The following is a 72,089-nucleotide window of genomic DNA, read 5'->3' as shown; positions in this document are numbered from 1 at the left end:
TCGTCTGTCTACATATCGCTGTGGTGTCTCATTGGCCGACTCTCCTCTTGTCTTCACCTCCCACACATACAGTCCCTTCTCCATATTATTCCTGTGTGCCGGCCCTCCCTGTGCTGCCTCTGTCTGTAGGTAGGTAGGGCTATAAAAGGGAGCAGAGTAGGTGATGTACTCCACCCAAATCACTGTACTGACCTGAAAAATGTGACCTGAGAAATATTCTTCTTATCCCCCCCTGCCGCCGCCGCACACTCTTGTTCTTCTTGCATCCTCATTGCGGTGTCACTCCACCTTCCTTTTTTTTTTTGTTTTTGTTTTTTTGTTTTTAAAACCACCTCCTTCCTGACTCACATGGTTATGTCTGATTCATTCAGATGGAAGCTTGTTTCCACCACTGGGGAAAAATATCCCTGACACTAGCTCACTCAAAATCGTGTAGTGGACAGCATCAGTCAGCTTTCAGTGTATAGTAAACACGAACAAAGTACTATTCATGTTGGCGAGTAACGCAAGGATTTCATCATTTCTTAAACCACATTGAAAGTACTCAGCACTTTGCATATTCGTGCCTGCCAGCTGTAGCACTGGCAGCTGATGCCATCCACCTCCTGCTTCCGAGTAACAAAGCAATGACGTACCTTTAAAAAAGCTTCCTGATTTTTCTCTAAATTTTGACTTATGCTTCTCAAAATTTTGAGTTAATAACTCAAAGTTTAGGATTATGGATGCAATCATTTTTTTTCTTTTCCAGTTGCTTAAACTAGCTTCCCTGCATTCTCCTCTTCCTCAACACAAAATAGTTTTCCTACCCGTCACATTCGGCTGCCACCTCTCTCCTTTGCCTCACCGGCCATCTCATCCTTATCCACAAACCTGTTACCAAGGCAACTACACAGCACGATGGGAAACATCAGTGCCACACACCACATCAGAGTTCACTTTACTGTCTGGTTGTTATTTAATTAAAGTGACAGAAAATCTGCGTAGCTGACTCGTTGCAGTGATGACAGTGTTTTACACCACAGTGACAGAATACTGAAGAATACTCTTCCTGCACTGTAGGCTTTTTTTAAAGCATGGTAGAAACCATAAGATTTGGTTTTCACAGAGAGATGAATTTATTACCCCTTAAGAATCCATCCACTCTAAATATAATCCAAAAGCTTGCATTAGTCATATAAATGAGGAAGTGTGGTAGAATGACGAGTCTCCTGAGATTGCGCCAAGTGGGTTATCATGATTTCAGTGAGGAAATGAAGCTCTCTGGTATTGGCACGCTCTGTGTGCTACAGACTGTTTAACTATGAAGTGTTTGTAATTCTGGAGATTAAACATTAAGTGTATGGCGACTGTAATAAGCGCTGGACTGGGCCTAGCTGTGAGAGAAAGGATTAGCTCAGCATGTAGCCGCACATCATCATGCAAGCTGCAACGTGTGGCCAGTGAGCACAACGGGAGGAAAGAAGCTGAGTTTCCTCTTGATTTGTTGGGTTTTTTTTTTGTTTTTTGTTTTTTTGTTTTTTTTCGGTGTCGCTAACAGGACAAGACTTCCTGTTCTGTTCACAGATGTTTGTTTATGAACACGGATAAATAAAGTGGCCATATAAAACAACTACATCACCATCAGGCTATAGCCAGAGGTTTGCATTCCAGCATCCTTTTGATTTCCACACAGCTTGTTTACTTTTGTGCAACCAGACAGTACAAACATGATTCAGGTCAGTAGAACCGTCTAACGCTGGACTGGACACAAACGGGAATCAAACCATTGCCAAAAGATGATTGATATTCATACACGCTGTACATATAAATATTATTCATTTATTATATAAATTGCATAGTAATGCATTTCAATTCTCAAACTATACACATTAGATCAATCCTCTTATGAACATGCATATCATAAAGTATTGATTAACATTAAAGGTCTGCCTGGTGTAGAGGACTGAGTGATGGCTAGAAGGCGCCAGTAGGAGTAACACAGCATATTTAGTATGTTGTCTAAGACCCCACAGCTGCTGATACAGACCTGACGGAGACACTCGGTCTGAGCGATGACTTTACTTCTACATGCACTACATGAACTTTCAACGCATCATATATCTGTCATTCTGTTGTGTGACAACAGGAAATGAAATTGTATACATGAGAAAAGATTTGTGAATTTGGCTGTAGTTGTGAAGCAAATGGATATAAATTGCTAACAGAGACAGCTGAACTGCACTAAAGCACATGAAGCCAAATGAACATGGAGAAATCTGTGGCTGTCTGTTTGACGAAAATGCTTCTTAATGCCTGCGCAATTTGTGGTCTTGCTTCAGCATTTAATTTTTCCTTATAGCTCTGACCTGTGTATGAACAGTTGGAGCTAACACTTTAGCTGCATCAGTCCTGCTAGGACACAACAGCATGGGCATCATCAGCTGAAGTATTTAACAGGTCTTCTGTGACAATTAGACATCACACGACCCTTTTTTGATATTTTACCAGTCATTAGGTTTGTCATGAAGCCCACCACACACACAAAAAGAACTAGATGCCCTTCCTGATTTATGCCTCCCAGAGATTTGACTCCTCCCAGTGTTGAGTCTATGAATATTTCAGGTGATGGGTGAATGTGTAAACGCTACACTATGGCGCTAAAGCAAAACCAAAAACTACACCTTGAATAACAGGAAAGTAAACGTCTTAATTTGGGAACAACGTTAGCAACTTGGCTCAACAGTCAACATATGCTGTGGTGTATATAACAGTCATATAGCATGTTGATAACACTTTTTCTTTTACTGTAAAGTTAAAGGGGGAAAAATTGCTTTAATTTTGGTATATTTTCATTGACATGTTTTTTAACAAATTGCATGCTCTGCAACCAGCATCAACATCGTGATGTTTGTCCTTCATGTCCGTTGTCTTGTCTGTTTCTTCCACCTTCTCAGTGACCTGTTTTGACTCCGATGTAGAGTAAGAGCTGCCAACAAAGGGAGGGCTAGACAATTAGTCATATTTATCTTTTAACTAAGGCTTTGTGGTATGGTAAAATATGATCTGCTTATGGCTTTATCATAACCATCCTCCTCTCTTGTCAGAAATGAGTCGCCAGACTGCCACCGCGCTGCCCACAGGAACATCTAAGTGCCCTCCCTCTCAGCGTGTGCCCACCCTTTCAGGCACCACAGCCTCCAACAGTGACCTGGCGAGCCTGTTTGAGTGTCCTGTCTGCTTCGACTATGTCCTCCCCCCAATCCTCCAGTGCCAGTCCGGACACCTGGTGTGTACAGTCCAGCCTGTAGCTGAACCTGAACTGGTTGTTGTTGCTAGTAAAATTTCTTTTTTTTTTTTTTCTTTCTTTTTTTTTTTTGTCTTTTTGACAAAAAAAAAAAAAGCAGAACCATAATTGTGAAGATGAACATTTTAGTAAACTTGTCATGAACATTATTATTATTATTTTTTTTTCTTTTTCTTCTTCCCCAGGTGTGCTCCAACTGCCGGCCTAAGCTCACTTGTTGCCCCACCTGCCGAGGTCCCCTGGGTTCCATCAGGAACCTGGCCATGGAGAAGGTGGCCAACTCTGTCCTTTTCCCCTGCAAGTATGCCTCATCAGGCTGCGAAGTCACCTTGCCTCATACCGACAAGACCGAGCACGAAGAGCTTTGTGAGTTTCGGCCGTATTCCTGCCCCTGCCCCGGCGCCTCTTGCAAGTGGCAGGGATCATTGGATGCAGTCATGCCTCACCTGATGCACCAGCACAAGTCCATCACCACACTGCAGGTTAGAAGTTACTCAGCTCATCAGTTTCTTCCACAAAGCATGCTCCTAAAGGTGTGTGCCATTTTTACTAAGTGAGGATGAGACACTTTGAAGACTATCTGAATTGATGCTATTTAAACATGGATCGTGCAGGGTTTGCAATTAGGTTTGTGACTTAGAAATAAACTCATAGAAATAAACTCTTAGAAATAAACTAGAAATAAAAGTCTGAATAAACAGCGTAGAGTTTGTTCAAATGAAGTGGAAACATGGAAAACATTTCATACTCCATCCCACTAAGCTGATGGGGAATTTTGAGAGTGCCCTCTGCTGGACAACAAAGGAAACAACATACTGTGTAAATGTGTGTTAATTTACAAATGAGTTGTTATAGCCTGCAGAATATGTTCATTTTAATATCATGATTACTTTTAAATTGAAGGAACACTCCAATAATTTTTTACACCACCGCTAGGTGGGCGGAGCTTCTCTGGCAACAGGTGAGCTTTTGTGCTCACAGCTGAAGCGGTGTGCCTGAGATCACCACATAAGGAAATCTTCTATCACTGATGTCATGCAAAGCCTGAGCGGCTTGTACATATAGTTGTATGATGTGTTCTGAAACCATGGAGGATCTTTGTCCCTACAACGAGAACATCCATGATGGTGGTTATCTTATCTGGCAACACTGACGTATTAAAGTTGGCATGCTACTGGAGCCAGCAGTACTACAGTTCTGCTCTTTTTCGTTGAAAGTGGTTTAGCCTTTTAATTTGTGGGATGACTTTTAGGCGTGATTGTCTTAGAAATTTGTTTTTAAAGCCGTAAGGTTGGACTGCAAGACAACACTGATGACTACTCAGTGGCTCATATCTTACTTGGTCTTGAGAATTTAAGATGGTTTGATGTTATCAATGAGTCGACGTGTCCATGGTGTAGAGCTGGGCGATATAAGATTTTTTTCATATCACGATATGTTTTTTTTTTCATTTCAGGCGATAACGATATATATCACGATATAAGCCAAATAACTATATTTGTAAGATTTAAATGTGCCGTTGCTCACCAGTAAAATGTGAAATAATGAGCAGCTTGTCTTGATTTTAATATTTATTTCCCATAATAAGTTCAACAGGTTAGATGTACTTAAGGAACATGAGACTTTTTTCAGATAAATAAAGGCAAATATTGCAAACTACACAAAAGGCAGCCGCTAAAGCGTTTAAGTTTCAAAATAGAACAAACAAAACAGACTACTAAATTGTCAATTCCACTTAGAAACAAAATATTAATTCTAAAAATAAATCTTAGTTTGTTTTACAGAAGAACAGACAAAATTGACCAACTTTTGTCAATATCAAATAAACTGAGAACTAAAAGGAAATTTTCAATCTCTCCTTGTTGTATAGCTTTCTGAACTTTCTGAATCCTTTATCATCTGCAACTGAAAATAGTTGTGGATGATTACTATACCTTTCTAATGTGACGTTGTTGTCCCTGGCTCTCTTTCTCTCTCTCTCTCCCTCCCGCTCTGTTCCTGTGCCACTGCGAGTGTAACTACCGCCCCTCCCCCCTCTTCCCAGCGCAAAGCACAAGGCTCGCGTGCAGAGTGAAGCGGGAAAAAAAGTGCGAGAGAGAGGGTGAGAGAAGGAAAGAAAAAAACCCCACGGCTCGCGATAAGGAGCCGGCTCGCGTCGTTCACGTCAAAAGTCCGGCTCTAAGAGCCATTTCGTTCGCGACCGATACATCACTACGAAATACCTTCACACTACGGAACTTCTATGGCCCTTCCGTTCGACAATCTCTCCGGCATTGGAACCATCATCTCTTTTCTCTTCGGTAACCTGGTCACCCACGCTCTCGGTTGATTTTTCTCTAGTCGGCACACTCATTTTCTCCATTACCTGGGCAGCCCGGCTGGCTGCTTCCCAAACAACTACACATGTGCGGCTTGGCACTTGTGCTGTACGTAACAAGTCACGTGACGTGACGCTGCGGCTGTGATTGGTTCGGCTCTGCGCTACTTAATTTGGATTGGCTGTTCTTTTCTTTTCCTTTTTTTTTTTTTTAAGAGAGCAAGGTCTATCGCAATAATTTATTTTTTCTATCGAGAAAAAGTTATTTCTCAATACATATCGTTATCGTTCTATCGCCCAGCTCTACCATGGTGCAAAAGGTGGGGGTCGCACGTGCTCAAACAACTGATGGAGACTTGTCTCTGCTTGTTCTTTACTGTTATGCTAAAAGTCAGCCTGCAACAAGCCAGCCGGATGACAAGTGCAGTGCAAATCACAACCCCTTTCAAAAAGACAAGTGCATAAGTCATTATGCCAACTTTAATGTGTTTCTCAGTTTCCCGAGTCCGAAAATCGCCGTCTGGCAGACCTTTGAACTTTCCAGTGGTCGAGGTCTCATAACGGTGTGGTTGGTATCATGAGCATACTGCTTTGTCAAATAGTTGCCAGATTATTCCAGAAAATTGCGTTTAATATGAGAACAACAAACAGCTTGTTCCTTTTGCAGCGTGTTTTATAACATGTATTTATTTTGAGATCATGATGATGTAAAAAATCTTTATGTGAGCAGCGTCAGGTGTTAACTTCAGGCTGACGAGTAAAGATGATTAACCCTGTTTGTGTCTCCGTCCAGGGGGAGGACATCGTGTTCCTGGCCACAGATATCAACCTGCCTGGTGCGGTGGACTGGGTAATGATGCAGTCGTGCTTCGGCTTCCACTTCATGCTTGTGTTGGAGAAGCAGGAGAAGTACGACGGACACCAGCAGTTCTTTGCCATCGTGCAGCTCATTGGGACTCGCAAGCAGGCCGAGAACTTCGCCTACCGACTGGAGCTCAATGGGCACCGGCGTCGTCTGACCTGGGAGGCCACGCCACGCTCCATCCACGAGGGCATCGCCACAGCTATCATGAACAGCGACTGCCTGGTGTTCGACACATCCATCGCACAGCTGTTTGCTGAGAACGGCAACCTGGGAATCAACGTCACCATCTCCATGTGCTAAAAACTTTGAAGAGAAGAGGATTTAAAAAAACAAAACAAGTTACATATTGTCAGGGGGCATTTTTTTTTTTCTTTGTTTTCTTTTTTTATTAGAGGGGAGACCTCACAGTGCCCCACCCCTCTCTGCCTCACTCCTTCAGACATGGATTTGGACTGTCTCATTAGGCAGCCATGGAGGCCCGGGGGGGGGGAGTGAAATGGATGGCTGAATGTTTGGATGGATGAGGAAATGAAACAAAATAACATAACTGTGTAGTGACGGCTATAGACTTGTAAACACATTACGTGAGACCCGTGCGCCCACGCGGGGCCTCGCCCTCTGTTGGTCATAAACGCGGACACAAACTGTCAAACTCCTTTCCTGGCCACGTGTCCCCTGTCTTGGAGTGATTTCTCACCGCTCATTTTAGTGTCCCTGATTCTCACTCTCTCTCTCACACACACACACACACACACACACACACACACACACACACACACACACACACGTATGATCAATCAACACACACACATTTCAGACACTACGGCTCTTCGTGAGCGGAACGTGGAAGGGGCTCCGGTCCCTGACTTGAAGGATCAAGCTATAGTTCAAAACGGACTCCTGGTCAGTGCTGGAGGGCTTGCAAGACAGCTAGCACCTCCTGTTTGTAATCCACCTCAGTACCCCTCAAGTCCCCCCACACTTTCCCTCACTTGGAATGGAACGGTTCCCACGCTCCCCACCCTCGCAGGGCTATGGCTGTGGCTGCTATTGACTATTTCAAACTGGAACCCTGAGTCCCTAAAAATCTTTATCTAAAATGTGTATCTTCACCTGTGACTGGGGATCATCACTCACAGACATGGATCGCTGTAGCACCCCAATCCCCAAGTAACGTCCAGGAAAAGAAGCTTGGATCTGTCTAAAGGGTCCCGGGATTACTACAACTGCGCGAGCTCGTTTTGCTTCCTTCTGCTCCACACCGGTTCCTCCCCCCAAAGCTAAAGATTGCGCATCGGATGCTTGTTATTAAATTGTTGACTGTCATCATCAATTATTAAACTTTGCTGTCATACTGGTTGGATGTAAGAAGGCCCTCAGCTACGTCAGCCCTGGAGTTTTACTTTTTTTTTTTTTTTTCCCTTCTAATTTTGAAGTTTTATTTTCAAAGTGGACACATCAACGGCTTTCTGACATGCCAAACGCACATTGCTCTTTGCATTACAGGCTCTGTGTGCAGGTGTAATAAATTGACCTAGGAACAAAGGGGTCCTTTTTTGTTTTTTTGTTTGTTTCTTTTTAGAACAAGGAGGAAAAAACCTAAACACTGCATTTCAGATGGAAGAATTATTATTTCTCAAGTCTATTTCTTTGGAACTATTAGTGGGTGGTTTTTTTTTTTTTTTTTTTTTTGTGTGTGTGTGTGTGTGTGTGTGTGTGTGTGTGTGTGTGTGTGTATGCGCGCACTGTCTTTGCTGAAAACCTGCTCATTTTCTCGCGTCTCTTTCGTTTGTGCTCGGCCTCGTTTCTCTCTGTCTGCCAGTGTCGGCCTCACCGATTGACTGATCACCCAACAAGGAAAGAGGGACAGTTTCTACCGTTACAATGTTGCTATTGTTATTATTACATGGAGATTATGACAATTATCGGTTTTTGTATTGAATTTTAAAAACAAACATTAAAAGGCAATTGTAAAAGTTGTGGCTAAACTTCAGTGTTTGTAGTTTAAGAGGAAAAAAAACAAGTTGTCGTTCTTCTGAAGGTTTCTTTTCTTCCAGAGTTGGGTTGCTTTATTTTATTTCCTCTTCATTTATTTGTCCCGCTGTCCTCTCATTTGTGTGGTAAGTCTTCCCCCTCGAGCCCTTTTGTTTTTTGTTCAAGGATTGAGGGAGTTCAAGCCAATCATCTCTCCATTTCTCCTCATGTGGAGTCTCAGTAATGTTGCTGCTCTCCCTGAAGTCCTCCACTTCTTCTGTTTTAATTTGTCATTAAATAAATCTATCTTTTTCATACTCTGTGCTTTTTCTTCATTTTTTTTTTTTTTTCTCTCTGAGGCTTTTGGATTCAACACGATTATAGCTGTAAAACTGACAGTACCTCAGTTTTTGACAAGCAAAGAAATGAATGTAAGGAACTCTACATCTAACATATCCAGTTCAGTGGATGCTCCTCCTGTTTGTAACTTTTTTTTATTAGATTGGTCTTCCTGTTGTAAACCTTCATTTCAGCATTTTGGAAGCTTTTGTTTTCTTTCCCAGTTTTCCAGGTTGTTGTTGAGCTTAAGATTTGTGAAGGGTGTTCAGGTAAAAATATTTTAATATCAGCATGAAGCAATCAGCCAAGTTTAAAAGACAAAACATTTAAAACAAAATTGGAATTATGATTAGGAGAAGATCAAACGCTAAAACATGATGGGGCTAGGTGAAGTACAATTTTAAAAGATTGTGGCCATCGTGAAATGGAATAAAATTCATTGTAATAGTAAAAGCTGATCTTCCCGACAGTCGGTTTACTTAAAAACTTTTCAGATCTATAGGGAACAGTTTTACATGAACAACATAAAATACAATGTCTGTTTCAGGTCTATGTTGTCATTACAGGTGTCTCATAACTGTTAGGAGTGGTCATAGAGCAGGAAGAAATGCAGGTAAGAGCCTTGGCAGCACATTGTTTAGCTAGGTGACCCCCACGATGCTGAATCGTGAAACAAAAAGACCTACTGGAGGGAGAGACGGACAATCGGCGTGAAAGCCCTCCAAGCCACGTCTGCACCCCAGGCAGGCATCACTGTTCCCCTGGGAGTAAACCAGCTGTGACAGATGTTAGCCAGAAAAGTAGGGAAATGCAAAGCTTACAGCAAACACTATGAGACCTGCTGCCTGACACTGAAGCTTTGTGCCAGACAGTGGAGGCAATGGAAAATCATGACAGTGGGCTTAGGCTAACATGTTTAACATATATGCACTGATGTGATTTATAATTCAATGCAAGATCTTCAAACACAATGCCATTTATGGAGAAAAAAAATCTACTGTTGCCTTTAAAAAGTAGTGATGTGCATACAGGGAGCTTTTCATTGATTCAGTTCAGATATTTAAACATCTGAGTAGTGGAATTTAAAAAAACAAAACAAAAAAAAGTTCTAGTACATCCCTGTGATACTGCCCTTAATGCATCTGGTGGCCTCCTTAGTTTCTCATTGTTGAGTGGGTTTGTGGATGTAGGGCAGCCTTTGAGGTCAGACAGGTAGATCACGCAGGCAGTAAGAAACAGGAATAGTTCTGTGCAGCTGCAGGAGCACAAGCTGTTGGTGCAATGGATGCTGTCAAGTAGCGCAGAAGACTGTAGGAGTAGGATGGTCTGATGCAGGTCTGGGAGGGAACACCAGCCTGCATCTCATCAGGAGCATGCCCAGAAGCACACACTCACACTTAAGGCCAACTCAGTATCTTGACAGGCTGGGGAGCACATCACTGATTTTCCAATTGGCAGACGACCCACTACATCGCCTGAGCCAGAAAATGATACAAGGAATAGGGTTGAGACGTGACGACTCCTAAAGTGAGCAGCCAAAAGAAGAATAATTACACCACCAGCCTGAACCGCTGATACAAGTCAGAATTGGCCTGTGCTCTCATGTCGCAGCAGAAATGGAGTCTCATCAGTTTCCTGTTCTTAGCTGACAAGAGTGGCCCCCTGTGTGACGTTGTCCTGTTGACTGGATATTTTCTCTTCTTTCAGACGATACTCAGTGAGACAGGAAAAACATTAAGGTCAGGCGGTCTAGCACCAACAACCATGCCACAAAGCAGCTTAAAATCACAGTTCTTCCCCATTCTGATGCTGAGTTGGAACTTCAGCAGGCCACCCTGACTATACCTAAATGCACTGAATTGCTGCCATATGATTGGCTGAATAGATATGTAGCAAAAATATGGTATTTGTCCCAGTCTTAAAAGCAATAGAATCAGTGCCTCCTCAGGGTGGTTGCTATAGAAAAAAAATTTGTTTTTATTTTATCTTAGTTTGTACGTAAATATCATAATTAAAATACATTAAAAGCAACTGAAAAAATATTTTCAACTTGGGTTTAGGTTTCGCTCTGTTATCACCCCGAAAGAGATCTCTCAAAAACTTCTCACATTCTTAGCGTGTTTGAGGCGATGAGCCTTCTTGTACAATATTTAAGACATTTAACCCTTGTTGTCCTCGGGTCATTTTTGACCTGAAATGAAATCTTTCGCCATCAAAAATGTGTTTTTTATTCATCAAATGGTCTGAAAATAACAGGAGTTATTCAGTACTATGCTATGCATGATTGGAATAAGTTTTAAGTAATTTGATTTATTTATGGGGTTTTTATTGGATTTACTATAAAGTGTTGCAAAGGGCCACATTGTCACACCATACTGCTTTCAAATATCTTTGATCTTGGATCACTGATGTGTGGGGTCAAGCACTGGTCATAACCACCACAACAACAACAAAACAGGCAGCACAACGAGGAGGCAGGTGCTCTACATTCAGTTCAATTCAATTTTTTTTTATACAGCGCCAAATCACAACAACAGTCGCCTCAAGGTGCTTTATATTGTAAGGTAGACCCTACAATAATACATACACAGAAAGTATGAAAAAAGTAAATTTCTTTTTACCATGTTGTGGAAAGGAATGACCAGTAGAACAATGCACATATTGTCCTCTAATATAATGAGGAGGAAGAATCAACGATCCAGGAGGATCCAGGAGGATCCAGGATTAGAAGATATTGCCAATATTTAGACCACATGCTACCCTTTCTCTGAAGAAGCCCCCACATCACCCACCTGCAGAAGTGGAAGAAGGCTATGAAGTGAAGAAAAGTGATGAAGAATCTGAACTATGTTCAAGTAGGTTCTCAGGCATCCAGGACATGGTAGTCTAAGCAGCTTGGAAAGAAAGTGACTGGGCTTCTTGAAGTTTCTTGAATTTTCAGAATGTGAAACTGAAATAGAAGATGTGTCAGAGGACTACACATCATCCATTTCAATTATGATGAAGACAAAGAATCAAGCAGGAAAGAGGAGTCAGCTGAGACACAGAAATATTTGCAGTAATGTGAGGAAACATTGATCTGGTCTTTTATCCTCCCCAGTGACAGACGATGCATCACTCTCTCATGTGCCACAGAGAAAGACAGTCTACCACGGTCCAAGCACATATGCCAGGTCCCATATTCCTTCAGTTGCTTTTCTACTCGAGTACTGAAAGCATTATACACAGTGTATTCTGCTTGTATTCTGCTTTTTAACTTTCACATGCCAATGGATGCATCAGAGACCAAGTTGGGGTTCAGTAACTTGCCCAAGGACACCTTGGTAAGAACTCCAGACTAGAGCACACAGAGATTGAACCAACAACCATCCAATTAGCAGATGACCTGCTCTACAGCCAACTCAATGACGAACAAGGAGGGACAACAACAGATGAAGAATAATGGATCGAATGCAGCTGTAGGCACATGTGGGTATGTTGATTCTTACTGCCGTGAATCCAGTAAAATCGCTACGGCCAGTTTATGACATCCTGAGTCTGGTAGAGACGTTTTAAAGGTGACACAAGATTAATCATAGAAGCGCAAAAAGGATATAATTTCTTGATAAAGACACAATAGATGATCATCGTTCATGACAAACATGCTCCCATTAGGTGTTTGGAACAAGTGTGTGTTTTTCCTGCTGTTGATGTAAGATCCAGATACTGATGTGACTGTGTATGAGCGCCTAGTCCCCTTCAGAGGACTCTGTCTATTCCAACAGAACATCCCAAGTAAACCAGGGAACTATGAGATAAAAACATGGGCAGTATGTGATGCAGGTCCAGCTGTACATGGAACATGCTAGTGTACGATGGCAAACCGTCTGGCCTGCAGTCAGGACACGCGAGTTGTCCCTAACATTGCAGAAGGTTTCCAAAAGAAAACAATCACCTGTAACAACTTGTTTACTGTATATGACCCTTGACCTGCAACTGCAGAAAAGAAAGCTGTCCATGATGGGACCAGTACAGAGGAATAAACCTGAGATTCCTCCTGCACTTGTGTCAAATATGGACACACCTTTGTTCTCATGAAAATTTGCCTTCACTCAGACCCATGCCCTGGTGTTCCTACCATGCCAAAACATAGAAAAATGTCAGGTAATGAGTTGGAATAAAGATGAATAAAACCTTGAAACACAGAGATGGATGATATTTTATACTTATGGCTTTATAAACAGTCAAAGCAAACAGGGTCATTTTTGAGCCCAAAGGACAACAGATGTGATTATTTGCTGCCAGTAAAAAAAACTTGAAGTAGTTTAAAAACAGCTTTCTAAATTAGCTTTGACATAAACCCGTCTGTGATCATCTGTTAAAGCAACCGACTCTGGTTGTGAAACGATAATCACAATAACAGATCATTTAATTTATGTTTTACCCAAATAAAGAAATAGTGTCAAAATGTTTGAATTAAGTTTTAATTAAAAGTGGGTGAAAAATCCACTTCATATTAAGTATCAATCAAACCAGATGGGGTCATTTTTGACCCCTGAGGACAACAGGTGTGATTATGTGCTGCCATTTAAATTTTTTAAATGATTCAAAAAAAAAACCAAAACAAAACAAAAACAATTCTCACTAAAGTTCAACATACAGCACTCTGTGGTTAGTCAAATAGTCAAAATAATCTAAACATTTAAATATTTTATTGTCTCATTTTATTTTCGCTCAAAAACAGACGATACTTTATGTAAACAAGGTCTGGTGGCCCTAAATTGCAAAATGAAAGGTAAATTTGGTGTTAATGTGTTAATCTTAAGTAAAACTAAGGCGTAACACTGAATTGATTGACAATTTATACTTTGTACTTTAAAAAACACTCAAATGAAGTCGGGTCATTTTTGACCCCTGAGGACAACAGGTGTGTGGAAATCGGGAGGACATTATGAGGGTTAAAGTAAGCAGACATAAGAGTTCATCTTTAATTTAACCCATGATGAAAAACAAAGGGAGTTTGCCCATTTTTCTATGGAGAATGCTGCATTTTATTCTTCTTCCACATACATAGAACCATATGTGCACTGTAGCCAAAAATGTGCATATTTACAAAAATGAAATCAATATACACAAAAGAATTATAATACAAGAGAAAAGAAATCCTTCAGTAATCCTTACGATAATAACATAGCAAGTACAAACAAAAGTTATTTTTGACACCTTGTGAAGTTTTTGTGCAGAGATTCTTTTCTCACAAGATGAAGTGTTTGTATGTTACAAAATCAGATGCACATTAAATATGCAAGCTGCAGCTCCGGGTGTGTAAGGGTGAAACTTGTTTTACACCGCTGCAGCCTTCATTGCGGTACATCTGTAACTTAAACTTTGTCATCTTAGCACTAGGTTTTTTTTGTGAGCAAACTTATGATCCGTCATTTTAAATGCAAATTAATTTTCAAAGGGTAAGTCTAAACTGTTTTAGTGTTTGTTTCCATTCAAGGTCAGACAACTGACACGTGTCGGCTACAGACAGAAACTTTTAACCCAGAGCGGGTCACAGTTTGGGAAGAAACGTCACTTTAAAGAGATCATCAGAGCAGCAAATTCAGGTTTTCTTCAGAGATCATTTATAAAGTGCAGCTTTGAGAAAGAACACAGAACTATGAGAGAAGGGACTTTCTGCAAATATCATATGAAAAAGAAAAATCACCAATGAGATTACATAAAACAGTTTATAATGGTCTACCTTTGAAGGGGGGGAAGCATCTAAAACTGGGTTTGAGAAGGTAGAGTTGGGAGGGGCTGGTTAAATTAACTAGAAACGTTTTTTGGTAGTTGTTTAAATTCAGCTTGAATATGCACACGTATCGTAACTCGGAGAAACGGCTTGTGAACAACAGCCTCTAAATGTTGGCCACGAGCACGCCTAAGGGCGTTTCTTTGATGTGCTCAGCTGCCAAAATAGAAGCTTTGATGTAATTTCCTGCTTAACTTTTGACCAGCTACTGCTTTTGGGGATTTCTATTCACTGTTTATACTTTCATCCGACTGATCTCATCATGCTTCCTGAAATTCTGGCTGTCTCGATTAAAACGTAATTCCAACAGATGCACTGCAAACGAAATCAAAGTGTTCTTTTAAATTTCCCATGTTAATGTTGAACGACTCCGAACTGCACAAACCGATGTTAGATTTTGTAGCCTGGTACTGCTTGACAGTGGTAAAAAGAAAAAAAAATGCTTTGCTGAAAGTTTCAAAACATGCAAAAACCTGCCAGCGTCACACGTGTCTCAACATAAAGCTGGAGAACAAGCTGAGAGTCTGTATTAAGAAGTCAGCAAAGTTCAGGAGAGGAAACCGGTCGTGCGCTGAGCTGGTGCCACGGTCCAAAAAGAGCGCGCCCAGTGCTGGTCCCACATTCATGGAATCTCTGGACTGTTGTCGAGAAACAAAGAAATGATTACCTAGAGACTTTTCTTGTTTGACGAATGTGGTAACTTTTCATTTTGGCGACGCAGACACCGGCGCTGTCGACCTTAATCGACCTGAAAGTGAAGGAGGAAGGAGAGAGAAAGTAGTTCGTCCCAAACAATAGGTTTCAACAGTAGCAGCTAGTTTGACGATCAGTCTCGATGAAAAATAAAAATAATTAAAGAAAAAGTCCTCCAAGCTGGAAGAGACGGTAAAATAAATTATTTTTATATATATCCTTGCGTGTGTATGCACTGCGTGTATATCTGCTGATCGTCATAACTGAGATAGTTCTTTATCCGAGCAGCAACCCAGAAAGGGCGTTCAGGTCTCTCATGTACGGGTTGTCGCTGAGGATGCGGTCGATCCGCTGCTTCTGGTCGGGGAAGATGTCGTACAGTTTTCTCTTCAGCTCTGACGTCTCCCCCGGCGACCGCTGGGGCGGAGGTGAGGGAGAGGGCGAGGGAGAACGGCGAGGTGGGTGCCATTCTGGTGGCCCAGAGTGGGGCCAGTGCGCAGTGGTGTGGGCCGTCAGGGAGGTGGGGGTCCGCGGGGCAGAGTGAACAGCTTGCACGTAAACTGGCTGCTGCTGTGAGGGCGGCCGGAGGTCCGGGGGTCTGAGAGGCGGAGGTGTGCCCGGAGCTCTCCTGACAGGAAGGGAAAGAGAGAGTGTAAGAAGGAGCAGTGCACAGCACAGTAACCAACACTGACCCGACAAGGCCTCAGTATTTCATCACACACCAGCTGTCTTTACGGAGGAAGATGTCAAGGTGAGGTCCGTCCTTTCCCAGAGGGTCATCGGGGATCATGAAGTGGTCCTCCACAAAAGTAAACTGAAGCAATCTGCCGGTCAAAGTGGACAAATTCACAAAAACACAAACGTCCAAGTAACTGTTCTTAAACTCTAGTGGGCACTTTCTGAACCCACACTGTGTTGTTTTTCTGCAGCTTTTACATTCTTACTGTTGACATACTACATGTTCAATTGCTGATTTCGAATAACTACATTTTATTCTTGAAATTTTAACATCACTACAAAAGCTGGAAAGTACTCTGGAGTTAAGACATCAATGCACCAGGAGATCCAGGCGATGCAGAACAATACAAAGGAAGACACACTTTCAGTTTCTTTGCTCATACCTTCCTAGAAATGACTTAATATTGTTGCTGACAAATTAACAGCGTTTTCCATGAAAGTCTACTGATCTGGGTACAAATGTCTGTTTTTCCCCCAATAAAAAAAAAAAAAGTTTTAAAAAGAATTAGTCTGTGAAAATTATTAAAAAATGTTAAGAGCTTTGTTGTTTGTTGATGAAGAAATATGCCACACAGTCACAGTATGTTTACAGGTATGTGGAAATATGGTTAGAGTCAGTGATGAGTCTCTCCCTCCAGTAGCATGTTTATTAAACCAGTTTGAAATAAAAAATAAAAAACTTTACAGTATGTGAGATTGTTGTCATGGAATTATAAGCTAAGCTAATTTTACCCCTGGTGAAGGCTGAACTAGTCAGCCTGAACAAAACAGCCTTAAATAAACAGCGTTTGTGTACGGGGGAACGCCGCTCTCTGTGTAAAGCAGTCACAACCAGGAATTAACCCATGACAGCAGCGCCGGATGGCGTCAGACCAACTCGCACAGTGGTTTCCTGTGCAAAGGGGGTCTTTATCCGAGACACCGACCAACAGGGGGCGACACAATCCCACAGTCTCATACATTTAGCCCTTCATATGGGCTCTGGTGGAGCACCGTATGATAGAAGTCATGGAAAATGTTACATAGCTACTTTCAATACAAACACTCTTTGTCATCACTGATGTATATAAAGTTTCAATATATTTATTCAGTTTGCATTTATTTTATTGTAGCCTTAACTGTAAATGGGCAATATCGGCATACTATGTGCGCTGAGAGTAATTTCTGTATTTATCACCATATAAGTATGTCTGAGTGGTTTACAACACTCTCTGCAGATACAGCAGAGTATGAATGGTTGATATAAACGGATTTATTTTCCTCAATACTTTTTCAATGGTTCTCCTGCGTGTCAAAAAACGTGTGAAGGACACGATGTGGGTGTTCAAAAATCAATCATTTAAAGACATCTCTTAGCCAAATTAAATACGTTGCTTTAACTGATGTAGCAATATGAAATTCTCATTAAGGAGTAATAAAATGCATTATTCACTATTAGTCACCAAAACCGGATCTTTTGATTGGTGACACACTTAAAAATGCCGTACCCGTTTAGTTTCCTGCACACACATGAATTCTCAGCTTCCTTTTCCTATAAAGGACTCGCTGATTGATAGTAAATGTAAATAAAATGGTTTTAAATAGAACTTCAATCTTAACATTGCTCCTGTGTGGACTTTCCAGTGCCATGTTAGGTAATGCAACATGTAAGCGAATGACTCACTGAGCTGTATACACAACAATCACCTCTCTTGAATGATCCTACGCCAGGTGTCCGAGGTGTCGACAAAATCCCTCAGGTTGTCATTGGTTACAATGATCCCGTCTGTTTTTTCTGCTAGGTGGAGCATGAATCTGACGGGGAGAAAAAAAAAGGACACTCAGGATTTTCCTCGTGTTCAAAAATATTATGTGGAGAAGGTGCTGGTCAGTTTTATGATGAATGATCTGGGCTTTAAAACATCATCATATATCTGCATGTATCTTCTAGTCATCTATTAGAAAGATACAGTACAGATGAAGGTCAGCAGGGTGAGTTTGGGGGCGAACACACACAAGGGAACTTTCAACAACTGAGCGATTCAGTCATTCGGGCTTTGTCCATCAGTCTCTGTGCCCTTAGATATGAAGTGTTTTCAGGGTGTACCTGTCATCGTGTGAGGATATCCTCTGGCCACAGACTTCCCTGGAGGGGGTGAAAGAGAGCAGCCTCAGGTCTTCTAGCTGGTTTAGAAAATGTTGCTCTGTAAGAAAACACCACCGGCTGTGTCAGTAAAAACAATGACAGCAAAGTGAACACACACGTCTACTAAACAGGTTTGTTTGGTTCCCGTACACAACGACCCGCAAGACGAAAACCGAAACAGCTGCTCCAGAAGTACTGCTGCTGATATGACCATCAGCTGTGTTAAGTACAGAGTTTCAGCAGAAGAAAATGTTTGTGTTTCTACTAAAGCAACCCGTTTGAATATTTCTATTTGATTTATCACAAGTGAATGAACTGTAAATAAATCAAATACCCACGGGAACAATCAAAAGCCTGCTGATGCTTTTTTGTGGCTGTGTCTCCAAGACAACAAAGGACCAAAGGAAAGACAAACAGATACTCTGTTAAAATATTTTAATACACATGTGAAGACTGGCCTGTATAGACCTGTCGTACCTGTTGTTAGTCGATCCCTCTTTTGACGCCACTGGGGGACAAAGACTGTGATTTCCCTGTGTCCTCTCTTCCAAAATGTCTCCACTGCTAGTGCTATACCACGACAGGAGAAGAACCGATGAAGGCCATGACTGCATAAGTGAGGACGAGAAGAAGGAGGACACAGTTAACTGGAGAAGACAACTCCTAAAAACCCATAAACACAGAAGTAATGCACAGTAATAAGGCTCCGGGATAAGGGTGTCCACTTGTGAGGAAGTGCCACATATTAAACTACAGATGCTCCTTGTTCTCTCCACAAGCATTCAAAAAATGGACTGAAAGCACAGAGAGAAATAAGAGAGTGAACATGTACACAGGACTAGGATCTCCGAGTCAACTCACGGAATGGAAACCTTGGAAACACTTCAGAAGCCCCCCCCCCCAAAAAAAATAAGGCAATAAGCACAAACGCTGAACACACGTAAACACATTTCAGGTGATGTGTGGGCAAAAGAAGTCATCACAAACCCGGGAATTCATTAATAAACAAACAAATACATGACACAGGGCGCAACGTCAGCTGACCCAGATTGTTGTCGATGACGTGCACGACCTCCACATGCGCACGTCAGATAGCTGTAATACAACATCGGTCGCTAGGACACAGAAAACCACAGCACAACAAAAGCAGCACACGGCAGCAGACATGAGAAACTCCCTGACAGCAGCAGGAAGTTGGCCTCTCGCTGAAATCTACAGACCCAAAAATCTTATCAGCCACGGAGGTATTTTTAAATATTTGGCCTTATTGGCACTTTGTTCAGTGGTCTCAGGTTTCTGAGTGAAATCTAATCCTGCGTCATTCGTACACCTCAACAATCACCACCTCAGGAGAAACGGCACACACGTGAACGCTGGCAGCCCTTCAGTGGATTTTTATGTTTGGGGGAAATCTTGTGCACATGGTTATTTTCAGAGGAAATGTTAAAATCTTACAGTAGTAGTGTATAAGGCTTCTGTGACCCCTGTTAGATATACAAAAACAGACCGGCACATGTTCCCCTTTTCTTCACTAAGAACTGAATGTACAACTAAAACGGCGGCTAATAAACTATGAAACAGGAACTGCAGATTTCTGTTTTGGAAAGCTGATGTTCTTGAGGAAATAATTAAATGCTGCTTTATGAATGAAGCTTCTGTTCATTCTTTTTTTTTCCCCATCATGTGAATTCCGGTTTTGTCTGCCCTGCCTACTTCCCTGTATACGGAGTTACTATGGTGTTCAGAAATCTAGTCTTACATGTGCTGCAGTTAAAGCAGAGATGACCAGCTCACATCAGCTGCTCCACACTCTTCATACAGCGTTTAAAACCTTAGCAGTTCTGTAAAGTGCTTCACACATGGAAAAGTGGCACAAGTCTGACCAAAAATAAATAAACAGATAAAATAATGATGCAACAAGCTAAAGGTAGAAAGTGGAAACGACATCCGTCTGTATGCACTCTGCCAAAAACCAAGCAGAACTGTTTTTAACATCGACATGATAATTCATCTTTGATTGTAGAGACTTCACAGAGCGAGTTCCTTAAAACACGAGAACTGTGAAATGGAAACTTTTCACTATGAAATTTGATGTCTATCTGAATTCTTCATGTAATGGTGCCATTATAATATTCTTATTAATATCTCAGTAATATCATTCTTGTAAAAATTGCCAAATTGTAAAAAACGCTGTGAGAAAGTGCCCCGTATTTCACAACATGGCTCTTCATACTCGGGCGGACGCTCAAAGCTGATAAACCCATCGTCTCCGACGTCTTGCAGATGCACAGAGTCGAGCGCACATGGACGCTGCACAACAAGATAAACTTCAGCTTGTGGTCAGAGCCTAAAGTGCAAAGTCAGGGGGAGTTCCACTCGCCGCTGATAGAGAAAGTGATGAATGAGAACACAGCAGGAAGAGCTTATGCAATCTAAAAATCACCAAGCAAACCGGACAAGGGAACACATTTCAAAACTTTACATAACCCAATAACCTCCTTCAGGATCATTGCCTTCATCCCCGAAACTCAAATTACTGCAGTCATTTAAGGCAGGTGTTATTATTTCAATAAATATACAAGAAAATCTCTTCCTGTGTCTGTACAGGAAAGCGACTGCATTGATTTTGGCTCACTTTGCGTTGTGTATTAAATACAATAATGATCAAAACTGAGTCACAGTGCTGACTTGTGTGTTTCCTTTAGACATACTTCTGGTAAGGAGGGACGATGAAGTAAGAACTTGAAAGGAAGTAGCTGCAAAAATAAGAGGGCAGGAGAGGGTCATCCAGGTGGAAGAGTGCGAGCACAGAGGAAAGACAATAATTTGTGTTACACACATAAAGAATGTCTTATCCAATAATCAGAAAGAAACAGATTTTTTACTAGAAAGGGCCTTTCTTCTCAAAAACACCCCCACGGTTTCACCCCCACACATCAATATTGTGCCGTTACACGTGCTTTCGCTCCGTCAATCACACACACACACACACACGTGAAATCACTCGCAAATATGATGACTAATAACAGTACGTAACTGCGTGGGCAAGGTTTTGGTGCACCTACACAACAGTTGTAGCTGCGACCTACACAACAGTTGTAGCTGCGACCTACGCGCTCCAACAGATGGTATTGTGTGAGAGAGATGGTGTGACCTTAACTGATGATGATGATGATGGGAAGGTGGATAGCTTCGTTAGTAAAAAGGAAAAACGCGGTACGAGTAAAACAGGCGCGGGAAGTGACACCAATCAAAACACATATTATATTTGTCATCAAGCGACTTACAACATCCTGTCCTTACAGCCATGATTAAGAAATGCTCGCTCTGAAAGAAATGACTGACACTCTGCTCTCATCTCTTATTTATAATGGTCAGAGGAGCAGATGGGGATTCAGATAGACAGCCCTGAAAATGCTGCAGCTACAACAAGAAGCATCTGGTAAATCTTCTGATTCCCCGAGTCATGCACAGCTTTGTACTTGATGGTACCTTGTGGATAATCCTGGCATACATATATATGTATATTTGTCTTTTTTTTTCATATTCAAGCTCATATTCTGCATCATCTAAGCTGAACCAACATGATTACCAAGATGTCAGGAACAAAGTCCATTAGACACGAGACTAAAGTGGAGATGATGCACAGCACCACGTTTGGAGAAAACCAAAAGCTGCAAATTAGCACAAACACCTCACAGCAACAGCTAAGAAAAGCGGTGAAGGGCTGATAATCAGGTTTGCTTTGCTGCCACAGCACCTGGAAACCTTATTGCACTGACCATGAACTCCTCTATATACCAAAGTATATAGAATGAAGCCATCTGTGCAACAGCCAAAGCTTTGCTGAAATGTCACGCAACAGGACACTGATCTCAAGCACAGCAGCAAAGCCGAACCAGAAAAGAATCACGATGGTGCAACGGCTGTTTGTGGGACCTTAAGGGAGCGGTGCATGAAAAAAATGAGCACAAACCTGACTGAGCTGAACTGCTGTTACTGCTGCTAAAGACAACAAGCTACAAACTGCTGAAGCGTGTTTTTCACAGGATGGTGAGGCGTCCTGTGAAAAACGGACACGGTGGGTTTTTTAAATAACCCGCTTGGAGCTCAGGTGTACGCATCAACACATAAAAACATTTGTTAACTAACCTTGGAAAAAAAAAAAGACATTTTTTACGACCTATATTTAAACAATGATGTTAGCTGAAGAGCTTGTGCCTTTTATAATATTTTTCTGACAGATGAGAGGGATCTGAAACTATAACAAACAGTAGTTTTCTTATATAAAGTTTTTACTGAATGTGAATATCTTACTTGGTATGAAAAAGCCAGACTTTTCAGTATAAATGTCTTTTTACACTCACGCCATAGCCACGTTGCTGCCGTCTATGATGATGTGTCTGAGGTCTGGGCGTCCCGGCTCGTTTGGCAGGTTCAGTTTGTAGGGAGTCCTCAGCGACTGATGGAAACGAGCCAAGCCCGTCACCGGTGGGGCCGGTGGGTCATTTGTGGGAGGCGTCCGTGCTGCTGCCCCGTGGAACCCCGTGTGGCCGATTGTCTGATAGGAAGAGGCTGAGGGTCGGGCGATGGGCTGAGCTGACTGACGAGGACGAGACAAAGAGACCGTGATGTCACTGATGTTATAAATCCACCAGACGCAGCTGTCCGGGCGCGTGCTGCGTTTAAAATAACTGCTCATTCCCAGCTTTGTCGTGTGTGTGTGTGTGTGAAAAGTCAACAGACACTGCACAAAATGCTACCTCAAAGTGCCACCTGTTAAACAGAAAACTTCACACACACTATTTTTGACTGAACACTGGGGTAATACCTACACTGGTGGTTGAAGCCAGGGATGCAGTGGTGGCGGTCAGCCACTGAGGCGTGCTGCGCAGTGCCGTTACGGTCTCAACCTTCACCGATCCCCCCAAAGTCTGAGTCCCACCTCGGGACAAGTAGTCCCTCTGCGGGATGCCTCCGCCTCCTCGTGCCAAATAGTCGGTTCTGGAACCCGACTGTGCGTTGAGGCGCGCCACCGTGATCATCCGAGACATTCTGTCTGCCGTTTTGGTATCAGTGGGGATGATGTCTTCATCGTCATCAATGGTGATAACCTCATAGTTTCCTGCTCCTCCTTGAGCGCTCGAGCTCCTCTTAATAGTGATCGCCTGAAATGAGGTTTGAATCAAAGTTTAGCACGTGTTACTATACAACGCCTCGCCACGGGTTAAAAAAGGCATCATATCTGATAAGATATCAGAGGTTATCTCAGGTGAAGGTATCAGAGAACAAGATGAAAGATAATAAGAAGCAGAGAGAATAATATAGAAGATGTACATGTGAAGACAGGATCGCACGCTACAGCTAGACCTTTGGCTCTACGTCTGTCTCTGTGAGACAAAGAAGTAAAGCTGAAGTGAGTTATTGTAAGTTGTCAAGTACCTGCTGAGTGCTTGTTTCGCTGCCGCTGCACTGCCTCCTGTGCCCAAGCCCATTACTGCTGCTTCCATACTGGTTGGGCTTGATGTTCTCTTTAGATCTCCCCGGGTCCGCCGACAGCCTGCTCAGCTCGAGCTCCTCTCTGAAGCAGGAGGCTGTAGAGACGGATGACGATGAAGAGCGAGCGTCTGAGGTACGCACAGAGTTCAGTCTTCTTTCTCTTTCCCCTCCTTTCGAGCTCTCTTCACAACGCTTAGTTTCCTCCACAATTTTCTCAAGGACGAGGAAGGTATCTTCCGTCTGTCCTGTTGCCTTGACAACACGTTCCACCACTTCCTGCTGGTAACCCATGGTTCTGGGGAAAATGTGATTTTGTAGCATGTTACATTACTGGTGGCTATAATGCATCCGCTTGCCTTTAATGGCTGTAAAGAGAGCCATTCAATTCCAGTTCAAGAGAAACTCAAACAAATCAAGTAAGATTACTGGGTTCATAGTGTCGTTCAGACACGGCTCACCTTTCTGTCGATGCTTGTCACAGCTCATACTGACGAACCGCTCAGGAGTAGTTTTTTTTGTTTTGTATACTTTATTAATCTCCTGTACGCAAATTACTCCCTGTATTTAACCCATTCACTCAGTGAAGCAGTGGGCAGCCAATCCAGCGCCGAGGGAACAGTGTGTAGGGATGGTACCTTGCTCAGGGGTACCTCAGGGTAGCCGTTTGGTGTATTTGAACCCCCGACCTTCCGATCATGGGGCGAACGCTCTACCCTACCCTACTGAGTCTACTGAGCTAAGATGACTTACCCACCTGAATATAATCCAGTGCCATGTAATATATCTTGATGCATGCTCAATCATCCAGGATGAGCTTTGATCAGTGGTTGTTGATCAATGGTCATGAGAATTTGCATATTAATGATCAAGGAACTGACCTCCCAGCCCATTGTTCCTTCAGTGGTGCTGGTTTCAGCCATTGCGCAAATGTACTGTTTATAAGATTGGAAACCTGCAGTCAGCTGAGACTGAAGACGTCACCTGATGATGACAAAACGTTTCTCCCACTGAAAACGTCCAGATGAACAGAATCAACTTTTCAGCGACAATTTTGGAAACTTTCCAAATTGGTTCATTAAACGTGACCTCACTCGTCCCTGCCCTTACATGCTGTCTGCCTCTCTTCATTCAAACATTATGAGTTGAAGGTAACGTATAAATGTTATGTGATGTCCCACCTGTCATCACGGCTTTAAGGGAAAGCTGACTGGATTGCACATTCAGACAGGAGTCATTAAGAGATCAATGAAAAGGGGGGCATGTCTGAAAAGGGTACGTGAGGTTGACTCGTCCTGTTATGATCTCACCACAAATGACTAAGGAACACTGCACAGTGAGACTCAACAGTTAGCCACTCGATTTGATTCAACTGGATCACTGAACCTTACTTTAATTTGAACATCCAAATGTATTTTTGTACTGTATGCATACGGTCGTGACCTAATGTTTCATCAACCAGGACAACAGCCAGCAGGTCTCTTATATGTACATAAGCAAATGTGAGCTCTGTTCAAATACAAAATCTATTCTTCATTAAGATTTCAACTAATTATTATATTCATAAGCAATAATTCTTCCAACGAGTGTGTTAATTTAGTCAATAAAACAAAACCATCACAATATCCTTCATTCCAGGTAATATTCGACTTACTGTAATGTAAAACAAAGAAAAACTGACCACGTTTCAAATTATGGTGGTCGTCTTTAGACCCCAAAGACGACCTCCAAACGGTTCTAATATAAATCCGAGGAATTCATTTGGAAACATTTGACTAGTGTGAACTTTACCTGAAAAAATTGACCAAGCAGCGGAGGTTGGTTTCTGGGCTGACTGCCTCTCCCTCATCCGAGACACCCTCAGCAGAGTCCAGCATGTTGGGCCCGGATACGGTATTTGCCTTCGCTGAGGAGGAGAGGGACGACGAAGCAGAGGGGGTTTTGGATCTACAGCTGCTGCTGCCCCCCCGGCCCTCTCTGTCCCTCTGTCGCTCCCTTTCTCTTGCTCTCTCCGGCGACTCTTCCCTCCGCTCCAGAGAGTACTGTCTCTTTGTATCCCGCGTCTCGCTGCCTGATGAGCGCCGCTTGTGCGTGGGCCGATTGCTGTTATGCAGGACTGCCTCGGGACCTAAACCGATTCCACCTCCTGGTTTACTGCCTCCGCCAAGAGATGATGGCGTGGTCCCTCGCTCTTCAAAACTAGTGTCCAGGATGCGGTTGGAGAGCTCCGTCACAGGGGTGCTGCTCTGTGAGCGGTCCTGGTCAACCTCCGACATGCTTGGATGGAGCATCTGGTTTAGCTGAGTCTGGGGAAGGAAACACAGTGGTTGATGCCTCAGTTAGGAAACTACAATAAAAGTTCCTCTCAAACTGGAATGCTTGCCATAGCCATCGTTCCTATCGTACTTTCCAGTGTGCCCTGCGTGGTTCTTCTTCCCGATGCCAGAAATGACGTCTTCATCGTCTACTTAGTGTGTGACTTTCAAAAACATTCAACTTGTTCTTCAACTTCTCTCTTACTTCATATGTTGGTAAAACATGATTTCTAAATACCTAAAAGTACAATGAAGCTTTTAACTTGTTGATAAATAAATAATTCACACTGAATTCATATTTTTTAAAACTAAAACAAGCTTCATATTAAATAATAACTAGTCCAACGTTTTGGTGACAGATCCAAATTTGTAATTCTGCAGCATCATAACAAAAGTTTAAGAGCAGCAGTTATGCTCTCTAAACTAATCAAAGAGATTGTGGTTAATGGGGGACTACTATGCATGATTCACAACGATCCTTATTTACAGCACACTCCGATCCCTCAAAAACACTTTGAATATAACCCACCCACCCAAAGCCAGGGCTGGCAGTATGTTTAGCATCTGTGTTAGTAAACCTCCCCTTCACACTCACAATGGAAGTGAGCAGTGAGGGGGTGAGACTGGTTTTAGCCCAATGCCTATAGCTTACCAGTTTTCTAAGTAAAAACGGGGGGAAATTCTTACTGACTTGCAAAGCTGGGAAGCATCTTGTTGCCGGGACGTAGAAGAATGTCAGCAGATATTAACAGCTAATTCTACACAGTTTATAAAAATATAATAACACTATAAAAACGCCTTTTATTACACATGACCTTAAAGTTAACTTTCTTCTTAATGACCATACCTTCCAACCTCGACTTTCAGATCAGTTTGTATCAATGAACACAGAGGTATATTTTTGGGTCGAGGTGTGGTTAAACACAAAATAATACCAGTCATGCATCAGAAAAACTTTTTAAAATCTTAGTATTAAATCTTATAGCACAAGGCTACAATCTCAACTACCCACAGCAGTTCCAGCTTATTCTCTTTGAAATTTGCAGTTGTCATCAAAAACTCTTTGGTCACAGTGGTCATGCTCTACGTGCTGCCAGAAAATGTTCACACTAACCAGAGAAGAGGTGTTTGTGTTCGTAGGGGTGTGAACAAGTCCCAGCAACTCCTCCTTCAGCGCACTGGGAAGCAGCAAGAGCTCCATAGTGTACTTGTCATCCCTTTCCTCCACGAAGGACTTGAATGCTCGTTTTACTGTTGGTTCTGTGTCACATGGTAGACTTCGCTTCTCCTGGACAAAACACAAAAACACTTGAGTGTGTGGTATGACATGCTGTAGACTACTCCTTCTTAAATAATTTCAAATGACTGTTAAGTCGTTTTCTTTCACGGCATTCCTTCGTACGTTTCATTTTGTCCCATCAACAGTTCAAAACAAAAAGGATTTGCAGAAAATCTTCACATTTTATTTACAACTATTCATCAGCTTTCCACAATACAAATGACCCCCCTGGAGTCACGTAACTACTACAGAATCAGAATGAAACTACGTCTGATAACAAGACTCGTACTTGGAACAGTGCTACAAACTGCTGAACTCGGCTTTGAGCCATCACCACGGGCTCAGCCCGACCCAACAGCCGCAGGCAGCCCGGCTCTTGCACCAGAACTTCGGCGCTCGTGTCCCGTATGAGCCTGTCCAAAAAAAGGCCCCTGGCGCCAGCAAAGATACAGTGCATATCCACCGGGTACCGCTCTTCTTTCTGCAGTTCTGGGTCGCACAGTCCTCGAACATATTCCTGCACAACAAGGAGAACACAAAATGTAACAGAGAACCACAGCTGTGAGTACTGCATTATGACTGCAGTGTTGTTTATCATCCATCTAGGAAAGAAAGAAAAAAAAGGAACCAATCAGAATGACCTAATTTAACATATTTAGCAAAAAATTAAAAAAAGAATATAAATATTTCACACAGTAAGTGTTGTCTCGTGCTTGACGTGCCCACACACCTGTAAGGTATTTAAGGTGACACGTGATGAAACCAAACTCTACTCACTGTTTTAGGGAATCTCCTGGCTGTGGCAACTGTTTGGATGAATCAGCGCAGGTGGGTACGGTAACTTTCTTACAGATAGTGTTTCGCATTTTTTTAGTGTTTCTCTGCCGATAAGAAGTGACTCAGCACGAGCAATGTATGATGACTCAGTGATGCGGTGGGAGAGACAGAAAGGGTGTGAGATTTGAAAGTGAGCACGCCTATAAATATGTAGGTGTGGCTTCTTAAAAAAAAAAACCAATAAAATGAGTTTACTTTGGCCCTGTGTACAAACTATACAGGCTGAGAGATCACTGCTGCTTATACTTTAGATTTTTAACAAGTAGGAATAATGATTGTATTTATAAAGGAGACTGTCAGGGTACAAGTGTTTGCCTGTGCTGCGTAAGGAAGTGCACGTTTTCTCAAATGAAGAAATAAATGTTTCTGCAAAGATTTGAGCATTTTTTTTTAAATTTATTTAATGTATTTTTGTTTACACATAACGAAGAAATACAAGCCCCATCTCCAGGAAGCTTGGACTGCAGCTCCTTGTTCTGCAGTCTCAGAGAGCTTTAGCACTTTTCTATCTGCTCTAAGTCCTGGTTGGAGTAGCACTCCAACTGTGAGTAAATCTCGAAATCAGTCAACAGCAATCCAGGACAAGGGTCAAGGACAATAACAACCTGACCAGCAGGCCAGCTGGTAGTTAAAACACATGAAGGTAGGGCCAAAGCAAAAGAATAGCAAAATAAGCAAAATTGGCCAAAGCAAAATAAGTAAGGCTGTCCACTGGTAACCCAGTCACGGAATCTAAACATGAGTGACCAACCCAAACAAACCTTTTAAAATATGAAGTATTATTGCATATGCTATAGTTCCTGATGTTAAAACTTATCACTAAGACTCTGTTTCCACACTCAATACATATTAATGAGTACCACTGAAAACTAAAAGCAAACTTATAACAACATAAAGTCTAATGCCTCTCCAATGGATATTTACCAAATGTAAATCTAAGCCTAATCCATCTCTTCCTACCAGTTACCACAGTACTGGTGGTACTGGAGGATACTTTTTACTAGGGAAAGAGTCCAAACAAACAGTGGAATAAACATTCCCATCTGCTCATTGCAAAGATAAAGAGCAAATGTGGCATCTGTACAAAAAAAAAAAAATGTTACGTCAATCATACAAGACGTCTAAGACTCTAGTACGCCTGGTCAGAATCACATGTTTGGACTATGGAAAGGAAGAAAAGAAACGCAGTCATGGGAAAAACAGTAGTGATTTCCCAAACTGGAGGAAATGCCAGCATCAACCTAATATAGTTAAGCGGGACGCCACTGACGACTTGCATGTCATTCTCATCATGAGTTCAACAGGCTGACAGTGAAATTACCATTTCCACATTCATTTCTCGGTTGACTGGCAGAGCTCGGAGCAGCTGGTTACAGTGTGCCAAAAAGAAAGAGATGCACGACACAAGATGCAGAAGTGTGAGCGATGCTCCGGGAAATCACACAAAAGTGATCTGATTGAGATCAAGATTCAGATGTTTACAGATACCTTGCATGACTAATTATACCGTAAAACCTCTAGAAACAGATCACATGACTTTTAAATTGATGGCTGTGTAACAAGCTGACTTTGGTTTCAGGTGAGGTAAATCAGTCACAATGAGTAATCTCTCTCCAGCAGTGGTGCTAAAGAGCGCTGCTCTTTCAATTATTATTATTATTATTATTATTATTGTTGTTGATTTTTTATAATAACTTTTAACAAACTCTAAATTTTCATCCAAAAAAAGCTGACACTTAATGAGACGGTCATTTAAAAAGCAGATCATTACATACGTATTACAATTTTACAATCACAATGGCCCCACAAACACACAAAAACTTCACATGTACAATGTTTAGAAACCTAAAAACTGCTATTTTACTCTGTTATTATCCATGATTTTAACCAGTTTTTGCAAGTTATTTCTTGTTTTGTTTTGCTAATTTAGCCATCGGCCTCATTAAAATTATATCTACAAATAACATACTTGCAAATGCAGAATAAAGGCGTCTCCTCTCTTTTCGTTAAGGAAAGGATTATACTGGCACTTAGTTTATTAGGTGCTAATTTCAAACTTTGCAAACTGTTTAGGGAGCTGAATTTAAAAAAAAACAAACTGTAATAACATAACTTCCTTTATGGAGATTCCCAGGCATGCCAATGCCTAGCCAAAAACTGGAGTATTTGGAAGTAGGAGAATCACAATAAAGATAAATATATATAATATATATATGTATATATATAACTAACTAACTAACTAACTAACTAAATAAGGCAATCAGAAACTGAGCAATTTGAAAATAAATATTTAAAGTTCTGAAGCTAGACGTACAGCTACAGGAATAAATAATAATAATAATAGTAATGGAGAAAAAAAACCTATTATGTATGTTTACTCAGCCCCAGGCGTTAAACAACTAAATGCTAAACTAATGATATTCTGCTGCAGTTGTGCCTGTTCATGTTTGACTTGTAAATAAAACACCTTACACCTTTGAGCTCTCAGCAGCAGCCCATTAACATCTAACATATTTTTCCTGTTGTCCTTCAGGTTGTGTAGTAAGGTAGACGCCCACACACTTGCCTGTACAGTAACTCTATTGTGATTGTACTGTATTTTTATATAACCTTCAGACTCCACCCTTAATAACATGTTTGGTAATAGCTTTTTTTCTCATGGCTGTACAGACACATGAAAGGGAGTCTTCAGCCTTTGTTTTGGTTAAAACAAATAGCAACTAGTTAACAACCACTGTATCCAACCCCACCTAAAAATCATTGTGAAACCGAGATGGCCTGTTTAACATATCTGACAGACAGTGTGGCCAACTGCTTGTGGCTGTCTACTCCACAGTCCAACAAAAAACTAATGAAAGCAAATGTCATGACATTTGACAAGATACCACTGCGTAAATATTGCGATATCATCTTATGAGCGTTATGAGTAGTGTTACTTTCATTAGCTATCTGGGCAAAATGAATAGGTCATATTTCATCATTCATATTTTCTGTGATGGGAAGCATGAGATGCCATAAATGTTGTCTTTTACATCGCTCACTATTACGACTTTAAACAAGCTATCCATCTGCACACCTGAAGAATATATTTAAACCCTAATACGTGATCTGCCAAATATAAGATTGTACAAATCAGACGTGTTTCTGAGCTGCACCAACACTGAGGGGCACAGTCAGCACTGTGTTTGATTTAAAAATAATAATGACAGCAGCGGACCGCTCTTAAAATAATAATGACAGCCTTGTTCTCAGACTGGTCTGCTGGCTTCGCCACAGAAATGCAAGCGAAAGCGTTTTTAAGATCCTACCTTTGCCTTCGACACGTCTTCTCTGTTGCCTCTGAGCTGCAGCCATATCTGCCGTAATGTTTTGTTGCCGTGCGACTGTCCTGTGTGGTCCAGCAAGCCGATAATGGTGAACGCTACTTTAAAAACCTGCTCCACTCTCGGTTTGGCGCATTTAAGCTCATCTTCTTTATCCTCCAGCACCGTAAACTCGTCCACTGTGGGGCTCTCTTGCTGCTGCCTGCCGGCGGACGCAGGCAGCCTGCTGCCTGGCTGCTCCGGGCACGTTAGCTCGGTGACTCGTCTCATTCCGAGGAGGGGCCGCGTTGTTGACATTCTGCCTCTCTCACACCGTCGTTCCTGGCGACGAAGTCTCAACAGTCACACTCTTTGTGGCTCTTAGGAGCCTTCGGGGTGTTCATGTTCTTCTTGCTGTGTACTCCAGACCGACGCAGCGACGTTTACACGGCTAAACGACATGAACACAGCGGCAGAGCTAGCTAAATAACTCGGAAGCCCCTAGTGACGTATCCGGAAAGTCCCAGTGATGGCGTCATCAAAACACGACAGTCAAGTTTGCTTGATAGTGCGAGCTCAAAGATGGTTATCGCTTGAAACGAGATATCAAAACAAGACGCAGAGTGACCTACATCCTTACGACTTTCACACCGTAGATGGAGATCCTGTGAGATGAGACTGTCACCACCCGTCAGTGCTTTGGTGGCGTTTGTGTGTGAGCGCCTGAGTTTTGCATTGTTGGGTTAGGGTTAGGGTGCAGCAGCACACCTGCGGGTCTACACAGGCCAACGAGCAAAAACGCCACAGCAGAACAAACGTCCAACGTTGCCCTCTTGTGGCCGTGAGACGTAATTGCTCGGCCTATAGGGAGGCCATGTAAACATAAAATAAAATAATGAATCCATGTAATAATAATAAAAATAATAAATAATTTTTCACTTACCACCTTCTGGGGTCCTCTGTCACACCAACCTTCTGCATGTCTTCCTTGACCACATTTATGAAGCTCTGGTGTCTTCCTCTTTTCCTGTTGTAGGCAGATTTATGTTCAACATCCTTTGCCTAATATATACACTATAGCACCTCTGGACATGTTCAGACTATTTTTTGTCTTGTCTTCTACCTTTGAGTCCAAACAACTCCGCCTGAGCTGCCCCTTTCATGTACTTTTCATTGCAACGAAAATCTTAACATCTTCAAATCTGCCACGTCCAGCTTTGCCACCATGTCCAAAGCATACATCACAACAGGTTTAACCACTACATTTTCTAGACCTTCCCTTCCTTTTCACTGTGTCAAATCCCCCTGACACTCATCTCCACTCCCTCCACCTTGCCTACACTCTCTTGTTTGCAGCTCCCTTCCTTGCAACCTGTAGTCAAATGTCAGCTTTTTGCAAGCTGCCACATAGGTACAGACCAGTAATTTGTTTATTCTGTTCAGTATCCTCTTACACTTTATTTCTCTTGATATAAAACTTGAATAAGATAAGGTGTTAATATAAGATTTTGTTCAGTGTGATGCAAACTCATATGGAGTTAGCCTTCTAATGAACTCTCAATTATGCATAGAAAATATATACTAAAATAACTGTTAGTAATAAATGCCATCCGATATAAATTTGTGTAAGTTTTTCTATACTTGAAATTACTTAATGCAATTAATAATAACAATGCGTATGTGTTAGTCCCTGTAGGGAAATTACTCCTCTGCATTTAACCCATTCACCCAGTGAAGCAGTGGGCAGCCACCAGTGCAGGGCCCAGGGAGCAGTGTGTAGGGACGGTACCTTGCTCAAGGGTATCTCAGGGTAGCCGTTCAGTGGAATCGAACCCCCGACCTTCCGATCATGAGGCAACCATTCTACCTACTGAGCTATCCCTGCCCTTTGTGGTTCAAAATAGGAACAAACATAAAAGTGTGCTTTCAAATATCTACAAAACAGTGCAAAAGTTGTTAAAAATCAAAAATAGTTGAAAATTACACATTTTTTTGTCCCGTGTTCAGCGTCATTACCAGTGTTGGGTGTAATGCGTTACTAAGTAACGCGTTACAGTAATTAAATTACTTTTCCGCTGAAAAAGTAGAGTAACTAATTACTGTTCATTTTTAGGTATTTTAATTACAGTTACTTACAATGTACTTGCGTTACATTGTAAAATAATTCAACTCACTGAATATCATTATTTAATTTCAATAATTTATCTTCTAAACGTAGAAGTAAACTCTGCCGCTTTAACATCGCTGTAGTGCAGGTGCACGTCATTTCGCGCCAGTTTGCTGCATAGTCGTATTCTAAAGCGGAAGCTGTCGGACTCGGCTGAAGCGTGTGGCTGTTTTATGAAATGGACATATTCCCGTCTCTTCACTTTTCTGAAACAAGCAGACAAGAATATTACAGTAATATGTAAGCTATGTCCTGGGGAGAAAAAACTATCGGCCGCTGTTAATAGCAAGAGCACAAGAGCATAGACGAACACTTCTGAGTGATCCTTGTTCATCATCCATGGATAACACCGCGGCAACTCCTGCTAAGCAGCAAAACGTGATTTTACTTCAGCAGCACAGAAAGCGTCTGAAGGTGAGCTTAAAAAATGACTGCAGCCTACATTGTGGAAGACATGCTACCGCTGCGTACTGTAGAGTCTCCGTCTTTAAAAACAATTATTTATTATTTATAGAGTTTAATTTCTATTGTTTGTCCACTCAAGGTTTATAGGGATTTTAAGAAGTATTTAGTTAAATTACTTATTTAGTAATTAAGTTACTTTTCTGACACAGTAATAATAGATAAGTATTTTAAATACAATATTGACTAAGTAATTAGTAATTAGTAATTAATTACTTTTTTAAAGTAACTTACCCAACAGTGGTCATTACAATTTTAAAAATAGTATATTAGAAAAACTTTTACATTTAAAAAAGAATAAAGTACCTTTCAGACTCAAAAATGTCTTTGGTATTATTTTTTCAAAAAATGTACCATTAAAATGTTTTTTTAATGTATTGTAACTGTTACACGAAAAAAAGGCCCTGTGGAAAAAATTGAAACACTTTGGGTGTGTGAGGTGTGATTACACAGCTTTATAGCTAATTCTCGGATAGGGACTAGTCTGGACATGTGATGTGTGTTGATGACGATTATCAAGACAGACTTGCTATTCTTTGAACCCATTGTGTGGTAAGTAATTAATACGTCACTCTCAAGGAAACAACATCTAAGCATAATACCTAACTGTTTACATGTCAGCGTATTAATCAGATGTCATCTGGAGAGTTTCCTGTTTTTGTCACCTCAGTGTTGTCTACCACACCCTTGACCTTTTTCCTTTTGTCATTCTTTAGCATCTACACGTAAATCACCCTCCACCTACTGGTCACTTCCTGCTCCCTTCCTTTTTTGCATCTAGATAAGTGACATGCTTTTCCAGGTGTTATGGGTTACTTTACCTTCCAAAACACACTCTCTGAGAAAGAAAGTAGAGACAAATAGCCAAAGAGCCACTTTATGGAGTTAAGTTCTATTTATCTGACCACAGTTAAGAAGAACTTAACAAACTACAGGTACTGTAGTTCTCCTCTGACCCTCAGATTGTGCAACAATGTGCCACTTTTGCATTACAATCCAGATTCAAAATACAAATTTGAAGAGAAACAATGTGAAAAGGAGACATAAATCTGATAAGGAACAAATGCATTAGAAAAGCTCCTCACTATTCACAAGGGAAATTACTGACAGGGGAAGTATACACTGAAAACAAGAACACAAGGAGACGGCTGTTGTTACTGTGTGTGACTCTGAGCTGGTTGAGAAGACAAAGGACTTACAGCTTTACAGTCACTTCAGCATACACTTGGATTGTGTAAGTCAAATGTGCTGACTTATTTATTTCCAGATCAACAACAGTTGATCAGTGAAGTTTACTCTATACTGCAAACCAGAGGCAGAGCCAGACATTTTATACCACCCGGGGCTTAGCCCTAAAGGGTAGTATGCATGTGAGGAGGTGGGGGGTTACAAATGACTGAAAGATTTATTAGGCTGTGTTTTGAGTTCTGTTCAAAAAAGATTAACTTCATGTTGGAAAAAAAAATATATGCAGGACACCTTAAACTAGTTTTTTAATTAAGCAGCAAGGCAAAACAAAATCAGGGCTGTATCAAGACACGGGGACTAAACCCCAATTCAACCAGACCCAGAACTGATCAGGAATTAAAACAGAACTGTTCAAAATCAAGACTACTTTAGGACTTAACCAAGATAGAACCAGACCTGCACTACACTTATGTTTTAATTCTACCAAAGTACGCTATTTAGATTCAGAAAAGTTTAGATAACTATTTAGCCTTGTTGTGCAAACAAGCCTGCATAACTTAATAAATATAGAATTTGAAAAATAGCAAACCTAAAAAGATATACTAGGTACTAGATACATGTTATTAATGAGTTTTGGCAAACAACTATTTGACTAACACGTCTGTCTCACCTGGCTCTTGTTCCATCTCCCTCTCTCTCCCTCTCTCTCCCTCTCTGTTCCTCTCTCTCCCTCTCTCTCCCTCTCTGCTCCTCTCTCTCCCTCTCTCTCCCTCTCTGCTCCTCCCTCTCTGTTCCTCTCTCTCCCTCTCTCTCCCTCTCTGCTCCTCTCTCTCCCTCTCTGCTCCTCTCTCTCCCTCTCTCTCCCTCTCTGCTCCTCCCTCTCTGTTCCTCTCTCTCTGTTCCTCTCTCTCCCTCTCTCTCTGTTCCTCTCTCTCCCCCCCTCTCTCTCTCCCCCCCTCTCTCTCTCCCTCTCTGCTCCTCTCTCTCCCTCTCTGTTCCTCACTCTCCCTCTCTCTCTCTCTCTCTGCTCCTCTCTCTCCCTCCCTCTCTCCCCCCCTCGGCTCCTCTCTCTCCCTCTCTGTTCCTCTCTCTCCCTCTCTGTTCCTCTCTCTCCCCCTCTCTCTCTCTCTCTGTTCCTCTCTCTCCCTCTCTGTTCCTCTCTCTCCCTCTCTCTCTCTCTCTGTTCCTCTCTCTCCCTCTCTGTTCCTCTCTCTCTGCTCCTCTCTCTCTGTTCCTCTCTCTCCCTCTCTGTTCCTCTCTCTCCATCTCTGTTCCTCTCTCTCCCTCTCTGTTCCTCTCTCTCTGCTCCTCTCTCTCTGTTCCTCTCTCTCCCTCTCTGTTCCTCTCTCTCCCTCTCTGTTCCTCTCTCTCTCTCTGTCCCTCTCTCTCTCTCTCTGTCCCTCTCTCTCCCTCTCTGTTCCTCTCTCTCCCTCTCTGTTCCTCTCTCTCTGCTCCTCTCTCTCTGCTCCTCTCTCTCCCTCTCTCTCCCTCTCTGTTCCTCTCTCTCTCTCTGTCCCTCTCTCTCCCTCTCTGTTCCTCTCTCTCTCTCTGTCCCTCTCTCTCCCTCTCTGTTCCTCTCTCTCCCTCTCTGTTCCCCTCTCTCTCTCTGTCCCTCTCTCTCTCTCTCTGTCCCTCTCTGTCCCTCTCTCTCTCTCTCTGCTCCTCTCTCTCTGTCCCTCTCTCTCCCTCTCTGTCCCTCTCTGTCCCTCTCTCTCTCTCTCTGCTCCTCTCTCTCTGTTCCTCTCTCCCTCTCTGCTCCTCTCTCTCCCTCTCTGTTCCTCTCTCTCTCTCTGTTCCTCTCTCTCCCTCTTTGTGCTGACAATCAAGCCAAACACCAACATCATCAAATATACAGTTGAAACCAGATATTTACACACTCTTCAGATAAAAACACGTTTTTAATTGTAAAACATCAAATCAGACTAAATGTTTATTTTTTTAGTTTGATAAATATAAAAACATATTTGTTAACTTTAAGAGTAAAGAGAGAAACTATCTGTATTTCTTAATTGCAAATGGCACCAAATTGTATTCAAAATTGAGCCACACTTATGGAGCTCCACAATTCTTTTCCTGGTGTCTTGGTTGACATCTCTTGATGTTCCCATGTCACAGAAACAGGCTCTGTGTTTTGCCTTATATGCATCCACAGGTGTGCCACCAATTTACTCACATGGACTCTACTAACCTATCAGAAGCTTCTTAAGCTCAGAATGGAATCATCTGGAGTTTTCTTATTAAAAAATAGACAGCTTTCTCTCTCTCTTTATTCTGACATTTAACTCATTCAAAAGATATTTGAATATTTATTTATGTAAAACAAAAAAGTTTACTGTAAATTGATGTTTAACAGTAAAAAAAAAGTTCTTGTTTTTCCCCCTAAAGTGTATGTAAATATCTGGTTTCAACTGTGAATATACTGCTGTGTATTGAAATTCCTCTTGTTTTGCATAGAAATATACTGAACAACATACAAAGCATAATATATAAAATAACATCTACCTGAGTTTTTTCTTTGAAGGAAGCCCCTTATGTCCATTGTTGTGTTCATCAGTACACAATTGAAACCGATTTAGAGAGTTTGTTTAGCTGTGGAGGGAAACAACTGAAAATACAAAATAAACACATGTAAGCTAAGACTCTCTAAAAAAAACAGCAAGAGCAAGTATCGTAATATGGATTAAGTGATCAGTTTGATATCAATCTTTTGTGATACACCGTCATATTTACATTATTTGTACAGTACGAATGATTTGCTTTGGTACCTGGTCAAACTTAAGCTCTCCTCTGTCTGCAGCAAACTCGCAGGCAGCAGCTTCTCCCCCCTCGCTCACATGCGTGCTGTGCTCAGTCGCCTAGTGCCTGAGCTTGGATCATACCAAAATTAGGGGGAATTTACGACTGTGCGCTATGTGCTTCGACTATTGTGTGTCATTTTTGTTTTATACAGTTGTCAGTCAGGCATCTAACTATGAAACTCCAAAAGACCCTGGGCTTCTGAAAAAAATGACCCGGGCTTAAGGGTCATTTTGAGCCCCCCCCCACTCCGCCTATGCTGTAAACCATAAAAACCATGCCTAATACACGCACAGTCATCCAGATAAAAAAATCCCAGGACATTGATGCTGTTCATGTGGACGTAGTGTTTTCAGTGGGAGAAACGTTTCGTCACTCATCCAGGTGTCTTCTTCAGTCTCAGCTGACTGCAGGTTTCCCCAACCTTATAACTGACTAACACTGGGCTGTGAGGTCAAGTTCAAGATCATTAACATTCAAATTGTCATGAATTTTGATCAGTACCCTTCAGTGTTAAAATATAAAATACAAAAAGTCATTATTTCGGCATTAAATGTAACGTGATAAATCTTCTACAAAGAAACAATGTGATTTTAGTTTCTTGCATTAGTGCTGCAGGGTCAATGCAAGCTTCACTAAAGAGAAGTTACTATGCCTATAGTTGGTCAATGGTGAACTGTGACGGTAAAAGAGAAAATGAAGTCACGAAACTCAGTAGACCCACAGTTTCGGTTACAGGAGTATTTACCAAACATTTCCTAACATTGTGAAACATCATAGGGATCTAATATATATCTTTTCCACTAAATGTGCAGAATTGAGGAAGTGTGTCTTCTTTCTCATAACTTCTCATTTCTAAAAGAAATCTTGTGTAATTTCTTCATGTAAGTTGTAGTGTAACTTGACGGAGGGAGTGAAACCATCACGTTAGTGAGCTGAATAAATAATTAACTTTTGTAAAACCAACCAACCCCCCCCCCCCCCCCCCGCCCCCCAAACATATTAAAAATGTCTTCTCATTTTCGCATTATTTTCATAATATTTGACCAGCAGTGCATCTCACTTCCAAGTGTGACTGTCCTTTTGGTAATGAAACGATAGTAGTAGTATTTTATACGTAGGTTTTTCATGTTTATCATGTAAGAACAAATTTTGTTAACCAGCTGAGCTTTTCTAGTCCATTTTCAGGATTCTGTAGTATTAGCAAAGCGGACCCATGTCAGCAGTTCGTGCCACCACAGTATCCAGTGTCTAGTTTAAGAGCAGTGGGATTTTCTGACACTGCAGTTCTCTCTCATAGGTCCTTTTGAATTCTCCCTCACATTTTTTCTCATGACAATTTCCATCAACATCAAGTCAAAATACATGCTGTTGTGTCATACACATACTTGTTACTGTGTGCTAAGATTTTTAGGTAAAAGGATTAAACACAAATTAAAGGGGTATGGATTGGGGTCAGAAATCTTTTACTAGTTAATAGCAGGTCACTATCTCTAGGTAGAAATTGTAGTTCATTGTTCATTTCCTTTGTATATGGAAACCTTTGTAAAATGAGTTTTTCATTCATTTTATTTTTATGGATTACCTCTGATAGTGAAATAACCTTTTATACCACTATACTGTTTACTGCGATCTTATTATTGATTTATTTTATTATTTATTGGGTGTGCCCAAAGGAAAAACAGTAAAACAATCTAATATAAAGACATTCTAGAATTTTCCCATAGTCCTTGGACATTTGCTTATCTTAATGTGTGAATAATAGTTCTAACTTTAAATTTTATTAATTGTTGCCCGTGTTTCCTGTGATCTGATGACAGCTTAAGGACTGCGGTCGCAAGATTGTCTCTGTGACCTCGAGTTTTACAAGAAGGTTTAACACAGAGTGGCCAGTATTTCTGTAATTTTAAAAATAATTGTTGATAAGTATAGTAATAAAATTAGGGGTTTTGTGCTGTGACCAGTTAATAAACCTACAAAGCTAAAAGAGCTGAACTGGATGGGTTCCCTTTCTTAAAAATCCCTGCAAGGCCTAATGTGGCACTTAAGCCCTAAAGGATCTTTGCCTGATGGGAAATTAAGGTTTGAGACATTTTCAGCTCTTTATCTAAATTAGGAATAATCAATAATGAATTTCTACAAAGTCGAGAACACAAGCAAAAGAGGTTTATTTTTCCACAAACTCATCTTGTTTAGAGCTTGCTTCACTAACAGCCACTAGATGGTGATGTAAGCTTCATGATGCAGCTCTACACTAAGCTTTCGTCTGCCTGTGCTCCCTGGTGACAGAGAATAATATCGACTTAAGGATGTTCCAAATCAATATTTTTCATTATTTGAGGTCCACACGCACACAACAAAAGAATATTGTCTTTATTAAAGTTCATTGTGTTGTGTTATGTAGGGAGATGTGGAGAATGAGACCGAGGTGCCAGTAATAGTGGCAGTGTTGTGGGAAGTCTGTGAAAGGGTTGTTACACAGTACATTACACTCTAATCAGCCACTTTGCAGATGTAGACACAAAAAATGACCAAAAAAAATGTAATGATTCATCATACATCAGGAAATGGGCATAAAGAAAATTTCACATCCTCAAAATCTATTAAGTTTCAATGATAAAAACAGTGCAAATAATAAAAACTCACAATATAAAAATTGTATTGCCATCGAAACCTTGCGACACGCATCGGTGCTTCACCAGGGGGCTCCATACTCCAGTTATAGACTTGCGGGTGTGTGTAAATGTGTGTGTGAACAGCTGCGCCTGCCACCTGTGAGGTGAAAGGGAGTCTGACCTGCGACACATGCTCCTCTTTAGTTCTGCCTGACTTTATGTGTGTGCGATAAAGATGGAGAGGAACAGAGACAGACCACAGTGTTATGGGGAACCTTTATTTAATATGGCCTCCCCACGTGCAGTGTAACACCCAGCAAAACCCATACGAGCTGAATTTTGCAGTGATGCTCTGAGTATCCAAAGGAAGATGCAAGCAAACGGCTATGAGGCAGAATTAGGTCTTAGATCTTTATTAATAATTACTTGGATTCTGGTTGCACTTGAAAATGAATCAAAAAGCAAGAAATAACCCAAGAGAGGAGCATTAATGAGTGCCCAGAGGCTTGTGTATGAAGCTAGTTATGAGAAAAACGCTCAGCACTCATGTCCACTAGGTGTGGCTGTGAAGCGGTCAAGTTCAACATCCCCATCGTGTCTCTCTTTTCCAGTATTCTTAGCAAACGCATTTGTAGTTCATTAATGATCAGTGTGGTCATGAAGGTCTTCTGGATGCACTTACTTTAATTACAGTATACAGCATGCTGTCCTGTCCTTATTGTGTGCACAGTATGTCAGCTGGGGGGAAATTTTAGCATGCAAATGTCCCTTTCACACTGACATTTGTGAAAAAAGGGCCCAACAGGAACTAAAGCACAGCGTTATTTCAGGAAGAGTAACGGGCACTTGGTAATTTTTATGTTTTCGTTCATGATTTGCAAATTTGATCGCTTTTTTAAAAAACAGTAACAGTACCCATCAAACTGAAAGTTTGGGGGCATTTTTTCATAGTCCTGGCAATTTATGAAAAAACCTTTTTTGTGCAGAGTGGTGTGTGTGCACGGTGACTGAGCTAAATCTAAGTATGCATTGTTGCAGCGCTGTCAACAGACAAAAAACAACTGAGACGAGAGGGCTACAAAACTGATAAAAATACAGAGAAATAGATTCTTTATTAAACAAACCTGACCAAGGCAGAACGACGTAACGTTGGCATCTCAAAGCAAAATGTAAATGTGTTTTGTAGCATTTCCTCTCAAGCTTCTTCCTCAGGCATCTGTATGCAGTGAATCAGCACACAGAGAAAGTGATGAAGCTGAAATAGGTCTATCAGGTAAGTAAAGCAGATGTGAATTGGTATGGTTTACTGGATACTACACTTGGCCTAAGACCAGGACATCATCAGCTAAAACAGGAGCTGCAATCTGCTGGAGGAAGCCTCTTTTGAAAGTGAGATGCATCTCGTGCTTGGCTGTGCTTTCTACTAGCTGGCTCATACATCATGTTAGTTTTGGTTTCGGTTGTTGAGGTTTTCTGTGTTTTATTGTAGGGTTGTAACTTTACAGTACACTGTCACGTGCCTGGAGGCAACTGTTGTTGTGATTTGGCACTATACAAATAAAACCGAGGTGAACTGAATGGGAAATGCAAACAGAGAAAGAATGTATGCAGGTCTTGCGGGAGCATTTTAGTGGGCAGTTACTCATTGGTTACTCAGGAACTGTTTAGCCTGAAAACATGTAACTTTAGGATTTTTTGTGTTTGTCTAAAGTTTTTCAGCAGTCAGAAAGTCTAAACGTTTCTGGGTGTGGTCCACTGCACCTATAGCGACAGAGGATTCACAGAATACAATTTTCCATCATTGCACCAAGGTCAGAAGTTAATGAGATTTTCATGAGGTATTAGGTTGCTCTTTGTGGGAGGATTAGTTCCCCTTCCCTGTGCTCAGTCTTTTTTAAGAGCTTCCTCAAAGACTTAGTTATTTGAGCATCTCTGACTGGAAGAGTTTAGACAAAAACTGGCAAGAACTCCAGCCATTAGCAAACATTCACAAGTGATATGCATGCTTCAGAGATGCAAGCTGCTCTGACAGAAATAGAAATAGTGAGTAAAGATGGGAGAACAGAGGAAAGAGCGATGAGTGAAAAAACCTGGCTCGCACATCCACTGGACATTGGCACACTGGCCAGAAAGGCAGTGGATTAGCTTCCCCAGAAGATGAATATGGCTGAGCCCAGGCCAGAATCCTCAGAAATTCAGTCCATATTGGAAACTTGTCCTTACCAATATTATTCCCTATATTTAGGGGGAGGCAGTGTGTGGAATGAGGATGGGAGATGGGCATGTATGCAAGCTACTCTATAATGCAGTTTTTGCAATTACCATCTACAGAATTAGACTAAAACTTTTACCAGAAGATGGCGGTATTTTACCCATGGGTGCATTGTGACGTTCTCCTGAGGCGTGCCGCATTTGACTTGGTATTCCTTTGCAGCTTCTCTCATTTTGTTCTGAGCTTTGCCTTTTGCCAACCCATCATTGTAAATTGTTCTTAATGACTCACCTGGTTACAGTGATTACAGATTACAGGGACATCTACCTGCACTACGCTGCGGTAATAATGTGAAATGCACGAAAATACAACCATAAATACATAACTTAGAACAAAAAAGGTATGCGATATCCCTTCAGGACAACACGTCATACTGAACATTTACGATAAGTACTTTTCACCCAAACTGTCAAAAATAAAACTTTGACATCAGATGAAAAACTAAAACAGACATTTTTTCTGGCCTAGGCTATGCGGTCACTGAAAATCTAGATGTTATGTCATTATGCAAATAAGAAAGTCATAAAGTGGTGATCTTTTGCTTCATTAACATGACTTTAGAAAACATACTATTACAATAATAAAAAGAGTGATAACAAGGACTGAGAAAAGGGAACGAGAGGAAAACGTGCTATGTAGGACTGTGGTGTGAGGTTTCTGGTCCTCATGGTGGGAGAATCGAAGGTAACACTCGCAAAACACACATGCACGCACAAATACTCAACCACACCCGCCCACCTAACAAATGTATTTATGTACAGCTTCGCTAAGGCCTCCCACCCCCTCCAAACACACAGAGTTTTTCCCTCCCTCTTTCCTTCTGTTCCTCTTTTCCTCCCCCCTTCTCTTGCAGGTCATGGGAGATAGCAAAGAGATAAATATCGCTGGCAATAAAAGGCCTGCATCATGAATAATAAAACAGCCGTAATCTCGACCAATGATTTATACATCTACAGGCTCTGATGGCCACACACACACACACACACACACACACACACACACACACACACACACACACACACACACACACACAGGCAGGGAGTCACACATTGAACACTGTTAAATTGAGATGAATGATGATGCAGAATGTGGGACTGGCATTGGACACACACCCAAACACACACAGACAGAGACACCCACCCACACGTGCTAAAGAAGAACACGACAGATCCTCGCTGAAAATATGGAGATGTGGAAAAACACGCTCACGCTCCTTCGGTTGTGGGTAAGAAGACAGAGGAAAGAAAAAGAGGACATTTTTCTTTTAAGAGTCAGAAGAAGTATAGTTGATGGAGACCACAAAAAGGCATAAATAACACGCTTCTCTTGTTGATCTGTGTACCACAGAGGGTGAGAGGTTTACCTAAATACACTGGTGAATGAGTAAACCAGGGAATCTGACCTGTGAACTGATCTCAAATCTAAAAAATGTCTGACTGAGACATTTCCTTTGACATTAAAAGTAAATCCAGGTAAAAGTCACTGATGGGCTGTGAAGACCCAGCGACTGATACTGGGACTTTGTAGCCATTAGTCCAACTGAAATGTTCTGCACTCACTGACTTTATTTCAGTTTAAAGAAGCTGTAAACATAATGGTGGAATTTGATGTCACTACCAAGACAAAGAGGGAGACCACACAGCTTTTAAACTAATTGAAACAAACTTATCTATAAACAGCTTTACCTGCAGAAGTCTGCTGCTACTGGAAAAACAGCAGGTGGAGCTTTAAAGCTGACATGGACTAGGCTTATTTTGGCTAACTAGCTACTAAATGCTTTGTTAAAAGTGTGCAGTGTTTGGTGACGGGCAGGAAGAAGCATAGAGTTTATTTTCTCTTTACTTATTTATTTGTTGGGGGACATAGCCAATAGTCCCTTGAGCAAACTGTCCAAGACATTATAGTTGGAGCTCTAAACAGAGCTGTAAGACACCTTTTATCTATTAACATGTTATATTTAAATCTATTAATATGTTTTGACTGTTTTATGTTATTCTGTTAAATTTACTTCTATATTTCTTGTAGATTTTTTTCCCCAGTGTGGTGCTGTAAGTGCTATATGTATAAGAAAAAGGTAGAGAAATAATTTATTTAATCATCTACTTATTTGCCCATATCTTATTTAAAATTTCAAAATTATTCAGAGTGCCAGAACTAATGGATTAAACCTTTTAAAATGCATCTGTGCACAACAAACCTAAAATTAAAAGGACATTTATCAAGAACAAAAGCTCAATGCCCAGATTTACCTTTTCTTCAGACGAGCTCAAACTTGACTAGTTATTATTATTATTTTTCATTAGTTTCATTCAATAACCTCGTTGTTTTCTGTGCCAGCTCATGATGATATTTAATCTTGGCTTTATTAATAATATTTAGAGTATTCATGCTGCACTCAGCAGGTAGAGTACAAACAGTGCTGTATAAATATGTATATCTCAGTCAAATTAAGTAATAATGCAAGCACTCTAAAAAAGCACATTATTAACAGGTTAAAGAAAAATTACTGAAAAAAGAAATATAGATTTATTTTAGCCAAGTTGAGCCAAGCAGACTGTGTTCTGGCTATGTATAAAAATGAATGATGAATATTCACTTTAATGCGTGTTTACGTTGTGTGCTAGGGCGTTTTTATCTTTTCGTGTTGCACCTACTACTAAAGATAGAATAAAAATATTAAATATGGCTCAGACACATTAAAACTGGCCTAATTTGACTTACAGCAAGATTCAAATTCTGCAAATATGTTAATGCATCAACACTGGCAGTCTCAACAAACAGCCCAAACACCGTTTAGTATAGTAATATTTTTAAAACTTACTTATTAAATTAATCTATTTTTAACTATAAGTGGAAGAAAAAAAAGAGCTTATTTACTTTGTTAAATGCAGTACTATTACTTTAATGGAGTGATAGTATAACTTTTACTCTGTTGTAAGAGTTCCAGGAATTCATATACATCTAATCTCATTTGAACAGCTTTGGGTAAACACTTGGATAACATGAATGACATTTAATTAGGGTTTATATTAGAAATTGTAAACTCTAGTTGTTTATCTAATGTTTATTATTAAACACTTAATGTTGAATTCAAAATTATTGCTTGCATAGTCAAACCTGAATGCTGCTGCAGTCATGCAAAAAAAGAAAGTTTTCACATGACTCTGTGCAGACCCATGAATAACACCTTTTATTTTTTTTAACACTTTCACTTTTTTTAATTTTATTTTTGATCTGTTTATCTTTTAGTTGTTCATTGTACACTGAGGGCTGTGGTAGCATTGCAATTTCAAATTCCTGTGTATGATCTGTACATGTGGTTTTTGACTTGAATAACATCTTTTTTGCAAATGTACTTATTGATCATCAGACCATGTGACCACCTCTATAAAAGCAGAACTTCTGGCAGTTTGCTGGTCTGGGTCTATCAAATGTGTTATAATGCCCCACCCCGTACTCTGAGCCACACACCTCAGTAAGCATGTCTAATGAGATAAAGTTCAACTAGAAATTACACATGAACAAGTATGGCTTGTTTTTAAGTATTTCCAGGCATTCCAGGATTTCCGTTCTCTATAAAAAGAACATGGCAGCACAGCTTTGGTTTGCAAAGCCACGTTTGGTGAAAACCAAACACAGCCAATCAGCATAAACACTGAATGCCAGTTGTTAAGCATGGTGGTGGAGGGGTGATGATTTGGGCTTGCAGCCACAGGACCTGAGCACCTTGCAGTCACTGAGTCAACCTTAAACTCTTCTGTAAACTAGAAGAGTTCATCTGAGGTCACCTGTCCAACAGCTAAAGCTTGGATGACACTGGGGCACACAATGTGACAATGATCCCAAGCACACCAGCAAGTCTATAACAGATTGACTGAAAGAGAAAATAATCGAAGTGTTGCAATGTCCGAGTCCAGACTTCAACCTTACTGAAATAGACTCACGAGCCCAAACGAGAGCTGTTTATGAATGAATGTCCGCAAACCTCCAAGAACTTAAAGCAATATTGTAAAGAAGAGTGGACTATAATGTTTCCACAATGACATTAGAGACTGATAAAAAATCTCACAGAAGTCATTGCTTCTAAAAGAGGATCTACATGCTATTTTTATACAAGATGGCAGAGAGTCAAGTGAAAACTCACAACTGTATTAACTTCATCTGCTGTGTTGTGTATGATTTTGTGCATCTTGCTGGTAATCTATTTAAGCAATAGTTCAGCAGAGAGCTGTTTGTCTTCCACAAAGGTGTTCCTGACTCTTTTCCACTACTAAGCCTGCTCATCTACAAAATGTGCTGAATGGTGTAATTATTATGACTCATAGTGTTGAACAGTGTAATTATTGTGAATCATAGTATCCTCTTTTATATAATCTATTCAACATTACACTGCCTTATGTGTTTACTTGTTCAAGGGGGAAAAAACACATCAGTGGGAGTATAAACAGAAATTACTTCTTTCACACCCTGATGCTAAACAAGTCCAGCACCAGGTCTTAAATGTCATTATAGGACTAATATTACTCTTTCTATTGTAGTGACGTAAAAAACATGTAGACACAAATCAATATTTTCTAAGACCGAATCCGTCAAAACAACATCGATTCTATAACAGAAACATCTGACAGCAATATGGCTCTAGTTTCTGCTGAGGACACCAGTAAATAGTACTTTATTATTCATTCAAATTCTTTTCAGGGTGGAGACAGGAGATACAATAAAGTTCATAAGAATATGTTATATAAATAAATGTAGAAATACAATATATGTATGACATGACAAACCACCACAAAGATGAACAACTATCTCTTTGTGAGACCTGACAGGGAATAAATGTTGACTGTTAAACACAAAGTGAAGGAGCTGCGTCACTTCATGAGTAACGACACAGTAAAGTATGAGAAAAAAAAATCTGAGTTAGAAATGGTTATTCATGCTTTTATTTCATCTCGCTTAGATTATTGTAACAGTCGTCATCTTTGTTTGAGCAAGAGGAATCTTGAGCGTCTCCAGTTAGTCCAGAATGCTGCTGCAAGGCTTTTAACTAAGACACGATAAAGAGAGCACGTTACACCAGTGTTACGTTCATTACACTGGCTTCCAGTACATTTTAGAAATAATTTTAAAATCTTGGTAGCGACTTTTAAAGCTTTGAATCATGACGCTCCTGCCTACATTTCTGATCTTTTAGAACCCCACGCTCCCTCTCGCAGCCTGAGATCATCTAATCAAAGGCTGTTGGTAGTCCCACGAACTCGTTTTAAGACCAGAGGTGATAGATCTTTTAGAGCGGTGGCCCCCAGGTTGTAGATGGCTCTCCCTCCATCATTATGTTGCCTTGATTGTATTTATTCTTTTAAAAAGCAGCTTAAGACTCATTTATTTAACTTTTAATTAGATTTGTGCTCAGTGTTGGGAAGGTTACTTTTAAAATGTATTCCACTACAGAATACTGAATACATGCCCCAAAATGTATTCTGTAACGTATTCCGTTACGTTACTCAATGACAGTAACGTATTCTGAATACTTTGGAATACTTAATATATTATCATGATGTTTACAACTATGTGAATGTACTATTGCTGTGATTTGTTACTGTTACTGAAGGTCCGAACCGTAGTAAAGGGACCTCTGGCTAATACGTCGGGTTCGTGTCGGGCTGGTAGCCGAAAACTGGCTTTACTTTGTTGTCTGGGTCAACTTTGCTTGCGGGAGACAGAGAGAGGCGTTGAAAGGCTGCTCCAACGGAACTTATTTTTTCCGGAGGAAAACACGAACACAGTGTACAGTTGAGTCTTAATAGCTTACTTACAAATGGGCTCCTCAGGCACTCTTCTTGGCTGCAGTGGTTATTATTATATTTACATGCTTCCAGCTCCCGTTTTTGCTCCGTGACAGCTCGGACTTTTCCTTTCTCTCCCTCCCTCGCTCACAGACACATAACGTGTATGGTAGTCCATTCTCGCTGCAGCACGGACTACACTGCCCATGAGGCTACATGCTTTAGAGCTATGCCTGTAGCATTCTGCCTTTTAGCTTAGCACAACAACAAAAAAGCGCTCTCTCACCCAGGAAACACGCAGAGAGAGAGAGCGCGTCACCCTGTAACCATGGCAACCGTAACGCTGCCGCCTGGAACAACAGAACATAGCTGTCAAACAAACCCAAACAGTCCTGACCCGCGACAATATGAAACAGGAAAGTACCGCCGTGTAATCCATTTATTTCAACAAAGTAACTGTATTCTAAATACCACCTTTTTAAACGGTAACTGTAACGGAATACAGTTACTCATATTTTGTATTCTGAATACGTAACGGCGGTACATGTATTCCGTTACTTCCCAACACTGTTTGTGCTGAATGCTTGATTGTGCTGGTTTTTTTTTTGGTATATCTGCTTTTATATTGCTGTGAAGCACTTTGTGGTTTTTATCCTGTGAAGAGTGCTATATAAATAATTTGAATTGAATCGAATTGAATCTTTGAATCTTTGAATGAGTTCAGTGTGTTTTGGTTGTCACAGCTAAATTTTAACTGACCATGGGAGCTACGGGAACAGACCTTTAACTGAAGAGCATGCTTGTTACAGGAGGAGTTTCAACACCGTCAGGATGCTTCAGACATGTGTGAGCATTACATAATATGGCTATCAATAAAGGTATCAGAGCACACAGATATTCTAATGTATGTCTAATGTATTTATACAACAGATAATACATGACTAACACGATAACAGCACCCACCTCAGCCACCGTGGGAAGGTCTATGCCAGGATATTGAAGATGACAGTCTGCCTGTTAGGCTAACCTCAAATTCGGGAATAATATTATGGTTTTCGTCCTGGTCCTAAAACACTTGATCTTTATCCTCTGGAGGATACAGGAGGGTTCATGGGACAAAAACCATTCTTTGTGTGTTTTTGGACTAGAAGAAGTCATTCAGCTGTATATTTTGGGCTGTTGGAGGTGCTTGGGGAGTATGGGATATCGAGATATAGGTTGCCCTTTATCACAAGCTCTCTTCATAACTGTTACGGTCAGAATTTCTAGGCACAGCCAAGAGGCAGAGGGTGCTCCTAACATCAAGTCTCTGATTTTTCTGGCTGATTTGAAGCTACAACGTGAGCTTCAGTGAACAATGATGTGGGGCAGTCTGCAGCTAAATGTGTAGTGGCAGGAGAACCACGAGGACATGGACACGGTTTTCAGAAAAAAGTGGAAAATGAAAATACTTCAGTTTTTCAAGTATCTTGGGTTCTCATTCACTAGTGGGGTTAATATTGGAACGAGAAACTGACAGATGGGCTGGCATGGCCTCCGCAGTCTGTTGTGGTAAGAAAAAGGTGAGTGTCAAAGCTGCTGAATTTACTGCTTCATCAACATTCTTGCCCTCATTCTCAGATTGTGACTAAAATAATAAAACTGCGAATGGAATTTGAGGAAATCAGCTTCCTAATTAAGTCTCAATTATATGTTTTGTGAGTCCACTAGGGTCTATTTTTTGAGTGACATCAATTATGTCATCAGACGGGGAAGGTCAGTGTGCCTGCCTGCTTTCTTGGAACCTCGCAGACTCGTCTTCGGAGAAACAGTGTACCGACTATACACAATGGCCTCTGGCAGTGGGCTTCAAAGAAGAATGACTGCTCAGCCGTCAGGTCTCCAGCTGTTTGTGTCCATCAGAATATAATCAAGGCATTAGGTATCTGGGCTCACCATCAGAGACAGGGAGAGGAGCTCCGTCATTCAAGAGGAGATCAGAGTAGAGCAGATGCTCCTATACATCTAAAATAGCCAACTAAGTTAAATTAGGCATTTGACTAGGATTCCTCCTGGTTGCCTCTTAGGTGAGGTGTTTCACCTAGGAGGCATGCTCAATAAAGACATTATTACTATTGGCTAGCTAAGGAAATCCTTGGTATCCCCCAGAACAGCTAGAGGAGGTGGCTCGTGGGAGGATGCCAGTCTATTTCTTTGTAGACTGCTACTCCCCCGAGTGCTAGAAAATGGATGGAGTTGACATTAATGTGGCATTTCATATATTCATAATGTTTATGTATTATTACATTATATCTAATGATGTATTGATGTAAATATATTTAAAGATATAATGGTTGGTGGTTTAAACTCGGGCTCTTCCAGTCCCCACGTTGAGGTGACCGTGGGTAAGATACTGAACCCCAAACTGCCCTGATGCGTCCGTTAGAGTGCGAGCGTGTGTGACAGAAAGCACACAAATGGGCGAATGTGGCTTGTAGTCAAAAACACAATGTAATAACAATACAAAGTGTGTGGCTATTGACACACTACACTGATATATATATGTATATATATATATATATATATATATGTATGTATATATATATATATATATATATATATATATATATATATATATATATATATATATATATATATATATATATATATATATATATGTGTGTATATATATATGTATATATATATATATATATATATATATATATATATATATATATATATATATATATATATATATCACTACGTGTATTAATATACAATTATCAATGTGATTGTGTGATGTTAAAGATTCAAAGTAAAGTGTTCCTGCATTTGTGTAATAAATGCAAGGCTGATTTTGCTTAAAAGGACAGTATTGCTGTTCAAATAATGTTGTGTCAATAACGAATAATTTTCTATTTTTATGTGATTTCGAGCCAACATAAAGAGACAGAACAGCTACTCTCCTTCTGATTGTAGTAACATTGGCCATTAATTTTTGAAACACATTACTAAAGATAGAGATTTAATTAAAAATAAAAAGCTTTCGCTGCAGTTTTATTAAGACTGTTGAATGTATCCAGCAGGTTTTCATGATGTTTTTTGCTTTAATGTGGCAGTTTTGTTTTTGGATACAAAAATAGATCAATAATGCAAATTTGCTTTTATTTCTATTTAGTATAAATCACACAAATTGTATCGTGCATTAGGCTCAGTAAGATCATTTCTTAAGCTCTGTAGGAAATGACAGCTTCCTTTCATTCTCACCCACTCGTGGCCCTTATTCTGCTAGCTTTCCTTTTCCTCTGTCTCCTCCTCCTCCTCATTCTCTCCTCTTATCCTTCACGAGCTGAAACGAGACGGGAGGGATGAGAGGAGAAAAGGGGTATTACGGTAAAAGACGGGAGAGCAAAATACAGAGTGGGAATGATGACGATGACAGAAAATACAGAGAGATTAATCATGCTATTGGACACCTGAGAGAAACGGATTCACAAATCAACTATGTAACATGTACCTGCAAGTTATGGCTTTAAATTTGTATGACATGTCAAGTGGATTTAGCAAAGTGGAGATAAATGTGCCTTCTTTTCTTGATCTTTACTTTGTGCAATGAGGGACATTTCCTCCCTGTTCAGTCCAAATGCTTAGACAACCTCTTTTTCTTCTCTCTCTCGCCTCGTTTGTAGCCCAACTTTCTTGCTTACTCTCCCCTTGCTTTTTCGTCCTCCGGCTTCTTTCTAGCCCAGCAACCCCTCTTCCTCCTCTCCCTCGCTCTGCTCCTCCTCCCCCACCACTTCCTGCTCGTGTCCCACTGAGCGATCCTTTGCAGACATGCCTGTTTGGTGCTACAATCTATTTAGGGGCCTACTGCTGCAGCCACCAGGTAATTGGAGCTGTAGCCAGGACCAGCACATGGGACATGGGGGGTCGTAAGTGTGTCTGTGTGTGTTTGTCTGTTGGTGCATGCAGAGCCAAAGGAAGACAGAGAAAACAGAGGGCAGTTGCAAAAACAACAAAAAAAAAGAAAAAAAGAAAGAGAGAAAGAAGGAGAGGGACAGAGGTAATGACACACACTGGCAACATGAACATTTACGCATGTCAAGACTGCCACGGGTGTGCCAACGTGCTTTTCACACAAAATGCAGCATTGAGGAGAGGGATGTTAAGTGGAAAGAGGCTGGGTGTGCTACACAATAGTCCGTTGCTAGAGATGTTTCTGGAAGAGCAAAATCACAGCAGCAAGAAAACAAACAAACACATCTTCAATAACCATCACTGAGCACCTCTGACTAAGTGTTAGTAGGGGTAATATATAAGCTGTGTTCACATCACAATAAATAGTCATAATGCAAAATATGGGACAGAAGCACTAGGTCACCTACACATTACACTTACAAACTTCAGGTGTAGCGTTTCTGTGCTGATGTTAGTGGTAGAGGTTTGCTTCTCTGCAGTTATCGAGTCAGGAGAGCATTGAAGGCTTTTATGCTCCATGTGCTCAGCAGCTCGGGTGAATGCTTTGTTTTCTTTTCTACATCTAACCATCAAAAAAGCTGTTGTGATTTATCTTAGTTAACAAAAAATGCTTAATAAAAAATACATGTTTATGATACTAAAGTGTGTTTCAAAATATTTATTTATTTTACTGATTTATTTTTAACTGATCACTTGATACATACAAGACTTATTTATTCTTTATTTCATCTCCATAATGACTTGAAATGTCATTATAATGTGAAATAGGGTGGCTGTAGCTCAGGAGGTAGAACAGGTCATCTACTGATTGAAACTGGCTCCCCTAGTCTGCATGCCAAGTACCCCTGGGCAGGATACTAACCCCATGGTGCTCTCTGGAGCATCCATTAGAGTGCAGATGTGGGTGAATGCTAGCTAGGAAGCACTGAAAAGCGCAGAAGAAAGCGCTTGTGAATGTGGCATATTGTATAAGTAGAAGTGAGTAGAAAAGCGTTACATAAGAATCAGTCTATTCACCAAATGTGAAAAATTACATTGCTTATAAATAGGGGAAATATAAATCCATGTGAGTTTAATGATTTTATAACCTCCCCAACTTTGAGTAATTGACATCTACTGTAACAGCATACACTCGTCATTAGTTGTTACAAAAGTTAACTTTCTCGTGTTAATGTTAACGTACATGTTAAAGCCACATAAAGAAACATTTGGATCATTTTTAGTGCCATGGAAGGTATTTTTTGTTCATTATCCTAACTTATATAAGTCTTTATGCTTCAGCAAGTCTGACTCCGTGCTATGAACCTCAAAGTTACTTTTAATGGTCAGATGTTGCATGGTAGCTTGATGTGCTAATTAGCAATGGGGTGGTAATCTCAGAGCACTTAAAGTGCCTGAAATGTGTCTCCCATTGATCAGACACTGATCTTTATATTTATATGTGAGTTCCAGCAGGTTTGTGCCTGAGGAGTTATTATGTTTCCCAATATATGTTTAATCTATGTTCTGTTAAAAATATTGTCAGGCTCCAGTGACACGGTGACAGTGTTTAACAAATTAGAAGTGAACTGGGATTTCCAGTTAGCTTTGGCTCACTTATACCTGGCTTTTACCTGTGAAGGGTTCTTTCTGAGTTAACTTCAATAATTACTTCCTCCAAACCATCAACGTGTCTTTTAGACCCCATTCCTACAAAACTGCTCAAAGAAGTCCTGCCATTAATTAATGCTTCAATCTTAAATATGATCAACCTATCTCTAATAATCGGCTATGTACCACAGGCCTTCAAGCTGGCTGTAGTTAAACCTTTACTTAAAAAGCATCTCTAGACCCAGCAGTCTTAGCTAATTATAGGCCAATCTCCAACCTTCCTTTCATATCAAACATCCTTGAAAGAGTAGTTGTCAAACAGCTAACAGATCATCTGCAGAGGAATGGCTTATTTGAAGAGTTTCAGTCAGGTTTCAGAGCTCATCACAGCACAGAAACAGCTTTAGTGAAGGTTACAAATGATCTTCTTATGGCCTCTGACAGTGGACTCATCTCTGTGCTTGTCCTGCTAGACCTCAGTGCAGCGTTCGATACTGTCGACCATAATATCCTATTAGAGCGATTAGAGCACGCTGTAGGTATTACAGGTACTGCGCTGCAGTGGTTTGTATCATATCTATCTAATAGACTCCAGTTTGTGCATGTAAATGGAAAGTCCTCTTCAATTATGGAGTTCCACAGGGTTCAGTGCTAGGACCAATTCTGTTTACATTATACATGCTTCCCTTAGGCCAGGGGTCGGCAACCTGCGGCTCCGGAGCCGCATGTGGCTCTTTAGTTCTTATAGTGCGGCTCTGCGTGGTTTGGGAAAATAAATTAGAAGTATTTAGCTGAAGTGTATTTTATTTATGTTAGTTCTTTCTTAACTTGTAGTTCTAAATTGGAAGATTATTGTGATATTGAAATATAAAAATAAAATTATATTCTATATATTATTTTTTCATCGCTCCAAATAAGCGTCACACTCGCGGAAGCCGGTGTACCCGCTGAAACGCCGTGCAATTTATCTAGACTTTCAACCCCAGGTAGGCCAATTAATACTTCGGATCCACATTATATCAGCAGCTATTCTCCACCGTGAACTATGTTAAAAACAAACACGCTCACGCCTCACAGACGACAGCTTACAGTCCTGCGTAAAGATGAAAGTGACTTCGTACAGCCAAGATTGCAGAGGTTCAGGAGCAGAAGTCCCATTGTAAACATATCATGGCAGACCCGACGATGTTTCCATGAACATGCTTTTCAGCATCTCTTTATTGACCACTTTTCACACACGGTTGCTGTACGCATACAGCCGGCTGTAGCTTTTCAGCTCACAGCCCGACACACACCAACACAACAGCATAGATAGCACAGACTTAAAGGCGGCGAGGCGTGACTGCGGGTGCTGCTCAAGTGCGTCCGCTTCCCCTGCAGCGGCGCTGCAGACCACGCCCCGCCACACACATTAACCAGGTAAAATACATATTTAGGCAGAATTTTGCAATTATCTATTTTTCTGTTTTTAGCAGCATAGTGCTTTTTTCCAATTATTTTTTAAAAGTCAGGTCAAGGCTCCAAAAGCCCAAAGGCGATATAAGGGTGGCGGCTCACAACATTTTTGTTTGCTACATGGATCATTTTAGTTCAGCTGGGTGTCTTTCCTTTTGTTATATTTCTTTAAGAGTTCAAAATGTGTTAATTACATAAATAAAATGTAATTTTCTCTGTAGCACTTCATGGATTTCATAAGCAACACACCTTAGTTGTTCACACAAAGCATGAAAGTAAAAAACAATATATACAGTGTTATCTTCATTTTAGATGTCAAAAAGTATTTGCGGCTCGCAGTGTTTTCTTTTGCATGGAAACCGGGTCCAAATGGCTCTTTGGGTGTTAAAGGTTGCTGACCCCTGCCTTAGGGAGTATCATTAGAAGACATAGCATACATGTTCACTGCTATGCAGATGACACCCAGCTCTATCTATCCATGAAGCCAGATAACACACACCAATTAGTTAAACTGCAGGAATGTCTTAAAGACATAAAGACCTGGATGGCCGCTAACTTTCTGCTTCTTAATTCAGATCAAACTGAGGTTATTGTACTCGGCCCTGAAAATCTTAGAAATATGGTATCTAACCAGATTCTTACTCTGGATGGCATTACCTTGGCCTCCAGTAACACTGTGAGGAACCTTGAGGATATGTCCTTCAATGCACATATTAAACAAATATGTAAGACTGCTTTCTTCTGGTTGCACAACATCTCTAAAGTTAGAAATATCCTGTCTCAGAGTGATGCTGAAAAACTAGTTCATGCATTTATTACTTCCAGGCTGGACTACTGTAATTCTTTATTATCAGGAAGTCCTAAAAACTCCCTGAAAAGCCTTCAGTTAATCCAAAATGCTGCAGCAAGAGTCCTGACAGGGACTAGAAAGAGAGAGCAGATTTCTCCTGTATTGGCTTCCCTTCATTGGCTCCCTGTTAAATCCAGAATTCAAAATCCTGCTCCTCACATACAAGGTCTTAAATAATCAGGCCCCATCTTATCTTAATGACCTTGTAGTACCATATCACCCTATTAGAGCACTTCGCTCTCACACTGCAGGCTTACTTGTTGTTCCTAGAGTATTTAAAAGTAGAATGGGAGGCAGAGCCTTCAGTTTTCAGGCCCCTCTTCTGTGGAACCAGCTTCCAGTTTGGATTCAGGAGACAGACACTATCTCTACTTTTAAGATTAGGCTTCAAACTTTCCTTTTTGCTAAAGCATATAGTTAGGGCTGGACCAGGTGACCCTGAATCCTCCCTTATCAGAATCAGAAAGACTTTATTTATCCCCAAGGGGCAATTAACATACAACAGAGCAGCATGACTTTGAAGATAAGGACAGGGCATAAACAGGCAGTAAGAGTGAGATAATAAATACACAGAATATACATTATATACACAGTTTTAAAATTAAAGTGACTGAAAGGTGAATAAATAACTGCAAGTGAGTAAAAGTGAGTAAAGTGTCAGCAGTATAACAAGAGTGTAGAGTAGTTTATGTTTCTGGTGTGGGAAATGTTCTTATCGGCTGGAGTTAAAAAGCAGAGTGGCTTTGGGGACAAAGGTGGCTCTCCTCCTCTCAGTTCTGCAGGAAATGCAGAGGAGGAGAGCCCAGAGGGGAGCCATTGAAATGCGGGGTGAAGAATGTGAGAGGGGTCGTTGATGATTTTGGCTGCCTGTCTAAGGGCCTGTTGGCTGAAAACCTGTGCCAGAGTTCTGACAGGCAGGCCAATGATTTTAGAGCACACTGATGCAGTGTGCAGCAGTATGTTCTTGTTCTGAAGGCTGAGGGAGTGGAACCAGCAGGTAATAGAGAAGGTCACGATGCTTTCAGGACGGCATAGTAAAAAGTCATCAGGATGGGTGTGCTGACTCCAAAGGAGTTGAGTTTCCTAAGGAGGTATAGCCGTTGGTGGCACCTCCTGAGAATCTCCTCTGTGTTGGCAGAGAATTTCAGGAGGTTGTCATAGATGGTTCCCAGGTATTTGTACTCCTCAACTACCTCCACTGGTTTCCCATGGATGGTGGTGGTGACTGAAGCAGCCAGATCCCTCTGCCTACTGGAGAAGGTCACCACCATCTCTTTGGTTTTGCTCACGTTCAGTTCAAGTCTGGAGCTGTCACACCACTCTACAAACTCCTGCAGAGCGGGCCTGTGGTGTTGTGAGGGGCCTGACAGCAGTGACAGGAGAACTGTGTGTAGCACTTACGTGGAGTCATATACAGTACCAATGGATAATTACCAAGGTAATGAGTAATTTGGGCTAGTATCAGAAGATTAAGAACGACTCTTAGAGCTCTGGTATATGAATGACACAGAAACCAGACAAAACACAGTTGTGTGGCTTAAAAGTACTTTAGTGATGTTAAGCCTTTTAAAAGAATTTTGTAACCAACACTGAATTACAACAGGTTTTAACAGAATTTCAAGTATAAAAATTCCCCCCAAAGTAGCAAAAAAATAGCATAAAATAAAATTGTGCACAAATAAAAGAATTAGTCTTTTTTAAGTACAAATGGTACCGGTGGGGCCCATGACAAACGGGTGTATTGCATTAGAGTTCGTCCAATGGGGAGTGTGTGTGTGATTGTCTGTCCTACCACACTACTTGTACAGTAGAGGATTGTAGTCCATCAATGTGCAGTTGAGTGTGTGTGTGTATGTATATCGTCTCCTAGGATCTTGGGTTGACTCGCCATCCAGTGAACACTGGAACACTCTGGGTTCTGAAATCACTGACCTGGTCTTTGGATTCGTCCCATATAAAAAACCTGACCTATAAACAATGGTCAAATATATGTCACAAACAATTTAGGAATAACTCTCACAAATTAAACTAAAGTAGTGTCACAGTGCAGTAACTACTATTCAGATCAGCTATCATCAATTCAATTATCATCAGTTCAGTCATGTTGTACAACATTAAAATATCAAGTTTCAAAGTTCAAAGTATCAATATCCAAAATTTCACAGTATCAATGTTCAATACTTGTTTGTAACCTGCAGTAACATTAAAGATTATCTACAAGGTTCCAAACATTCAGGAATTATAGCCACCATATATTACACTTTCATGGTAAACATTAATTACATCCATCAAAATAAACTCACTGTACATATATATCTAATCACAAATAAATAAGCATATTACCCCTTTTTAAGAAATGGAATAATATGCAAATGCTTATCAGAAATTGAACAAAGTGCAAACAATCAGGTTCGATAACACGTAAACACAAGGACTCAGGCTACGAATAGGGGTATTAAAATAGACGTGCTTAATCCCGCTTGTACCATAGGCCTACTAGCACAAGTGGAAATACACTAAAAATTACCTCCAAGTATTCAATACTGAGTATTGTAAAACAACTGATTGACATCAAAAAATTAAACAGGAAGCAGGATAAAGTCTGCTTACAATTATCTCTCATAAACTTATTTTCAGCTGCTTTAACCATTTACAGCTTTTCACATGTTAATGACTTAGTTAATGATCTAACTAGCATAACAACAGTGCATTTCAGAGATACCCAACAACTGTACCCACACTCCGCACATCACGTGTCTGAGTAGCCACATTTAGCTTACCGCTGTCGAGTGGATGCTCAGCATTTACGTGAAGCCACAGCTCAGTAAACCTTCCGGTTTCGCTCTGCCCTCTACGACAACAAGTGCAAACCATACTTTGTGAAAAATATCAGTTTAGATGGTATTTTTTAACTCGTTAGAGATTAATTTCTCCAGCTTACCGATAACAAAGTTTTAGTCCGCCTGCTCTGTTCGGCTGTAGAAGCAAGAGACTGAAAACGTGGGAGCTTATACTAAGGAGGGACAAGAGCTGCATAGAGCTTCACCGATTGGCTGACATGCGAGGAGTGGAGTAAAACAATAGGCTCTCATCAGAGCTCATCAACCCTCTGAGAAAACTTAACCCTTGTTTGACCAGAGCATATATATAAATCTGTGTCCCTTTTTCGCTTAAATAGGTATTTTGATCTCATTTCACTTTCTTTAAACAAGGACAGTAAGAACAGAAACAATGAACAATGTTTAAATTTAAATGCTTTACTTTTTCTTCTCTTTGTTTGAGATGATTTTAGGAACTGGGTTACATGTGTTGTCAGCATATTTCACCAGGTGACAGTTAGGCTGTGTGGATCTGCAGTCATCAGTGTAGAGGATGAAGAGCAGGGGGGAGAGCACACAGCCCTGGGGGGAGCCAGTGCAGGTGGAACGGAGACCGGAAAGAGAGTTGCTGACCCGAACTTTCTGAGTCCTGTTGGTCAAAAAGTCCAATATCCACAGGATTAGCTGATCATCCAGGTGAAATCGGGAGGAAAGTTTAGTGGCCAGGATACGAGGCTGCAGAGTGTTGAACGCTGATGAGAAATCAGCAAACAGAAGTCTGGCGGAGGAGTCAGGGAGCTCCAGATGTTTGTGGATGGAGACCAAGATGAAGATTTTTGAATCATCGACACCTCTGCGTGCACGGTAAGCAAACTGGAGGGTCCATCAGGGGGTCAGTTGCTCTTACGATGTGCTGTTTTATGATCTTCTCCATGGCCTTCATCACCAGGGAGGTGAGGGCCACAGGACGAAGATCATTCAGAGACTTTCGGTTGTTTCTTTTGGGGATGGGGATGACTGTGGAGTGTTTCCACAGCTGGGGGATGGTGTGACTGTCAACTGAGTGTTGAAATAGAGTCCGGATCACACTTCCTAGTTGCCCTGCACAGTGCCTCAGAACTCGACTGCTGATGTTGTCAGGGACGGGTGAGCTCCTCTCCCTGGTCCTCCTGAGGGCTCTCGCCACGTCCTCAGTCCTGAAGGTGAGTGCAGAGCTACCCTACATCCTTGTAGGTGAGGATACTTTCCGCTGTCCACTGCTTGATGTTTCTGATGACCTTTTTAATCCTCTTGATGATTGGGGTGTAAGCAGGGGCCAGCAGGATGGTGTGGTGGTCTGCTGAGCCGAGAGGGGGGAGGGGTAGGGCTTTAAATGCATCTGGTACAGAGCCATAGCATTTATCCAGAGTCTTCCCCTGACGTGTGCTGCATGAAACATACTGTTGGTATCCTTTAAGTGACTTGTCAGGGGAACAGTGGTTGAAATCACCCAGGATGAACTTGGGTCCGGTGATAATTGCTCCAGTTTGTACAGAGTATTGGTGAAGTACTCTGTGGCTTTAGTTGCATCAGCTCTGGGGTGGATGTAAACCAAGATGATGAAAAGCTGTGGGAATTCTCTGGGAGGTAGCAGGGGCGCAGGGAAACAGCCAGAAGCTCGATGTCTGTAGTGCACAGCTTCTCCCTCACAGTGACTGTAGAGCACCAGCTGTTGTTTACATACAGACACACGCCGCCGCCATGTTGCTTCTCAGTGCGTTCGCGGTTTCTGTCCAGACGAAGGGGTGATGAAAAGCCATCAATGTGCAGCGTGCTGTCGTCGTCGCTGTTGTTTAACCACGATTCCGTGAATGCCAGAACTGAGGCAGTTCTGTACTCATGCAGGTGGTTGACGCAGGCTTGCAGCTTGCCCAGCTTGAGGCGGAGAGACCGCACATTAGCAAGGATAATGGACAGGAGCGCTCATTGTTTGTGTGTCTCCCTCTTGAGTCTGGCTGTCACCCCACTCTTCTTTAATCCCCTCCTGGTTACCTTGTTATTGTGATTTTTTTTTTCGATTTCCGTGTCCACGGAGTATTTCCTCGGGAAAGTAGTCCGTGGAAACAGAGCGGAAAAGCCGGAGGCTGGGCTGCAGCTGGAGCCGCAGCTGGATGAGGGAGTCCCTGGTGTAGGTGAGCCTTGGGGTCATGTCGAAGTGTCGGAAACAAGTCCGAAAAATCACAAAAATGAGGAAAAGGAAAAGAATACAAATATACCGAGTAGACGGCGAAAAACAACAACGAAAAGAGCATTAAAGTTAGAAAAAGAACGCAAAACTGCTCAGCTGACTGGCCGGTCGACCGCATGAACAGCGACCCAAAACCGGATGACAAGTTAGTTATGCTGCAATAGACGGAGGCTGCTGGGGGATTCCCATGATGCATTGCGTTTTTCCTTTCCAGTCACCTTTCTCACTCACTATGTGTTAATAGACCTCTCTGCATTGAATCATATCTGTTATTAACCTCTGTCTCTCTTCCACAGCGTGTCTTTATCCTGTCTTCCTTCTCTCACCCCAACCAATCACAGCAGATGGCCCCGCCCCTCCCTGAGCCTGGTTCTGCTGGAGGTTTCTTCCTGTTAAAAGGGAGTTTTTCCTTCCCACTGTCGCCAAAGTGCTTGCTCATAGGGGGTCATATGATTGTTGGGTTGTTCTCTGTATGTATAATTGTAGGATCTACACTACAATATAAAGCACCTCGAGGCGACTGTTGTTGTGATTTGGCGCTGTATAAATAACATTGAATTGAATTGAAAGGGTGTGTGAGCCCAGATGGAAATTGCATGTTTTCAACAATGCGTATTTTATTTTTTTTTTAAAATAAAAGCAACATGAGTACGGTACATGTTGAGCTTCCCTTTTAGATCCAGATTTGTGTTAGAAGTTCAAACTGAATGGAAAGAATCATTTTAACAGTACAAAATAGCACAACACAAAGACCAACAAATACAAATAAGGTGATAACTCATCCAGACACATCCCTCTCTCTCTGTGCCACCTACGTCAATTTTCCTCATCTACACCTCCTTTCTGTCTGCCCTTCCCTCCCTCCCTCCCCATTTTGCTCCCCTCCTTTCCTCATCTCCTCTCTAATGCGTCCATCTTTCTCTCCCTCTTCAGCACAGTAGGGGAGAGCAGCTTTTGAAACTCATTAAGTAAAGACCTACAGAGCTCTGTGGTGTGCATGTGTGTTGTGGATGTCTGGTTTTTCCGTACATATTAAGAATTTATGACTTATAACCCTTACTATGTGTCTACTTGTGGACGTACTAATACCAAGAAGAATGTATGAAAGTTGTGCTCATGTGGCTTTTGAAGATTCTTGTCTTTGTTTTAACCATCTGGTTTAACGTTGTGTAAAAAAAGAAAAAAGGCATAACTTCTGGTATCAGATTTCATTTTTACAACCCCATGTCAAAAATGGTGGGAGCCATTTTACTATTTCACAAAAATATTCCCTTATTTTGAATTTGATGGCAGCAGCACATCTCAAAAATGTTGGGACAGTGCCATGTTGTTATAACAGAGGCAGTATGTAGTTTAGTGTTGTCTTGCTGAAATATGGAAGACCTTCCCTAAAAAAGACATTTCTAGGCTGTTGTTCTTAAACCTGTATATGCCTTTTAGTGTTGATGGTGTCTTTCCAGATTTGCACACTGCCAATTCGATAGGTTCTAATCCATTGCCATACTACCAGAGATGCAGTCTTTTAAAATGATTGCTGATAAGAAAGCAGATTGTCCTTCTCCACATTAGTCTCGAGGACACACTGTCTATGTTTTTAAAAAAGGCATTTCAAAGTAGGATTCATCTGACAGTTTTCCACAGTTTTCCTCATATCCATTCTAAATGAGCTTTGGCCCACAAACAGCAGTGTTTCTGGATTCATGTCCCTTGCATTTCTCCAGAACCTTTTGAAAATATGTACTGTAGGTGAAGAGAGATTCAACATTATTATCACTGTACCAAACTACATTACATTATTCTGAATTGGAGATAAATTATCTGAATTTCAGTAGCGGGGTCATGCCTCCAAACACACCCCTTCTGCGTCTTATGTATATATGACCTCCCCAGTTCTACAAGCTGTTCGTTCTCGTTTCCATGCCCCACCCTCACTCCCCTCTTCTCATTAGTACACAGGAATCTGCCAGGTCCGGGAGCCGCCGCCAGTCCCCATCGAGGTTTTCCCCAAACCACAGCTCATTTCTCAATTAAGCCATTCGCCTTTATCTACTAGAAACACTACAAAACCTAAAATGAGGACGTGGGCCCAGCGAGTGAAATGATTCCATGTTGATGTAGAAAGATTTTTGCAGAGTGGTGAACCTCTGTCCGTCTTTACTTTGGAGAAACTCTGCCTCTCTGAGATGCTCTTTTTATACACAGTCATGTTACAGAATTGTTGCCACTCAACCTAATTAGTTGTAAAATGTTCCTCCAGCTGTTTCTTTTCTGTGCCGCTTAATTTTCCAGCATTTTGTTGCCCCATCACATTTGTGTAGATGTGTTGCTGCCATCATATTCCAAATGAGCTGATATTTTACTGACTTAGTAAAATGTGCCAGTTTAAACACTTTTCTATGTCCTGTTGTAAACATTTGCATTTTTTTTATTTACAGAGCATTTTACACAGCATCCCAACTAAATGGAATTGGTTTATAGAACAAACCATTTTGTCAGAAATCTATGAGATCTGCACTCAGACCACAAATAACACTAAGTAATCAAAAATCAGTACTGTGCAATAGTGTGCATTTTTCAAATGCGCATCTTTTTTTGCATCGATAGTGGCTTGATGTTTGCAACCAAAGTTTTATTTTCCTGAATTCTGAATATGAAATCCCCATTTGATTCAAGTCTTTTTCCTAGTCCCAATATTAAGCTCATTAAACCCCTGCAGACTTTGTTTCTGTTGTACATTATTCTTCACTGAACAACTGGTAGGGAAGAAATTACAAAGTTATGAATGTGATTTTTGCATTGACTATGATGTGCATTACACAAAGACTGAAAAAACTCACAGAAAATAAAATCACATGTGCTGCTTTAGTAATCAGAGACATCTGTGAAATTTAAACTTGTGTCTGTAACCACTTGATTTTTTTTTTGTAATTTACAAAACACTGCAGTGTAGTGAGCAATGACTACTTAATGTTTAACAGATGCATGTAGAAATATATTCAAAGAATTCTGAGGCACTGCTAACGACTGTGTGTAATGTGGCGCTGAAGAGCAGCTGAATGTTTGCAGCTAAAACTAAACGCAGATCCAGACAGCACAGCATCTGTCGAGTCCCGTAGTTTCATTTCATTTATCCTTGCGTTCTCATTTTCATATCTTGCTCCACATTTATGAGCTGAGCTGTCCTGTGTGCCTATCGCTGCGCACATGTGTGTCTGTGTGTGTGTGTGTGAGCAGGTGAGAAGCTAAGCTGACAGAGATGGACCACTTCACTTTACTGAGATGACGGTTCCATTGTTAATGATGTTATGTACATCCGGGGGCCAATGAGACACACACACACACACACACACACACACACACACACACACACACACACACACACACACACACACACACACACACACACACACACACACACACACACACACGCCTACAGTACATGCTCACCAACGCTGCAGATGGCAGACAAATAAAGACAAATAAATATGTGCACGCACATATGGCACCAAGATTAAGGTTTGTTATTAATAACTTAAAGCGACAAGAATCGCTCCACTTCAGGAGGCTGATCTGCACTCCGATCACACCTACACACACAGCTACACCTGCACTACAAACTGCTCATATATGAAAGGAGAGGCAGTAAGGGAAAGCATAGCTTAAGGTTTTGTATGCTACTGTGCTTTGAGGAAGTAATGGGACAATCTGCTGGGAAAGAGATGAATTCACTGGGTGCTGCATCCAAGAGTCAATGCACAGAGTGCAAACTGCAGATGTGGACACTGCACTGAGGGTGTGGCTGCGTTCTTTACCAGTGTCTTTGTGGTAGAAGGCATGGCGTTAACTAAGGTAGCAGGAAGTATTTTCCTCTCCCCAAGAGAAGAGTGAAATAACACAAAGTCGGAAAAGGCTGGAGTAGATTTTGTTCTAAACTGAACTTCAGGGACAGTTAAAAGAAAGACATTAAACCCACCAACCTAACGCACAAAGGAAATTAAAACCACAAAACCCGCCTCATCACCAAACAAACAGCAAGTTGCAAGGAAAGAGTGATTTTTTTTTATTGTTTTTACTATGTTTATTATTTTATCGTATTTATTATTCTTATTGTATTTCTTATATTTCTGTTGTTCAGCACTTTGGTCAGCCTTGTGTGTTTTTAAAGTGCTATATAAATAAACTATGATGATGATGTTGGTCATTTGTTTGGTACATTTCACTATTTATTTATTTCATTTATAACGTGAACTACCACTATTTTACATAGGTTTGATTTATATATATATATATATATATATATATATATATATATATATATATATATATATATATATATATATATATATATATATATATATATATATATATATATATATATATATTTCCTTGTCTTTTTTTATTTTTTATACTAATGTGAGAGAGAAACAGCATTATGATTCTCCTGTATGCCGTGTACATGTAGCGAAGTGAGAATTAAAACAACTAATTTTTAAAATCTTTAAAAAAAAAGGTTAGCAACTGTTGGGTCTGCGCTTCCACAGGCCCAGCTGGTTTAGAAACGTATTCCCGTTAACGAAGCAAGGAAGCAAGACGAACAGCTTTAACCGGTTTTTTACTTGCGCAAGGGAAGGCTCTCAGAGCAGCCTCTCCGACCTCGGTCAGACCACTTCGACCCCGGCCTCCTTTTATTGAAAACAGTTACAGTACACACAAGCACCACCCATTGTAACCCCCCCCCCCCCCCCCCCCCATGGTTATAAAAGATAAGGTACTATGTGTGTGTGTGTGTATGCATGTATGTGCGAGCATCTGTATGTGTGTGTGTAGGTGCACGTGAGTGTGTGTGTGTTTGGGGGTGCGTTTGTGTGACCTCCTGCCCACAAAAGGGTCATAAAAGCAGGAAGCAGAACCCTCACATAGGATGTGCCTATAATAAAACACTACAGCCCACCAACAGGCTGGGGAGGGCAACAGAAACAGAAGAATGTCTTTGATCATTCTGCTTGAACTAAGACTTACAAATTTAAGTAACACATTGACAACATTTAACAATTTGACTCCAGCAGCAACATCTTTCTACTATGAAGATTTTGGAGAAGTACTGAAAAAAAAAGAACTTAAATGTGCTGATGAACAAATAATGAAGAAAATCATTTAGTAGCAAAAGTTATGGAGGAATGAAATACAAAGACAAAAATACACAATGTGTATATGTAGGCAACATAAAATGGGTAAAAAAGTTTTCATGTACCTGTAGTGAAGCTACAGATCAGCATGTAAATCTGAAAATGTTGAGATGTAGGAGGGGGACTAAAATTAAGGCCCCTAGACCAGTACACTGTGCAACACGAGTGTCTTTAACACTTATCAGGCCTCCTGTTGGGGGTGTAACAGTTGCACACTGACAGTTTAGTAAATGATTATAGTCCAGAACAGCTTCTCCTCAAAGGGGAAATTATCTTTTAGCATGTTCAATTTCACTCAACAGGGAAAGAAGATTTGCTCCTTAGCGTGCTTTGTGACAATCCAAAGAGCTGAAAGAAAAAAGATATTTTGCTTTCATTTTCTTTCCTGAGGAAATGTATGTGGGCTTTAAAATAAAGAGCAGACAGGAACATGTAGCATTTAATAAGATCATGATGACAGATCAGATTTTGAGTGGCTGTTGCGACAGAACGCTTAATTATGTTGGGGGGTTTGGAGATTACACGTGCTTTTTAACCAGGAAAAACTCCAGAGGCACTCGAAGTAATCAGACCTCCATCTCTTTAAAATAGCTTTTGAATGCATTTATATTTCAGGCTTTTTTGATATCATATATCTTTCTGTGCCAGAAGAGTAAAGTGACTAGTGGCAGTAATGTTTGATAGAAGCAAAGCTCACAAATAGGCCTCGGAGAGACAGATGCATCTACCCCTTTGCAACAACTTGCTAAACTCATTTAAAAAATGTCCAAAGAGTCTCAGTACAGCTAATGCTTGGATCTGGTGGTTCTGTTATGCTCTGACTGGCATTTTTTCTTTCTTTTTGGTTACAATTGTTGTCTAAGACAGACGAGTCACTCGAAATCAATAGAAAGTTGTTCTGAATCATCACCTTTCTGTCACGAAGGAACTGGCTTCTTCCAGGATGCCAGAAGTGTGAGGATTCACTGCAGGTTTCGATTAGGATGAAAACGACGTAAATCACAGGCTATGATCCTTGTAGTCAACAGATCCAAGCCCATTTGATCACCTGTTTGAGATTTTGGACTTTCCACCACTCTCGTTTACATAAGAAAACATAATAATGAGTATTGTATGATAGACCTGAAGAATCAGTGCCATTACATTTCAGTTTATAAGATAAGATAAAATAACCTTTATTAGTCCCACGCGTGGGAAATTTGTTTTGTTAGAGCAGTGGACAGCGCAAAGTTGCATAGAAAAATTAGAGAAAAACACTGGAATAAGATATCAATAAGATACTGTACACAATAGAATAGAATAAAATAAAACAAAATACTATATACAATCGAATAAAATAGAATACAAATGCTATATACAATATGAGTATAATACAATGATGCCAGAAAGAGTATTGCGCTTAGTCTTATTGCACATGTGTGGATGTGTGTGTTTGATCAGTTGAAGTCTTTGTTGTGGAGTCTGACAGCAGTGGGAAGGAAAGACCTGTGAAATCTCTCCGTCCCACATCGTGGGTGCTGCAGCCACTGAAGGAGCTGCTCAGTGCTGTCACAGTCTCATGCATGGGGTGGGAGATGTTGTCCAACAGGGATGACAGCTTAGCCACCATTCTCCTGTCACTCACCACCTCCACTGGGTCCAGAGGGCATCCTAGAACAGAGCTGGCCCTTCTGACCAGCCTGTTCAGTCTCTTCCTGTCCTTCCTGTGTTATTTAATTAAAAAAAATAAATTGATGCGTTCTTATTAGCTTAAGAGTTAATCCATTGAAAACACATAGGAGCGGGTTGCCCCAGTATCTAGAAAACAGTGGCTGAGATGGCATATTTGCCTTTTGTATGTGGCCTGAGACCTGCCACATACAAAGTGCTCCAAAAGCAGAGAACTTGTAACCATTCACGTGCCATGGATGCAAATTTTAAACTCAAGATATGAAGGATCATTCCTGTCCTAGACAGCATCCTAGTCTAAAAGAACATCCTAGTTCTTCTTTGGGGTAAACAGCCTGCACTCATTACAGATGAGCTGGTTGTCCTACGGTGGCCACGCCCATTATGATTATGCACTTGATTTGGGAGGAGTAAGAAAAACAGAGCTCAGTTGTCTGCAATCTCCTGACATTTCCCTTCAATTTTGCACCAATTTATTTTACTCATTTAAGACTCATAATGTGTAAATTCAATCTAAAGTGAGGGTCTGAGTTCAGGAAGACCTAACCGGGGTGGTGGATTATACACAAAGATGACCCTAATTCCTTAACAGTTAATTCCATACTCATGAAAGTCTGCACACTATGACTGAACATCCACTGTACTCATGTACACATTGTGCAAACAATGATGGACCCAGCTTCACATCAGCTTCTTGGTTAATTTAAAGAAGTTGTCAGAGGTTAATATTTCTGCATATTTATGTTCACAGAGCACTAGTGTTGACTGAGCCTCCTCTGTGACAGATTTTGAATGTATTTGACTAAAAACTATCCTCAAACAGAAAAACGTCCAACATTTTACTGGAGGTCAGTAAGGGCTCCCTCAGCTCAGGCTCCTCTAGACTTGGAGTCCAGCTGCCCAGTGAGGAGTACGTTTTACGCTACTACAGGAAATATGCGTCCAGTCTTAACCTCTGGCCGGCCTCTGGCTCCTATGGCTTCTGAGTCTCAGTCTTTTCCCAGTTTTCTGTTTTCGTCTCACCGTTTTACTCCTCGCCCTTCTGTGATTTGAACTGTTTCCGTCCACAGACTTCTTTTCATTCCACACAAAGTTCTCACGTTCAGCTCCTGTTATTACTTCCCTGTTTGTTTAACAGTATCTATCCCCCCACTCACCTTCACCCTTCTTTCTCTTTCCTCTTACACATTTATTCCAGCTGCTGCCCCTGCTCTCTTCTGCAGACGAACACATCAGTGTGTTCACATCCCTCCTTCTCAATCTTCTTCTTCTTCCCTCCCCTCCTCCTCTGTTGCCCCATCCCCCCGGTGCTACACGGATTTCATATTTTCAAAGTCAAATAGCAGTCGCTGGAATGCCAAATAGGACCAGAGACGCATGCGGGTCGACTCTCGCAGGTTGCCATCTCACTTCAAATGAGAAAAGAAGAAACAAAAGACACAGGCTGCGACGCAGATAACAGGAGATGGGATACAAACAGGATATCAAATACAGTATATCTTCCTATTCTCTATCCTATTCCCCTCCCCCTCCCTCTCTTCTCTACAGTTGGAGACCAGGTGCTAGAGCAGGAAGGTGCTTTAATTGTGTAGTGGGGGAGATGAGAAGGGAGGGTGTGTTTTTGTGTGTCTGCATGTGTGTGTACTTAGGAGAGGCAGCAGTAGCAGATAATTGGAGAGGCACACCTGGATGCTGGTCACCTATCAACCCTGACCCTCTGCCCTTCAAACCAGCATAATTCACTCTGGGTGCATACTGTGTGTGTGTGTGTGTGTGTGGTGAACTTTTCCTGCCCAGCCAGCATGCTATTGTGCGTGTATGCCCATCTTTACTGACTGTCCATGTCCAGCAGTCAGTGTGTGGGCAGGTGTGTGTGTCTGTCCATCTTCAGTGTGTGTGTGTGAGAGGGAGATGGTGCTGGTGAGCAGTAGGTCATGCAAGTCTGCTATAAAAGATTCAGGAATGACTGATGACCTCGACCAAGTGAAAAAGCTCTCACTTTCTCAAACAGTCTTCTATGGGAGACAGTTTTTTTTCTTTTTAATGTAACCTTTGCTTTGGCAAAGAAAACACATCAAAAATTCCCTTTCAGCGCTGCACCCTGTGCAGAGGCTGTCCACTGGTTTAGTGAAAAAGCTCGGCTGCATTGTTCATGGCCCAGGATTTCAGACTGGTGTCAAAGATGCAAAATCATTTTGTAACACACCGAAAACTAGAAGGTGAACTAAAGTTACTGTACAGATCCAGTCAGTGAAGAATTCAAAGCAGTGCTACTAGTCGTGGTTGTTATTGGACTTTCATCAAGGAAAAGAATATTCAAAGCTTCTTATTAAATCATTACATCTCAGAGTAGTATCACTTTTTACTTTTGTATTATTAACCAAATGTATTTTTACACTAGTTGCTGAACGTGTTCATAATTATTCATATTTTTGCTGAGATTGCAGATTAATATCACTGCTGGTAATCAGGAATACTGTCATCAGTGTGAGGTTAGTTTTCAGCAACAAGTCAGATGTGATTCACTCAGGTTAACTGATACTCATTAGAGCTGATTGTATATTTCTGTTTTCCCACCTGTGATATTTTCACATTGCCTGCTTAATCACAAAGCCCACTAATCTGTGACAGTTTAAGTTATGACTATCAACTCTGGTGCAGCGTCCAGGCTTCTACTGAAGTGCTCGTCTTTTCAGCATGCTGCAACACTGCGGTCCTTATTTTTTCAATAGGCATGAGTCCTAATATACTACATAATCATCATTCATCTCCTGTATTTCTTTGTTCCTAACAAAGTTAATGTGTATCACTCCTTTAAGCTAAGCTTTAAAATCTCACACTCTACAATTCAGCCTTCAGCCTTTTTTTTTGGTAGCAATTAATTCATACTCTGCAGAAAAAATAACAATCATTAAGTCACTGTGGTTGTGTCAGAGACTCTTTTATGTGCTGTTTAGTCCATTTTTCGACTAATGGACCGTATCTCTGCCTGTCAGGCAACCACAGGAGCTGTGGCCACACTGACTGACCCACAATGTGTACTTAAACTGACAGCATTTACCCGTCAAATCCCCCAAAACATTCTTCTTGCTCATGTGATAAAAGTAGCATAGTTGTAACTTGTTTTAATAAAAAACAGATGTAGTCAATTTATGAACTTGAATCAAAGTCAGAGATTAAAAATATAACCACAGTATTTACACAAACACAACAAGTCAAATGGCTTAAGATGCTAGAATTATGTCCTTCCACCACTTAATGCTGTTTGACCAGTTGTACTATTTAATATAAATATTTAATGTGAAATCATTTAAAAATGTAACAGTACAAAATGATGTAGGTTTAAAGAAAGAATGAATAAATATTCCACCACAGTAGATCAGTCTTTTCCAGCAGAGCATCATCTACAGCTCATTGTCCCACAAATCCAAAAAAGGGGAGGAGATGACCCTGTCCCATTTACTGAGATCATCGGTAGACTTTTGGAGTTTAAGAGTCAATAAATATTGAAAAAGACTTTGTTCTGTGATGTAACTGCAGCATCATGGGCCGCAGGTTCTAACTTGTTAATAATGTAGTGAATGACGGTCAGGTTAAAGTTAATCTTTCCACTCAGGAGTGTGGCTGCTTCTCTCCATCAACATCACAGCAGCTGCATCATCAATTGCAAAACCAACAAACCATGAATGACTGTGGGATTTTGTAGACAGCA

The 72,089-nt window shown here is 41.0% G+C and overlaps 2 protein-coding genes across 3 annotated transcripts in view; one reads left to right on the top strand and one right to left on the bottom strand.

Annotated features, from left to right (window-relative positions):
• The window catches only part of siah1 (siah E3 ubiquitin protein ligase 1), a 24,627-nt gene extending 15,871 nt beyond the window's left edge, over positions 1 to 8,756 (top strand). Inside the window, exons 3-5 of one of the 2 annotated variants that reach the window (XM_063480224.1) lie at positions 3,084 to 3,265; positions 3,469 to 3,765; positions 6,394 to 8,756. In XM_063480224.1, the coding sequence (XP_063336294.1) occupies positions 3,084 to 3,265; positions 3,469 to 3,765; positions 6,394 to 6,765 (851 nt within the window). In that variant the 3' untranslated portion in view covers positions 6,766 to 8,756. Of the gene's footprint in view, positions 3,266 to 3,468; positions 3,766 to 6,393 lie in introns of both variants that reach the window. The other variant, XM_063480223.1, reaches the window with a different exon arrangement.
• Positions 8,757 to 12,983: 4,227 nt separating this feature from the next.
• n4bp1 (nedd4 binding protein 1) lies at positions 12,984 to 31,852 on the bottom strand. The gene is made up of 12 exons (XM_063480221.1): positions 31,349 to 31,852; positions 27,493 to 27,720; positions 27,039 to 27,212; positions 25,401 to 25,915; positions 23,556 to 23,907; positions 22,949 to 23,281; positions 22,481 to 22,716; positions 18,591 to 18,721; positions 18,075 to 18,171; positions 17,675 to 17,782; positions 15,973 to 16,074; positions 12,984 to 15,878 (listed from the first exon to the last, which is right to left on the bottom strand). The coding sequence occupies exons 1-12, from the start codon at positions 31,658 to 31,660 to the stop codon at positions 15,527 to 15,529; spliced, it is 2,940 nt and encodes a 979-aa protein (XP_063336291.1). The 5' UTR covers positions 31,661 to 31,852; the 3' UTR covers positions 12,984 to 15,526.
• Positions 31,853 to 72,089: the final 40,237 nt, after the last annotated feature.

Source organism: Pelmatolapia mariae, linkage group LG7, assembly GCF_036321145.2.
Source record: "Pelmatolapia mariae isolate MD_Pm_ZW linkage group LG7, Pm_UMD_F_2, whole genome shotgun sequence".
NCBI lineage: Eukaryota > Metazoa > Chordata > Actinopteri > Cichliformes > Cichlidae > Pelmatolapia > Pelmatolapia mariae.
This window is presented reverse-complemented; position numbering and strand designations above follow the sequence as displayed.

What these genes read in the sequence shown, in the direction of transcription:
- n4bp1 (XM_063480221.1), bottom strand. Translation starts at nt 31,660, where the DNA reads ATGTCAACAACGCGGCCCCTCCTCGGAATGAGACGAGTCACCGAGCTA. An exon ending in GCGAAACAAGCACTCAGCAG is followed by an intron (nt 23,282 to 23,555) that starts GTACTTGACAAC and finishes ACCTCATTTCAG; the next exon opens with GCGATCACTATTAAGAGGAG. An exon ending in CCCTGGCTTCAACCACCAGT is followed by an intron (nt 22,717 to 22,948) that starts GTAGGTATTACC and finishes CGTCCTCGTCAG; the next exon opens with TCAGCTCAGCCCATCGCCCG.